Source organism: Pholcus phalangioides, unplaced genomic scaffold (genome assembly GCF_987345545.1).
Source record: "Pholcus phalangioides strain wild (caught in Gottingen) unplaced genomic scaffold, Ppha-v1.0 ptg000017l_1, whole genome shotgun sequence".
Classification (NCBI taxonomy): Eukaryota; Metazoa; Arthropoda; class Arachnida; order Araneae; family Pholcidae; genus Pholcus; species Pholcus phalangioides.
In genome coordinates this window covers 16,993,050-17,065,138 of record NW_028301610.1, presented here as the reverse complement: position 1 = coordinate 17,065,138, position 72,089 = coordinate 16,993,050, and the positions used below count along the sequence as shown (strand labels likewise).

Below are 72,089 nucleotides of genomic sequence, written 5' to 3'. Positions count from 1 at the left end.
TTCATATATACATTTATACATTAGATCAGTCGACCCTACTTTTGACGCTGGGGGGGGGGGCCGTATCTCCGCCCATGGTCCCAAGGAAACGTTGGGCCCGGGGGCTAATGTACCTGTGAATAACATTTTATTCGAAGATGCCCCAGTAGATGGAGGAAGCTGCCAGCTATAGGGGTGGCGATATGAATCTCTTACCATTTTTCTAACATAATCTTATACTAGGGGCCCAGCTAGAGTGAGGCCCTGGGTTAATTCGTAAGTACCCTATCTGCGAATAACGTTTTAATCAACGGTTTTTAATGAACGTTTCAATCATGGGAGGCTGACGAGAATCCCGTTCGGGTGCCTGCTATGAATTTCATTTTTTTTGTCGGCAGGGAAGCCGTGGGTAAATGTCTACTAACTTTAGGTTTAGGTAAAAACGCTTATATGATAGAAAAAGGCAAGTATATAACTATTACGACACCCAATATATAACTATTATATTACTTTGCGGGGAAGGGACCGGGGCACTGCCCTGGGACCCGAGCCGAATGGGGCCCCTACAAAAGTTTACATTTGTTATGCCTAATAATAAGTCTTTCAAGAGGGACCCCTAGGAAAAGTCTGCCCCGAGAAGGCACACTAAGGCCCTGGGAGGGATCCTCACGTTTATGACTATATAGTGGATGGGCCCTAACGTATATTAATTTATGGGGAAGGGACTCTCACGTTTTTTTAACTATGGTGTGGGGGAGAATACAGTTCGAACGTTTTTGCTGTCCCCTTGAGATTCGAATCAACCAAGTTCGACTGCATATGTTACTGCCAAAGCCCGAAGTGCGGCCGATTCGCGACGGAGCCAGCCACATCGCGCATTGGCCAATTTTGGGCTTTGGCAGTAACAAAAATTTCTGGCTCGTGGGCGGTAGAATTATCGCATATCTGACCCATGGATTGAAAAAGTTGTGCAGCTCTCTCACACAATTTATAAAAATTATCTTAATCTCTAAATTTTAGTATTTTACTGAAGTCAAGGCCGTAGCGAGTAGTGCAGGAGGGGGGGGATATGGCCAAAATCTATTGTTCCATCACTTAAGTTCCCCCCCCCCCCCACCGAAATCCAAGTAGTCCCCATCCGAACGAAACATTTCTGACAACGGGCTTCAATGTAGAGCTAGATTGGCTTTTAATATTTTAGGTGCTCTTGATATTCCTGATATGAAAGTCACGTATTGGACTGATGCTACAGTGGCTCTGTGGTGGATTAAAGAGCATGGGGAATGGTCGGTTTTTGTGTCCAACAGGGTGAAGGAAATTAGACGGTTGACACAGTATCAAAACTGGAAGCATATTCCAGGAAATATGAACCCAGCAGATTTATTATCTACAGGTTGTTCTCCCAAACAATTAATAAAAACAGAATGGTGGAATGGCCCTTTGTGGCTGAAAGAGAGTCCTGAATTTTGGCCTATAAGTGAGGTATTTGATCAACCAGATGAAGTTAATATAGAGACTCGTAAAGTCAAAATAGTTAATACGAACTTAATTGAGAGCTCTCCACCATGGTACGCAGAGAGAGTAGCTGTGTATGACAAAATAAGCAGCGTTACCGGCTGGGTTTTACGTTTTGTTAATAACTGCAAGAGAAATTGCAATGCATGTAAAGATTCTGATCTTACACTCACAGAAATTGAAAATTCAGAAAATTTGTTGATTCGTTGTGTACAAAGATTGTATTTTCCTGATATTAATTCTATTAAATCCGTTGTATTTTATGATGATCTCATTTTGAGAGTCAAAACTCGTATAACCGAACTCAAAGATAATCCGTATTTTCTTGCTCCTATTCTCTTACCTGGAAATTGTATGTTCACTAAATTGTTGATAGAATCTGTGCATAAGAAAAATTGTCATGCTGGAACTCAAATGATGTTATGTATATTGCGAGAAACATTCTCGATATTAAGATCACGTAAAACTGTGGAAAGAGTTATTGATAATTGTATGAAGAGTAAACGTTTTAAGGCTGGGCCTATGGTTCCTGAGCCTTGTCCATTACCAGCAGATCCAGTGTCTGACGCTGCTGTATTTGAAATTGTAGGGGTTGATTTAGCAGGACCAATGTACTTGAAAAACGGTGATAAAGTGTGGATAGCATTGTTCTCATGTGCTGTATATCGTGCAATTCACCTTAAGCGTGTTGCCTCATTATCCTCTGAAACATTCTTATTAGCTTTGAGGCGTTTTATTGCAAGACGTGGAAAACCGAAAACCATATATTCGGATAATGGCACTAATTTCAAAAGTGCCAATAATGAATTCTCAAGGTTGGATTGGGATACAATTCAAAAGGAAATCAAAACAAGAATAATATTTTGGAAATTCAATCCACCAACAGCTGCTTGGTGGGGAGGATGGTGGGGAAAGATTAGCCACAAAGCAGAATGTTTAGCACTGTTCTGCGACCATCCCTCAGCTGACTGCAAATGTTCTGCGGTAAAAGTCCCCATACATGTAATAGTTTTTTTTTCATACTTTTTTCTTAAAATTCTTCCAAATTGTTCTGCAGTAGCGCTAATTGTTCTGCGACGTACATCGCAGATTTTGGCACATTCTGCTTTGGGGAAGATTAGTACGTGTCATAAAAGAGCTACTTAGATGTACATTGGGAAAATCAGTACTTTCATATGAAGAGCTCGGTACGTGTCTTTGCGATTGTGAATCTGTCATTAATTCATGGCCCCTCACATACGTATCTGAGACTTCCAATGATTTGATTCCCCTCAATCCTCAATGTTTCTGATCGAAAATAGAAATTCTGATGTAACAGACATAGACTTGATCGATTCCAAGCACTTGCAGAGGCGAATAAGATAATGAGTAAAATTATTTAATGATTTGAGACGATTTAGGAAAGAATACCTGAGTTTATTGATACAAAAACATGCTCAATCTAAGAATTTCTGTGAACTGGAATTATAGGAGAAATAGTTTTGTTAGGAGATGACTCGAAGAAACGGTTGTATCTGCCTTTGGCAAGAGTTGTGGAGTTGATTAAAGGGCGTGACGGGAAGGTCCGCACTGTAAAGGTTAAAACGCAATCAGGGACGTTTCTAAGACCTGTTCAGCGAATACATCCTTTGGAAGTACAGTTAAATGAACATACTAAGCAATATACATCTTCTGGCCGACTAGTGAAGGTGCCAGCTCATCTTAATTTGTTTAATAATGATATATGTTTTTGAGTCAATGACTCAAAAAGGTGGGGAGGAGATGTTAGGGGGTATGTGAATTGGTGACAGGTTTGACTGTCACTAGATGGCAACAGGGGTTCTGCTGTGTGTGATTTTATTTCATTTCAATTAAATTGTATTATTTGTGTAATTTATTATTTTTAATCTGGATTCTATGTATATACATTTATATATTTTATTTTCATTGTAAATATGTCTTATATGAAACATTGCGGCAGTATTGGAAATATTGTATATTTATGTACGTGTACGTTGTCTGGAATGCAGAACCCATTTCGGGCCCCTCTGTGTGGGGGAGTTTAGTTTTAGATTTGGTTAGAGAAGGGAGACAAAGCTCTCTCTTGCTTCTTCTTGTGAGTACAAGTAGCAGTCTTGTAGGAGAATGTGGCTGTTGTGAATAAAAGTTTCTGTCGCATATTTTGGATGTGACCTCGTCTTTTCATTTTTGTGACTGAATTGCAGCAACAAATTGGCCTCGAGCAGAGGATGAAACCTGATAGAAATTAATTTTCAAGTTCAGTTTTTTGATTATTCATATAACAACTACATTACTTCCCTTCTAGTGAACAGAAGAGCGATACATAACGAGGTGGTGGTTTGATTGGTCTTCCAGAATGAGTCTGGTCTGTTGTTGAGGTTTCGATTCATCAGTCTCTCCCGAAGTCTTTACTGTCGTGTTAAAATGAACCTTTTTCTTCGTATGAAGAGGTTGTGAAGACTCCAGATGAGGTGCTCGATTGTCGTTAAGATTTCCAGTGACTTGAGATGAGTCGAGGTTCTCTGTGAAGCAGGGTTTCAACCGGTTTGTGGAGATGTTTTTTTCTTTGCCGTTTACTGAGACAGTGTAATATTGGTCTGTCCTTTTGATGATTTTGTATGGACCTTCGTATAGAGCTTGAAAGGGTTTTCTCACAGCATCCGTACGAATGAATACACTAGGACAGGTGTTTAACGCTGAAGAGACGAAAACATATGGTGTTGAATGCCTTGACTGCGGAGCTGGTCCAAGGTCATTGAAATGGTCACAAAGATGCTGAATGAAATCGGAAGAAGATGGAGATGAGGCAAATATATCTAGAAAATCCCCTGGCAGTCGGATGTTTGTGCCGTAAACCACTTCTGCTGGGGTTGAGTTGAATTCTTCCCAGAATGTGGACCTTAATCTCAGGAGGACTGTAGGCACCACTCGAGTCCACTGCTTACTGCTGTGACATCTGATTGCAGCTTTAAGGGTTCGATGACATCTTTCGATGAAGTTGTTGCATTTCATATTATAAGCAGTGGTGCGCCGTCTCGTGAATCTGATGATGTGCAACAGTTCTGTAAAGAGGTGGGACTCAAATCTGGAACTTTGGGCGGTAATGACACTAGGAACACCAAAGCGAGAGATCCATCCGTTGTATATTGCAGCTGCCACTGTGTCGGCTCGAATATCTGGAACTGGTATGGCTTCAGGCCATCTCGTGAATGCAATACTAATGTCCTTCTGAAGAGGATAAGGAGCCGATGATATCCAAATGTACTTCGTCGAAGTGCTTGGAAACTGGTAGATCTGCACTAGAGATCCACAGGTGCTCTGGTATACTTGTGTATCTTGAGACTTCTGGCATGTAAGACAGGATTTTGCCCATGTTTTGCTATATTTTTTGATTGAAGGCCAAACAAATTTTTTTGCAACAGTTATGGCAGTAGCTTGGATGCCAGGATAGGAAAGTCCATGAACAGAGTTGAAAACAGTTTTCCGGAAGGACTCTGGAACATACGGTCTGCTTTGTCTACTGGAAACATCACAGTAGATTTGTAAGTGGGAACCGAAAACTGGAAATTTTTGAAGTTTGAGACTTGTGTTTGAAGAAAGTATCTTGATCAGTTCATCGTCATCTTCCTATGCTTTAGCCATTTCAGTGTAGTCCACAGTTTGAGGCATATGGATTTCTTCGAGTCTGGACAAGGTATCACCCACCACATTGTCTTTACCCGAGATATGTTGTATGTCTGTTGCGAACTGAAATATGAAATCCAGATGGCGTATTTGACAAGGAGAAGCCTTTTCTGCTTTTTGCTGAGTAGCGAAAATTAGAGGACGATGATCAGTGAAAAGTGTGAATTTTCTGCCTTCAAGGAAGTAAAGGAAATGCTTTATTGTTGAATACACAGCGAGAAGTTCTCGGTCGTATGTGCTGTAACGAGTCTGAGTTGGAGTCAATCGTTGAGAGAAGAAGCTTAGCAGTTGCCAACCATTCTTGACTTTTTGCTGAACAACTCCTCCAACAGCTATATCAGATGCGCCAACCATTACAGCAAGTTCTGCATCAGGAGACGGATGAGCGAGTATGGTGACATCAATGAGCTGTTGCTTGGTTGACTCGAATGCTGCAATAGCTTTTTCAGACCACTCGATTGGAGATTTGTAGTTTTTGTTGCTGCCCTTGAGGTAGTCATTGAGAATAGCTTGCATTTTCGCAGCACCGGGAATAAATCGCTGGAAAACATTTATTATTCCGAGATATTTTCATAGATATTTTAGTCTTTGGTCTCTTGTACTCTTGGATAACATTGATTCATTCGGATGTTGGACGAATACCTTCAGCTGTGATGTGATCACCAAGATAAGTGATTTCAGGTTGAGCGTATTTTTCGAGATTGATTACAAGACCTGCATCTTTGAGTCTCTCGAAAACTTGTTGTAAATGGATATGATGCTCGTCTACACTTTTTGAAGCAATCAAGAGGTCATCAATGTATATGAAACAGAAGTCTAAGCCTCTGAGCACGCAATGGAGAAAACGTTGGAAGATCTGAGCCGCATTTGGTAGGCCGAATGTCATACTGGTGAATTCGAATCAGCCGAATGGTGTTGTGATGACAGTTTTTCCAATGACCTCTGGTGCAACTGGTATGTGATGGGTATGTCAACCATACAAGTTTGATGAAAAGTCTTGCAGGTTTGGAATCAGGTATCGATCTGGTTGAGTGATGGCGTTGAGACCTCGTAGTCACATGGTCTCCAACCACCAGTCTTCTTTGGCACCAGGTGTAAAGGACTGGCCCATGAGCTCTGGGAGGGTCTTGTTGCAGCATATAGTTGAATTCCTTTTTGGCAATTTGCAACTTATCTGGCGCCAGGTGACGTGTTTTGGCAACAACGGGCGGGCCTTTTGTGACAATGTGATGCTCGACACGATGAGGTACAGTTCTCAGAACGGATGATTCATGAGTCAAACAGGAAAATTCAGCTAGTGGAATTCTGATGCGGTCGTCCCTGATGTTGTGAGAAACAGCTGTCATCGCACAAGAAACACCAGCAACCAATCTGCCGGATGAGCTAAGTGAAGTGACAGGATCGATGAGGCGTCAGCGTTTGATGTCTATGAGTAAACCAAATTCCTTGAGGAAGTTCGTGCTGAGTATTGGCTTAGACACGTTTGCCAGGATGAAAGTCCAGAGAAATCTTCATCTTAAACCAAGATCGAGGTATAGACGTTCGGTGTCGAAAATGAAAACTTTGGTAGAGTTTGCAGCATACAAGAAAAAATTTTTGTCTGGAAAGGGTTGTGTCGATTTGCAGTTATCGGTATCACAGAAACGTCCGCTCCTGTGTCGACCAAGAAATATCTATTACAAGAGCGATCAAATAGAAAAAGACGACAGGAGAATTGGCTGGCATTACACATCGTCATCAATGATGCCCCAGGTCATTTCCCTGATCAGGTGAGCTGACATACGCACAGGGCTTTGTACATCTCTGCGCGTCATCTCCGTGCACCTACGGTACCAGCAAATGTCCTTTCCGCAATGGATCACATCTCTGTTACTGCTTCGTTGGCATCGCAATCGACTGGTCGAGCATTGTCTACTTAAGCTCGTTTTAGTTCTTGTACCTTATTAGTTAATGTTTCAATCTGAGACTAAAGAGAGATGAGGCATAATTCATGCGATGACTGAACGCGTCATTTTCTGGCTTCGCAATAGCCATGATATTCGGATTCGCAAAATCACAAGTTCCGAGAATTTTATTGGCCATGTCGGCTAATTTTGACAATGATTCCGACCTCACAGACAAAATTGCTTGTGCAAGCTGTGGCAAGAGCTTCAGCCAGAAATTTGAGAATGTCATCGTTTACCTTGTTTGCCGCAAGGTTTCTCATCTCCCTGAGCAATTATGATGGTCGACGATCACCCAAATCTAAATCGGAGAGTAATTTCTTGATTTGGGAGCTTTCTGATTCGGACATTCTTGATGTGATAGCCTCTTTCGGCGCAGCATATGGACGATCATTAGGCGGAGACATGACGATATCACTGACCACATTCAGTAGTCGTTGGTCCTAGGCGCCGATCACGATGTTGTACCTGGTTTCTTCGCTGGTCACTCTTGCCATTTTGAACTGGGCCTCGAAGTGCACGAACCATAACGCTGGCATCTCACACCAGAAAGGAGGTGGCTTGATCGCCACGCTGTCCGTTTGCAGGCCTTGCGTGGTGGATCCATCAGTAGACTTGACTTGTTTTCTGTCCTTTTGTACCAACCTAGGGCTTTAGGACAAGAGGAGAAAAAAAAAACATACAAAGTTAGTGTGTTAGATTGTTAGTTTTTTAGGAACAGCTTTGGTATAAGGAACACGCCAAATTGGCTACATTTTTCCGGCGATAAGTTGCCATCGTTGGTGCACCCTCGTTCAGTGTTGTTTCTGCTGGGTTGTCGCTGTTCTGAAAAATTCTGCCAGGCGGCGTTAGTTTTGTAGCGCGTCTTTTCAAACAGCCATACAGCCATTTTGTTGTTCGTGCTTGTTCCGAGTGTTTGGATTACATTTTTGTCGCTGGTCAAGTTGTATTGTTCCCTTTTTCCCCCTTTATTTAAATAGTGTCCGTATTTTATTTATACCCTGATTGCTTTATTATTTAAACAACGGTCTTTATTAAAACCCTGATCGATTTATTATTTAAACAACGGTCCGGGCTTTATTTTAAACAAAGGCCGGGTTTCATTTAAACCCTGATCGATTTATTATTTAAACAATGCCCGGGTTTTATTTAAACCCTGATTGATTTATTTTTATCCACAGTTTTATTTTTTAAACAATCCAGAGCTTATTTTTGTTTATACCATTTGTTTTTATTGTTTTTTACTGTTTTCTATGCTGGCGATTTTTTTTTTCTGGCGCCCGTAGTGTCTGGCGGCTTTTTCTCGGACCGTCGGACATATTTGGCGTCGGAAAAAAAAGTCGCCAAAAATCAGCAATCTGTCCTTTATACCAAAGCTGTTCCAAAAATAATTCCAAAAAACAAATGTATTATACACAAATATGTACAAGAATTACAAAAGATGTTTACACGATATGAGTAGATTTCCATCAGTAGAATCGGTTGCCAAAACAATAATTACTCTTTGGCAAGACGGCCTTGACTTTCTATTTTTATGGTGTTGCCGCAGAGGAAAATAATTTTTTGTAAGTGCTGGAAAGACTACAGAATTACGCCACCCGGGCACGGTCGGGGGGCTTCAAGTGCAGATAATGAAAGATAATGAAAGCTCAAGATAATGAAACCTAATTAAAATTTTCGATAGTTAGCATACTAATTTGTACGAAAGCATTTCTAGCCAGGTTGGGGGTCTCAGAAAATCCACTTTGTCCGACGGCCGAGTCCGAGCATCCTCAGAATCGATTCAGAGATATCAAAATTTCCTACAAGCTAGGCTGACCATATTTCCTCGAGATAAATACGGGACATTGGGATTCCAAATACGGGAAAATACGGGACATCGCCAAAGACAACGCCAAAACCAAACAAAGTTGCCAAATATTGTTGAAATTACGGAAAAATCACAATGGCGGGAAATGATGCATCGCTGTAAATTGCAGTGGATTAAAATGTATTATACGAAAACCAAACGTTCAAGACAAATGTGGGAGATTAATATTTTCATATATAATTGTAATTATCGTAAAATAATTTGAGTCGAAAAATAATGTCAATCTTTGACTTCAATAAAGAATAAAAATTCAACTAGGCTTCGTGTAAAATACGGGAAAAACCGGGACTCTTTTGCCAAAAAGTCGGGACGGCCAAAAAAACAGAAAATACCGGGACTGTCCCGGTAAATACGGGACGTATGGTCACCCTACTACAAGCTGAAGACGAGCACCCGCAGATTCGAAACACATCTGAACGCCCCTACATGCGGCAAAACTATAATTCCACAGTATTTTGAGGTAATCCGGTACTTTCACGTACATATGGTCATGGCTTATACACCACTTGAAAAACGGGACGGACACAAAACTTTATATTTTTTAATCATAATATTCAACTTTCTGATGAAAAGTATAATTATTTCTAAATTTTTAAACGAAAACATTTTAATATTCCTTAATTAGACCAAGAATTAATTATTGTTAATCGTATGGTCACCTACAGATATCGGCTGGAAAACTCACGGAAGTGAAGTGAAAGGTAAGAAAAATTGCTGACGGTCAGGTTTGTTTTAGTTTCTTTCGCGGGTCTTGCAGCGAAAACATTGCTAGGAATATTATGTTTGTAATGGTGTCTATGTAGATAAACTTGAATCCCATAAATTGTTATTTTTAATAAAATTATTTACTATTGTAACATTTTATTGAGTACGAAATGCCCCAGAAAGATTATATAAAGGATTATATAATCTTTTTATGAGCTAAATAATTAATTTAGCTCATAAAAAAAACTAGTTGAGTTTTGTGGGAGCCCTTCACTATAATTTTCTAATTTTTCAAATTCTTGTTAGTCGTTGCCGTGGTTAAAATATTTTCAATATTGTTTATTGTTTTGCCTGTAAAAGTACAAGAGAAACTCTGTAATTGGGACTCCCTGGGGCATATAGGTGATTCAAAATTTTGGATTAGAATGCTTATTGCATTAATTGCGTTATATAGCATTAAATTAGTTTTAAGTTATTTTTTATTTTGAAGTCTAATTCAATCATCATTCATTTGAATTCAGCATAAGTCAGTTTTGCAATCGGAATCCCTTTCACTATCACTAATATCAGAATGAAATGATCTAAAAGACAATTATAAAGCAGATAAAAGAAACCAAGATTACAGAATAGAGGAAACATTTTAAATTCACTTATAATGAGAAGTCTGTTATAACGACAATCTTTCCCATGATTGTGAACTCTTGTGAAACAGGTTTCTACTGTGCTTGAATAATTTTCAAAATTAGGCCGAAAACAAAGCGAGGCAACCACAAGGTACGGGAGTGCATAATAGCAACTAGCGATGAAAACAATTGTATTGTTTTTGTTCTACACCTCACATACTCAAGCAGTAAGACAGAAAGAGGCCACTGAATGAGGTGCGCTACTTGAACAGTCTGGCTTGATTTTTGTAATCTGCCAATATTGGTCTATTTCTCCCCTTTTTTCTCTCCTTCAGAGGCATCATCATCCTTACATTTCAGAACCTCTCCGGCCATTTTCTCTATCCTCCCTCTCTTTTACTATGTGCGGATGTCTCTCCCTCAATCCCCATGCATTTTTTTCTCCCTAGTCGCAATTCTCATACCACTTACCCCTCTTTGCTCCATTATAACTGCTGTAAGTCTTTACCAATACAATGGCACCATCTTTTGTGGTCAGTGACAAGCAACCATGGATCATTTTGTGCATCTATATTTTGAGGGGGTGGGTTCATATATACACAAAATCTGGTAAGCTTAATTGGAAGTTCATATGGATATTGTACTGTAAAAGAACTGTTAAATTTTTTTAGTCAAAGGGAGATAAAATCTAGATCATGGACCTGACTAGGCACACCCCAGAGGCCCTCATGTTATAAGACCAAAAAGTGTTCAAAAATATCAATTTATCAGACAAGATGGTGGCTGGTGGTAGGGAGCCCCAGAAAATTCCTTCACTTGGGATCTCACAATGCTATTGAGATGGCCCTAATTATGGGAGTCCAAATTGCAGAGTTTTTAATAGTTATGTCTAGTTATATATATCTTATTTGAAAAAAACCCTATGAAAATAGACATGATGTATGACATCATCATTATTGCTTCAATTATTGTTCATCGTCATTATTCACTCTTTATTCAGAAGTGACTATTAAAAATACAGTACTATATTGTGATTACGTAAACATTATACTTGTATGTCACTCAGAACTTCACTCCCTAAAGAAGTGCTATTATTTAAAGAGGGAAGAGCATTCAAGCTGAAGTTTGAGTTTCTTCACAATAATATCAATATAAAAGAAAATGTTATATATTGATAGGCATTCAGGGGAATTTCACTCACGATGTCAGAAACAGTGTGCCTAAGAGAGCTTGTTATTTCCTAAGGAAATCATTGGGCAAGATGTCATATAAATGTCCTGCAAAAAAAAAATTGACCAACTGCACAAATATTGGTGAAAAAGTCAGAACTAATGGGTTTTTTTGGTATTCAAATATTTCAGCCTAAATTCTTTTCTTTCTTTTTAAAAAGAAAGACCATTGGGTAAAAACCATTTTTTTAAGTTATGGCATCTTTCTTTTACACAGCTTGACATAAACAAGTGAGAGTGAGTTTGCTATTAGCATCCAAATATGTATCATCGGGTGGATACTACAACTGAATAACTCAATTTTATAAGTTTCAAGAAAAATACATTTGAACACTTGGTTATATTTAGGATGATCTACTTGAAACAAAACAAAGCAACCCTGCTTCAGCTTGCATTACAGAAGTAGTATTCACTCGGTATTAAAACAACTCAATCTAATCTTGTTTATTGATGGGATAAATTGGGTTATCTCTGGCCCTTGACTTTAAAGATAGATCAAATTCCTATGTCTTGTATCATTTATCAATCATTCTTTTATATTCATTAGCCGCAAACAACAAACTAGGTTGCAGCATTAATGTTATTTTAAATTGTGGTAAATTTTGGCTAAGTTATTCTTTAAACCAATTGTAAACATAACAGGAATAACATAGTACACTGATGGGCAAACTCTCGTTGCGGGCAAGATGCCTTAGAGGCTATCTGCTTAGAGGTACTATCTGGCATGCTGAAAATTTTAAAATAGTAGCATAGAAATTTTTTATAATACATTGTACTGTGTGTGGCCAAAACTTTTTTTTTTGACCTGCTTCTAAAAAAGTTTGCTTATTACTGGCGTAGTACAGGGATATCTTGGCTAACGAATGCCTTGGCATAAAATTTTTTGGCTAATTAAGATTTTTTTCATGGTTTTCTTGCCTCGGTTTATAAAAATTTTTGTTGATATATATGCATGAGCTCTTCTTGTAAAACAGTGAGGTAGTGAAAACTAAAAATTTAGTGAGTACTAAATTTTTGTACCAATAAAAATTAATCTAATAAGTAACTATCAACTTGAGCCAAATTAATTTATTTCAACCTCTGATCACTTTCCAGATAGATTTCTATTTCTCTTTCAGAAAGATTTTGAGTCATTTCATTTAAAACTAGCTTTCACCCACAGCTTCACTAGCATGGATTTGGCAATCTAAAAATTACTTGACAAGGATTCCCTCATGACTCCCTTAGGGAACAAATTTTCAGAAATCCTGTTTTAGTGGGTATTTACATAATTAAATATAATACTGACTAAATTTAATATTTATAGCTTCAGCAATTTTGGCTCAGTGATGTGATTGGTCTATACAACCTTTGAAGCCCCTCCCCTTAGGGTGTTGAATTTTGAAGAATCCCTTCTCAGTCTGTGCGTGAGTTTCTACATTACAATACTCGTTAAAAAATACTGACCAAATTACATATTTATAGCTTCAACAGTTTCGGCTAGGCGTGATTTCTCTATATGACCCCCCTCCATTGAACTCCCTTATTACCACCTTAGGGGCCGAATTTCGAAAACCCCATCTTAGTTGATGAATATAAAATGTTGATGTCATGAGCAAGGCCGTCTTAAGAGCATCATGGGCCCCCGGGCCAAGTGATGTTTCTGAGGCCCTACCAGGCAAATTCTCGGAAATTTCAACCAGATCTAATTTTTGTGAGGCCCCTTTTCTCTTGAGGTGCCCGGGTGGGCCCATGCCTTAATACGGCACTGGTCCTGAAATAAAACTGCTGACCAACACTCACGATTGTTACCTTTGAACCCCTTTATGACCCCCCTACGAATTTTGAAAAACCCCTTAGTTAGTTTCTACGTCATTAAATGAAACTTCTGATATATTTCATGAATATTAAGCTTCAGCAGTTTAGAACTTATCTTTTCTATCTGCATGTGTGTAAGAGAAAAATGAGCTGACTATATCTCATATATATATATAGCATACCACCTCACACTTTTTTTTTCAGTATGGGTCACCGCATAGTGTACATAGCGTAAAATAAAAAGATGTTCAGTTTCTCATCTTCCTTTGAATTGTTCATTCAATTATAGCCTTGTTTACATGTGCAATAAAATATCCCGGCAAGTTACCCATAACAGGGATTTTCAGTACAACCCGCTTACATGCCGTTTAGTTTATGCCGGTATTCCCCCTCTTCTTTCCGGAAGTCATCACTAGTTATGTGGGTTGAATGGAAGTGGTTGGTTCAAGATGGCTGATGAAGGAGTTTACAGTAGTTTTCGCGGTACAAAGGATTATGGGAGAGGAGGTCGGAGTCACCAACCATTATTTCGCAACAAAGGTGGGATTCTTTTGATGGATCTTCGTCCCCCCTTTTTTCTTCCCACGAGCAAAAAAAAAGTTGCCATGCAGGTAATAATCACCAAAGTGACCCCAAATCTTCCACATCTAAACAGGGCTTATGAAGTTGTTCATCTCAGCCTTCAGTCAATTTTTGTCCTTTTTATAGTTCTTCTTTAGCGTTTAACCCTTTCATTATTAATCCTGAGATATCTTGTCAAACCAGATCTGCTTTATTTCAGCCAAAATATTTCATCTTCTAAAACCGCGTTGAAGGAATTTTTCCATGAAACATGTTTTCTATCCCCAACCAATTAACTGCTAGTGGGCAGAGTCAGTTCTTGTTCAAAGTTAGATAAGGGAAAACTGAGAAAAAGAAAAATTGTGTGTGTTTTTTCCTCTTTCTTTCAGCACTGTAAAGAAATATATGATCAGTATAAATGATGAAAAAAATATTATATTTTTAAAAGTATTTCTCTTCCTAGAAAGCCACACATGCCATGTGTGTTTGTATCATAGCAAGGGAAATAAAAGTTATGAGCAGAGTAAATTTTCTTGTTGGGATGGAAAGCAGTTATCAGTTTTCAGTCAAAAAAAAAAGAATAATTCTTGAAAATAGTTGACAATTTGTGAAGGTTTTGCAATTTCAAATGTCGCAGTTATAATGTGGATCAAGAAAATTTTAAAAACTGCTTAAAGGGTTAATAAAACTTATCTTCAAATTTTCGCTATACCTTAAACGATTTTGCTGTATAGAAACTTATAGAAAATTCTCAAATCGAATAACACATGTGATTCTGGAGTTAATTATCATTGTTAGTCAAGGTATCACTGTATATGAAGTATTTTAATTGTCACTTCAACTTAATTATAAAGCAGGTTTGATATTGGTATTAAATAATCTGTATATATAGCATATCACACCTGCCGCTTTATAAAAAGATGCTGAATCTGTGTTTCTAATGTTACTTGTGGATCAAGAATTATTTATTAAACTTAGGAATAATGTATAATATTTTTTCAGGTTATATCAGGGGCGTAGCCAGAAATTTCGTTTGGGGGGGGGCACCAAAGTGACAGAACAATGGATTTGGTCATCTTTTCCCCTTTTTTCTGTCATTTTCTCACATTTCGGGGGGGGCAGACCCCCAAGTCCCCCCCCTCGCTACGCCCTTGGGTTATATAACTTGTTCAGATTCACTTTAAATGGTGTATGTATGTATACTTTGAAGTACTGAGTCAAAAAATGTTCTTCTTCTCATTATTTATTTTCATCAAAATTTGTTTTGTTTATTTCAGAACATATGATTTGTTTTGATTATGATACCTAGAGGTTCAGTCATGTAAGTATAAAATTATCATACTGAAAACTTTCCATTTTCTCATCCAGTCTTTCAGTACAAGTATGGTACAACAGTGTCCCAAAAACATTGCCAATTTGTTCCTGAAAATTAATTGCATCTTGAAAAATGCATATCTCGAAGTAAATTTTAACAGACCAATAATAAGGTTACCAATCACATAATATGGACAAAATCACCCAATCACAGATGAATCAACCAAAAGTGTATAGAGACCCAATGTTCAGAAAGGGTGGTGAACAGAGAATCTTTTCCAGAGAAATTTTGAGTTATTAATTTTCAACAAGCAGTTTAAACATGAACAGAAATTGATTAATGTAGCATGTAAAGATATTTTCTTTTGATATATATATATATATATAAGTTAATTTTTTTAGAAAAATACTTTTCATTTTTGATCATCTAGGAGGGAGGCGCAGCCCTCCCCATCTATCACCTCCTCGCATATGCCCCTGCGACTAAGAAGGAAATTTTATGTCTTACAATCACAAATTAACCATGGGCGGAGATACAGAGGGACGTGGGGGAGGCATTGCCCCCCCTCAGCGTCAAAGGTGGAGTCGACTGATCTAATATATATATGCCTATATAATTGACATCATCATCGTGCCCCCCAGCAATAATGCCCCCCAGACTTCCAAGTCAATCTCCGCCTATGAAATTAACACAGAAAAACTACCCAGTCACAAATAAGCACTGTAAATCAAACCAGCACAAGACAGATATTGGCTCTGTTCTGAATTTTGCATTGCTTCTGGCAAATCAAAAATTTCTCAAATATTTAAAACGATTACACCACTGGATTTTGTACAGACTGGACATATTTTGTTTGTGCTCCGACGATTGTGTTAGATTCATAACAGTCAACAAAATTTTTCAAAACAAAGTGCTCTCCTTCCTGTGCATGTCCCTTGTGTGCGTGTACGGTTGTGATAAGTGTTTTTGCCGTCTTGTCAAAAAATTCATCATGGATAAGCCCCTGTGTTCCCCCAGTGATACGTCTGCCCCTTACTTCCCCTTGACCCACATGTGCTCTTTTTAGATACTTTTCACAGGTGAGTTCTGTTCTTTTTTTGTAAGTGCTCAGTATGGGTCTAATATGTCCATTTGTAAGCCCGGATAAGCTTTTGGTTGTGAAAAAACTCTTCTTTGGCTGAGGAATATAACAAATCCCCCGATTTAACGGAGGAATTTGAAAAGCTGGTTTTAAGTGGTTGAAATTCAGTTACAAAGAGGGAAATTCCTTAACTAGGAATGATGATTGTGTTATAGCTAAAAAGCTCAAAGATGTTATTTCTGTGTATATTCAATTGATTGATTCTCTTTCCAATGAGGAAGAAGGTATGCACGAGAAAGTGTTGAAAATAGCCCAGACATTTTTTGAAGATCTTAATGTAATTTCTTGTATTCATAGTAGTAAACTTAGATTCAAGATACCCCCGTGTGATTCTGGCTCTAAACCCAAGTGGTCAAGGGCAAGAAAGCAGAATAGAAAAAAAAGGGCCAAATTAAACATTGAGGCTGTAATTGAACATGGTGGAGACTCTCTCATTGGGGAAATCTCCCTTCCTGGTGAGCACGCTAGCTCAAATCAAGCTGAACAAAATGATGATCAATGCCATACAACTGTTAATAGTGATAATGTACTAAACAGAGTTAGAGTATGACTCTCTCCCCATTCAGGGTCAAATAGTGATTGTGACACGTGCTCAACAAACACACATTCAACTAGTTGCTCAACAAACACACATTCAACTAGTTGCTCAACAAACACACATTCAACTAGTTGCTCAACAAACACACATTCAACTAGTTGCTCAACAACTGAGTCATCGGGAAAACTTTCCCCTGTTAATAAAAATAGGACACCTATACAGAGCTCTCTGATTACAGATGAACATACACCTTCCAATGTTGATATTCAAAATAATTCATTGGATTCTTCATCTAATGATTTAATACTCGTTACACCTGATGATGGTGAAGATGGGATTTCAATAGACATTATTAAAGAAGCAGGAGAAGAATTTGCCAGTATGCTAGCTGCCTTGTTCACAAATTGTCTCACAAAATCGGATGTGCCTGAAAATTGGAATAATGCAATTATGGTTCTTCTTTACAAAAAGGGTGAAAAAGAGGATATCAAGAACTACCGACCAATGAGTCTCCTATCAGTAATTTATAAAATCTTCACCAAAGTGCTGACATATAGGCTTGAATCCAAATTGGACGAAGCTCAACCAAAAGAACGGGCAGGATTTTGAGGTGGATTTAGCACAATGGATTACATCCAAACAATCAGGGAACTTGGAGAGACATAAGGAATATACAAATTACCATTGTGTATGACCTTCATTGATTTTGAGAACGTGTTTGACTCTGTCTTCACATCTGCTGTTGTTAAAGCTTTAGATATAATTGGGGTAGAGAAGACTTGCATCAATATCATCAAGAAAATATATGACAAAGCAACTGCAACGATTCGTTTGGATAAAGGAAAAACAAAAATTAAACTTGGAAAAGGAGTCAGACAGGGTGATACTATCTCACCAAAACTCTTTACCGCTGTTTTAGAAGAAGTATTCAGGAAACTGGATTGGGATAAAAAAGGAATTAAAATAAATAGAGAGTTTCTCAACCATTTGCGTTTTGCAGACAACATTGTTGTTATCAGCAGTAATCCAGACGAACTAGAAGAAATGATACAAGAATTGGCAAAGGCAAGTATTCAGGTGGGCTTGAAAATGACTCTACAAAAGACTAAAGTTATGTTCAACCCCTCTGCGTTAAAGAGGGCAATCTTGCTCAACAACACAGAGATAGAAGAAGTAGAAAGTTATGTATACCTGGGACAAGAAATTACCATGGACAAGATTGTTTTTCCACAAGCTAAATTATCTCTGAAAAACAAAATTATACTTTTAAGTCTATTCTCAGACCTACGCTGCTGTATGCTTCACTTACTTGGTCTCATAAATGCAAAATAAACATCAGAAAACTTCAGACGGCTCAAAACAAAATACTTAGGAAGTTTGTGAATGCACCTTGGTTCATTAGAAGAGTTAGTATTAGAAATGACCTCGATATTTATCATATCTTCACATACACTAAAAACATTAATAATGACCTATTCGACAGAATGGCTGAATCTAAGTACTAACATTTGAGAGACATTGTAGATTATGATGTTCAACTGTTGAGAAAATGTTGAAGACCTCAACAAATTTTCCATTTGGATTGGGAATTAATGTAATTGTTCCAAATTTGTTGTAAATAATTGTACATACTTGGATAGAAATTGTTTTCTCCTTGTTTCTCCTTGCTCTGTATTCTGTAATTATTTTTTATTTTGCAAATATCTGGACTCTTGGATTTCTCTGCATATAACAACACCCAATGAATGGTTGCCTGATTTTTTCTTTTCTTAGAATTTTTGTTTTTGTATATATATATATATATATATATATATATACCTCATTTTTATATTATTATGTTTCATTATGAGCACTTACTGAACAGAACTCATATCTTGTTCAAATTGAAAAATTTTTCATGTGTTTCTGATGAACATTTTTGATTATCATCATTTGATGTAGGACTTTAATTATATGTAACATCTAGCTAAAGAGGTTTTTGCACTACGACACTCATGTACTGTTTTTTTGTTTTTTCCTCTTTTTTGAACCCATATCAAGATGTAGCTGTTGACTGGTGGTTTTCTGGTGATATTATGTGCTGAGTCAATCTAGAGTTGTTGATTGTTGTGGCAACAGTGTGCTTTGACTTAACTTAGGACAGCCTGATGACCTGATTTTGTCTTTTTTCTCTTTTTTCATTACACATACACGCACCTTGTTTCGCTCTACACTTTACACAATAGCTTCTACCCCTCTTCATAGATCTTCCTGGTCTGTTTGTATACTGACTGTTGGCCCATGAGGGCTGGGTCTTGGTTAAAACTTTAATTCTGGTTCTGGTGGTTACTTCTGGAGATGTTCGAGACTTGAGTTAGTGAAATATTTATAGGAGTCCCAATTTTTTTATGTTGGTCTTACAATCCGAAAAACTCAGATTAACGCTGTAATTGTTTGCATAACAAACAATTAAATTATTTGACAAGACTAAATTTTGTTCACTACAGCAGGGTTAGACTGTATATACAGAATACCCTTTTAGTGGTCAATTTATACTTCCAATGCTAGAATCTGCCAACCATTAAATCAGAAAAATTAGAAGCACTGATTGAATTTTAGTGGATTTTCTCTTAATGGATTGCCAGTTTTTCAAAATAATAAGTTATTTCACACATTCATAACTAGAACATCTCTTATTATAATAACATTTGATTACTTTAGGCCTACAGTGGAACTTTGGTTTACAAGCATAATTTTTTCAGTGAATGTGTTCATAATCTGAAACACTTGTATTTTATCAAATCAAATTTCCCCATAGGAAATAATAGAAAATCAAATGATTCGTTCCATGCTGAACAAAGTGTAGGTTGATTTTATTTAAAAAAAAATTATTGTATATTCTTACCTATTTTACATTAAAGGCTCACATATTTTTGGAATGATACAAAAGAGTAAGAGTATGCTTCAATCTGAAATCCCTGTTTACATCAACATATAACAAAAGGGTGAGACAAGCTTTCGTGGGTTATGAATGCCACTTCCATAATCAGTGGTGCCTTAATGAATGAGCCTGAATCAAACAAGAGCCCTTGAACTATTGAAGGGTTTCATTAATACACAAATGCATGCAATATATTTTATAATTTAGTCTTTCATTATAATAATATCAAAATAATAAAAGAGAAATCCAGAAAAACACTTTGACTCGGCTCCTGAACTTCTAATGGCAGCCTACAGTGAGAGAAAGCAAACTATCAGCTTTTTAGTTGTGATTACGTGGTGCTCAACAGATGAGGTGAATACACAAAGCCTCTTATAGACTAGTACTCATCTAAGAGGCTTTGGTGTAGGTAACGCTCGTATTACAAGAAATATCTCTTATCAAGTCAAAATGTGTTCGAATTTTTTTACAATTTTGTTCGTCTTGCGAGGTATCGCTTGTTGTCAAAATTTGTTGCAAATTTTTGTTGGTCTTGCAAAATACTTGTAAACAGAGTTACTCTCATAATCTGAATTTCTACTATAGCACCACCTAACTATCTCATATGTCATTGTACATCGAAAATAAATCCAAAAATATTGCATTTAGCAGTCAAAAGCAAGTTGTAGTTATTATTTTTTCCAGGGACACAGAAGGTGTATCCTTTTTCAAGGTTCCTGAATGTGGACCAACCCTCCTGTGGGACCATTCAGCGACAGGCAAATGTACAAAAATAGACATTGATTATCACAAGTAAGTTGATATGACAGCTTTTTTCTTAGAGAGTATTACAATTTTTTTTCAGTATGCAAGGGGGTATGCAAAATTAACAAGAAAATTTTTTTTTTTTCATTCTCTGGGCATCCTCGCATAAATATTAAGAAAAACTAAAAACTAACTTATTAAGCTGTTTGCAAGTTGATGTATGTTAGGGAAACATTACCTTTTTGGTGATGAAATAAATAGAAGATCAATTACATATGGATGTGACTATGGATATAAATATCTACATTGTTGATATTCTACTTATTGTTGAGCATTATTATTGTCATTACAAGTGTGTGGCTGTTGCCTCTCAAGCCACTGGCCATAAGGGAGTAAATGCTGTGGTAGAGTCATTCTAACTAGGGTGCACCATGAGAGGCCTATCACATTGCATAATTTAAAAAACTTTAAAGTTGCTAAGGGGGACCAGAAGGACCGGTCCCCCTCCCCCCCGAAATGTTTGCGACTTTTTTCTACAGCTTTAAATGTTCTTTTCAACTGCATTTTTTTTTTTTTTGAAAGTCAATTGGAGACTACGGATACCAGGAAGAAAGACTTTCTTCTTTATTTCCAAAGCACAAGTATATGCATCAAAGCCACCAGTTTCGGACAATAAAAAAAACGTGCCGGCTAGCTGTCGCCACAACTGTACTTATCATCAGATCGCGGTAAAAGGAATCAAACCAAAAAGCATATTTTCAAACACTGATTGAACAGCATGATCACTGAAATTCATTAGGTCTCTACCCTAGGGACAGAGGCAATGTATTTCGGCATGTATCACAAATCCCGCACCCTATTCAAAGAAGAAACTCTCTTCCTCCTCCCCCCTTTCTGGAGGAATACCATTTCAAGATATGGCTTCAGCAAAACAAGCCATTATCGATGCCGACCACTTTGTTCGAACAACAAGTGTTGGATCTGCAGAACATAGACCATTTATAGAGTAAATAGTTCGGTGGAAGGAAGTTGCAAATTAAACTCATGACTATAGTAGTGGACTTCAACACCATGCTCGTGGGCACCACCACAGTTGCTTTCTAACAATAGTATCAACTATATAGCCATCTTTAATTATGAATTCAAACATTTACGTCTGCCACCCTTACGAAAAAACGCACTCACGCCCCTAGGCACCTAAGAGAGAGAATCACTAGTGCACCATGTATCTTAACAATACTCAGCTTTTTCCTTTTATATCGTTAAAATTTTGTGCTCGTCAAGGAAGGAGGAGGAGGAGAAAAAAAAGTCCAGTGTCCAGCAATAATTGAAACCATATGACAAAATGCGCATGAAAAGAACACGGTGGGCAAATGACTGTTGCCTGTAGAATCACATATTTTTTCATCCTGTCCTATCAGAATTCAAAGTTCATCTGTTCATAGTTACTGTAGTATTATAATAATTTGAGTTTCTTTAGCAGACGCAGGGCCAAATTTACGTTTTTGCCGCCTGTGGGCTATACAAATTTTGCCGCCCCCCCCCCACCTCCCATTTCAATCTAACTTTTTTACCACCCCCTTCCACGCCATTACTAATAAATCATAAACAAACAAAAGACAAAAAAGTGGTACAGTATATAGTTGTGCCTAAATTTTACTTTTCTGTCCTGTATTTGTATCGTATTCCGATCCATAATGATTGCCATATAACGGAGGGTGCTCAACCTCTGACCACAGGCGTCTATCGACACATCGATGAAAAACACTGATAAATTTAATTTGAATGTATGCTGCATACATTCAAATATGAAAGTATCTCAGCACCAATCAATAGTGTCGAGATACGTGGTTACAATCTAGCAACAAAATCAATAATGCATTACATATTATCTATACATATTATGTTTAACCGCACGTCCTAAAGTGTATTCTGAAATAATGAAATACTTTTTCAAAATTTTTTTGTTTACCAATTAAAATTCTAGATGGGGTTGCCAGTGGTTTGTGCACTCATGTGATTTAAATACTTGTATTACTTAAATGTACAGAGTGTCTCACAATCCCCTGACGATTTTCAAAATGGAAATAGCAAGAAAACTGTGACAGATATTGAAGTCATTTTGGCGGAATGTTAATGTGCGAAGTCAGGAATTTCAGTACGTCATTCATGTTTCAAGGGATTGTATAGTTATTAAAATAAAATGAAAAAAATTACTTTTTTTATGAAGCACTTGTGCCCAAAAACTGAATTAAAAAGTTGTTGCCCTGTCTCTTCTGATGCCAACGAAGAAATTTCCACGTTTCTAAGTGCAATATTCGCAGATATATTTGAATTAAAAAATCAGAGAAAAGTTAGGAATGAAGCGTTGTCCATTAGTTTTTGCTGCTTTTTCTCCCGATTTTCGAATTCACATATCTCAGTAAATACTTAGGAACAAGGAAATTCTTATTAATTAAACTGCTTTTGTTCCTTCCATTTTTGTTCTTTTTCCTATGCTACTTTTATATTAAAAGCTACATAATAAAAGTATAGATTATGTAAAAAATCCTTTGAAAATTTAATTTAGTATTTAAAAGGTTAGAATAAAAAATAATTAGGTTTTATAAATTTTCTTCTGTTGTAACGAAATCAATTTTTGTGAAAAAATTTTTACGTGGTATTCAAAAATGAGCCACGTAAAATATCAGTGACCATAATCAAATTAAATGTTAAATTGATGCTAAACACAAATTGATATAGGATGTATTGAGTGATAATTAATTGTTTTATTAGAATTAAAAACGAAATGAGTAATAACCAATATACCATATATTCTCGTGTATAAGCCGACTCCCCCACTTCAGGACCACCAAAACCGCAATAAATTGAAAACCAGGGTATAAGCCGACCTCAAAGAATCCGTGCATTTTAGAGAAAAAAATTCTTATATATTCATGCACAATGAATAGCTTACGGAAATTTACAGTAGAAAACGATTCAAACTTTTTAATGTTTCTTTACGATGAGTCTCCAAGCTCATCGTAATCCATCAGATCATCATAGGGTGCGGCATCTCCGTTTTTATCTTCATCTGGGCTGTCATCGCCATTGTCACTTTCAAAGATGATATCATCTTCAGTTCCGTCCATCGCATTGCTGATGCAACACTTTTTGAAGGATCGGATGATAATTTCGGTGGAAACAGAATTCCACGCCTCATGTACCCATTGGTACACTAGGTCAATGTCAGGTTTCTTCAAGGCAACGTTTTTGTAGTTTATCATCGGAACTCATCCATTCGATATACAAATTCCTCAAATACTCTTTGAAAGGCTTGTTGATGCTCACATAAGGCTGTACAATCGACGTCAGCCCACCTGGTATCAAAGCCATTGATGTTTTCGATTTCTTTGCTTCGTCTTTGACATTATCAGGGTTTTGAACATATCCCATACCAATAATGCTGGTTTCTCGAATACTGCTACAAAAATGACTAATATGTGGGGGGGTCGATATTTTCTCATCAAAAACTGACCAGAGTATAAGCCGACCCCCCCCCCCACTTGAGGAACAAGTTTTTCCACAAAAAAAACTCGGCTTATACACGAGTATATATGGTATATTTTATTGTGGTCTTTTGTTTCTATATTTCATTGCGTGTATTTTTTATTGCAGTACATGTGGTTTAATGTGGAACCACATTTCTTGGAATCAACAGTACATGAACGTATGCGTCATTGTATCGGAAAAAAATCAATCAATATATGACGTTTTGTTTATAAACTTAACATAAGGCCCTGCATCCGCCACACATTTCTGATATAAAATTTATTTTACACTTATTTTTAATGTCGGAAATACTTTCTAAATGCTCAGTAATGCTTGTTATATGCTTGCGAATTTCAAAAATGCTACTCGGTTAATTGACATTTGAATATCATGTGATTCAATAGGCCAATCTCTTGGAAACTGTTTTTTGAAACAAAAACAAACATCAGGTTTCGAGAATCGGAAATACGGACGCGCTATGTTCACACCCTTACAAAGGATTCCTAATTACCTAAGATGGAATTGTGGAGATTGTTCGTAAATTATCATTAAAGAAAACTCTCACAAAATACAAAACGTATGAACTTATCAGAAATGAGTAGCTATATTTGATATTTACTTACTTTGTTTTCGTCAGGAAAGTGTAAAATGAAGAGGAGCTTTTTTCCGTTTTGTTTAGCAATCCTGCGTTTATAACCGAATGTATTTTTGTAACACTGTATACAATTAATGAAAATGGGTTCTGCCAAGCTACACTTTTTTCAGGAAAACGTCACATGAGGAGAGCCATCCTTATAGGACCAGTAAACGGAATCACGTGACCCCGCCTACCATTCTGTGCGACGATTTCTTTATATTCCAATCAGTGACTGCAAACTGATGTTGTTCTGAATTGACCAGCTTCATCCCATTTCGATTCTCAAACAAGTTTAAAAAAATCGTATTGTAATCGAATTCATCCATTTGAGTTATAGCCTCTTAACACTAGTGGCGTAGCCAGGTTTTCGTCTGTGGGGGAGCAAAATTTAGAAAGGTGCCATTTTTTGTTCATGCTTAAGGCGCAAACTTAAAATTATGCATTCATGGAAAGGACTTTAAATTTCCCAATTTATAAAAATCAAATTTATTTTGTTTTCAGTTGATATTATTTTTCAAATTAAATTAATTACCTTTCAATTTGATTAATGTATTTTAATTTTTTAATTAATTTTAAAAAATGTAAATTACATTTTCGTTTTGTGTATTTATACAAATGCAAACACCAAAAACAACTGGGAAGTCACCCTAACAGGTAGTTGGAAAAAAATTTAGATTGAAATATAAAAAAATGATAGGAGAATAAAATAAAAAGGAAAAAATATATATTTTCTCTTTCTTCAAAATTATTCCAAGATATGAAAGTACAGAAAAATCTTCATGCTTTCATTTAATCGCTTTTATCATGTTACACTCTTATTGTAAGGACGTATCACATGTACACTACTTCTACTCAATCATAGAAAGACATTTCTCTTACCGAATTTCTAACAAATTAATGCATGCTGGAAAGTTCTTTCTTATATTATGCGGGACCATAACGTATATATGATGTCATAGTTATGCATGGTTTCAGTTCGAGAGGTTTTGCCGTCTTCCATATTAGAAGTAAAACAGACAGATGTCTGAAGTTTCGTGTTATGCAAATACCACGGTGAAAGCCTGCCTTCTCTCTGCGGGAAGGCTTTCCAAACGAAAGATCGGTTAGCATCCGTACCTAGAAATTGAAAAAAAAAGACTCGCTTCAGTCAACCGCTACTGTACCAGTAGTGGGGCTCAAACTGGGATGAATCAATCCATCACGATGCTCACCCGATCGCAGTGGTTATCACATACTACTAAATTGCAGACGCCCAAGCAGAGGGTGGCCAGAATCCAAAAACGTTAGGAACTGCTTCAAACGAATTAGTGCGTGCCAGAAATTGTCCTATGTGCCCGTAATTTATTTAAGTATCTCTTAGGTGTGTTTGCAATGCAACTGCTCATCTTCCGAATCGAAGTGAAAGTGGCAGGTATATGAATTGATTGAAATATTTTTTATCTTTTATTATCTACCGGCTTCTTTTGGAGATACTATGTAAAGGGGAGTTTAGCTAGAAGTTGAAAAACTTCTAGGTATTGCGCATAGTGTATGTATATTTATTTCTAGTGAAATAAATTCATGCGATGTGTTTTATAACAAATCAGAGAAGAATGGAAATACAGCAAGGGCGTAGCGAGGGGGGGGGGACTTGGGGGTCTGGTTCCCCCCCCCCCCGAAATGTGAGAAAATGACAGAAAAAAGGGAAAAAGATGGCCAAATCCATTGTTCTGTCACTTTGGTCCCCTCCCGAAATGAAAGTGGTCCCCCCCCCCGAACGAAATTTCTGGCTACGCCCCTGAAATACAGTATGTAGAGTGATGAATGATACAGACTAGCGCAGGAGTTCTCAAACTTTTTCCATCCGCGGTGCCCCGTTACTTTAATCAATGCTTCTACACGGCTCCCCAGAGAAGTTTAACAAAGAATCTCTGAAAATCCTTCGGGATGCTCCGCGGTGCCCCCGACAAAGGTTGGTGACGCACAGTTTGAGAATCCTCTGGACTAATAAGTTCTTGGATTTTTCCCTCGTAATTTGACCAGGGGGCATTTGGGTAAGTACTGGCAAACCTCACGACACCATAGTTCATATTAGAAAGTATTGTAAGCCCTCAGATAAGTGCTAATTGAAAAAACACTAGATAATCTTTTAAGAGCAGACTCAACGTTTCGTGGACACTTTGTTTTTCTGAAAGAGTATACGTATGTATCTTCAGTTACTTTTAAACTTTCCTCGTAATACATGGACAATTGCAGCCCCGGTCCAGGTGCCTCAAGTGCAAAAGGGACTGCATGAAGATGATATCCAGTTAAAATTTTCGAGAGTGATCTGTTAGGCAGACATTTCTGAACAGGTAAAAGGCCTTAGAAAAGTCCCTTTGATGCCCATAAGACGACCCTGCGTAGACTACCTATGTGTTGTTGTGGGAAATAAAGAAACAAATAACGCCCGGAATTTTGCTTTAAAAAGCGATGAGTATATGTTGTGCATTTTTATTATTTTATTTCAGAAATATTCAACGGATTCTCAGAGTGTGTGCGCTCGTGGCTCATCATCGTCCTTTTTTTTTGAAGGACGTCTCAACGTGTTGGTGTATTGATGCGTGCTTATTTAGTTCTAGTTCAGTTCAGTTGTAGTGGGTTTTTCTTATATTAGACCAATGGGTTCTCAAACTGTGCACCGTGACACCCAGGTGCGCCTCCAATCTGGTGTTTCTGAAAAAGTCACATTTTAACATAAAACTATGCACTATCACCGTATATAATATAGTACAATATATTGTCGTACAAATATAGAAGATTATAATTTCCTCTCCCATTTTCTACATATCAGAGCGCTATTGACCCAAGATTATAGATTTTTTTATTTACCCACCTTTTTAAGAAAAACTTTTCCAGAACCCCCTTTTGTGCGCCAAAATCTTGGGTTTTTTACTGCTCAAAAGCTCATATCTGGTTTCCACCTTTTCTTAGTCTTTGACACTACCCTATACACAACCTAGTAGCTCTTGCCAAGGCACCTGCAGGTCACGTGGCATTTCTAGGCATTATGAATCTAGCCAACACCCCTCCCCCATACATAAAGTGGTATTTCTAGGACCTCAAGCCATGGGCGGAGATACGGGGGGGGGGGCATTCCCTCCCCCCCAGCGTCAAAGGTGGAGTCGACTGATCTAATGTATATATTTCAAGATGAATTAACATCATCATCATCGTGCCCCCCCCCAGACTTCCAAGTCTATCTCCGCCTATGCCTCAAGCTCCACATAAGGCGCCCAAAGAAAAGGCGATACTTCTTGGAGCTTGAATCCTAGCCATTACTTCATAGGTTCAGTGGTCTGTCCACAATAGGTTCCTGTGCTTAATTTCTTCAAAAAGCGCCTTAGTCAAAGCTCTTGGTGGCTCTTCAGAACAGAATGAACATTTTGTGAACGCCATATCCTCATACCTATGAAAGGTATTTCAAGGAGCTCTACAGAGAACGACCAATAGCAATACAAATACAACGCCACAACAGGCAAAATGCCCAACGAGGAGACTGAGAAAAAAGATGCCCATAAAAGTTAGAGCTAGAAGCGGGCAAGATTCTGCCCTTTAATAAGGTGGGGGAACAGAGGCTGATCTGAACATGCTTCCAGATGAAGAGCTTGAGAGCAATTGTCAAAAATGGTAATGAAAACCTACCCTTCCTTTTTTCCCTCTTCTCTAACGGGTTAGTACAAACCCAATCACTGTGAAACTGTAAGAGGCGCAAATATAAATGTAGATTTTGTTCCTTACTCATCACATTATAGTCAATCAAGGTATAAAATGAAAAAGTCAATATTTTTCAAGTTTTTTTAAAGATCAAAAGTCATTTAGAAAAATAGGCGCCAATGTAGGCAAAATTTCGATTGGGGGAGCAATCGCTCCCTCTGCTCCCCCCCCCCCCGGCTACGCCACTGCTTAACACATGTTTCTATTCCCCCCCCCCCCACAGATAGTCAACCATAGCCCAAAGATTCCCACCAAAGCCCCGACCGGAGCCAATAAAAGCATCTTTGTTGCACAAAATTCTTTCTCATATGGCGGGTGTCATTAAAATCAGTGGAATGTTCTGTCTTTTTAACTTCAAAGAGAGCCAAAATTGAGCTATTGAAATGCGGTCAGCTGGGAAGTGTGCAGCAGCCTCCAGTCACGGAACGCACCCCCGTTTTTCATCCTGACCATTGTACCAACACCTTCTGTAGATAGCTCTCCAAAGAAGATAACTCCCCACTTTCTTTAGGGGATGTCAGCTGAACTCGTCTTTTTTCCAACACCTTCAGTAATCTGAAATGAGTGCTGCTTTGCTTCTCTGCATGCCTACTCACCCTCCCAACTCTACTTGTAAAAATACTATTTGGGAAAGTCGCACACTGTAAATAGGAAGGTTAGACAATCATATATTTTTTTACTTCAATGACAGTCTGTGTGGGAAAAAAAAATAAACTATGATTTAATAATTATATATTATTTATGATAGAAATGACACATGGCACTTCCACACGTTTATGAAATGTGAATTAAAATTTTTTTCTCCCTCTCTCTCTATACTCCTAAATTCGTCACCCCTAAGTATTTGCTGCTCTGAGCTATAGCCGCTTAGCCCCTTAGTAAATACACTATTGAGCAGACTGTCTCTGTCAGTTCGATTCTGTCTCTAATTCATCAATTTAACGTTTTTCCTTGATTTTTCCAATGGATATAACTAAGTATTTTAAAAACCATGGCTTGATCCTGATGGTGGATCAGCGCAGAGCAATCATGTGCTGGTTTTGAATGAAGCGATTCCTACAAACGAATTAAAAAATGAGCCTGAAATTTCGCCTGTTGTAGCTGCCGAGGCTTCCGCTGAATGGGATATTGGACACTATATCGGTTCATCATTAAATTATTTTTTAAGCGAAAAATTAATGCTGAATTGTTGGAATCTAAAAATTCTAACCATTTGCTTGTAATATATATTTCTACTCCCGTCACTGAACTTTCTATCTTTGTTGAAAAAGATGTTTTTTTTCAATACTTTGAGAATCACTGGAATCCTTAACAATACATGTATTGGTATACATAAAAAATAACATTTGTGTAATCAGTTATCTTTTATCTGTTATTTATTATCTATAAGAACATTACAAATAAACATTTCATGAATGTTTTGCATTTTGCAACCTACTGATTTGTGAACTAAAATAATTGTTATTGCATATTTTCAGAAGGCCTAAGGTGTGCATCAAAGAAAAAATTCTTCAACACACTTCAGGCTGGTTACAATCTCAAATACGTTCCCCAGCAGCCTGTAATTTCCTGGGATCAGTTGTTGAAGGTTTCTCATTTCAATCAATGAAACTACTTTAATTTTTCAAACAGTTTAAAAAGAAAATGTTGTACTCAAGTATCTTTATTTTTAAACGTTTTATCAATGAGCTTTGTAATTTTCAGAAATTTGAATTGGTATTGATGACTTGCAGGGATAAACATTTATGTACTCATTATATAATACCTTTGTCTTTTTCTAAGGAAGGCTTAGTGGGATTACAGAAAATGATAAAATTTGCAATTATTTACAGGACCTAATACTGTAGGGATTACAGTAAAGTGTCATGAATTTACTGAGAAAAGAAGCAGTTCATCTGAAAATGCAGAGCATATCATACCTGTTAAGGTAATTCTAACCATTTACTTGAAATACAGGGTGATTATAAAAAAACTATCCCGACATATGGGCCCCTAACTATCATACCATTCACAGAAATTGAATGAAATTTTGGCATAAGGTATTTTGATGTATGCGCTCAAGAATGATATGGAAAACAACAGTGTCACTCTAACAGTTACGGTTACAGTGAGAAAATTTCGAAAATATCAAATGGCAACACCAAGTTTTTTGTATTGGAATGTGATCTCCATACTAAAAAACACTAAATAGCGTTGGAATGGCACCTGTAGCACGAAAATCCCTGGAGCTAGGCAAGGAAAAAGTAAAAAGGACTTTGAGGATGACTTTGTCGTGCACCAGAGCATTAATGTTCGTTTCATTCGTCACACCGTTTCTTCGGCTGAGATCCCAGCCTGATTAGTCCTCCACAAGCTCATGTGGAAAATTTGTGAAACACAATAAAATGCTTTATTTTATGCTGCTTCTCTGTCCTTAACTGCCTTGGTTGTCCTCACTTTTAGCCTATCTACCGCCGGTGATTTTCATGCTACAGTTGCCGTTCGAACGCTATTTAGGGTTTTTCACAATGGAGATCACATTCCAATACAAAGAACTTGGTGTTGCCATTTGATATTTTCGAAATTTTCTCACTGTAACCGTAAATGTTAGAGTGACACTGTTGTTTTCCATATCATTCTTGAGCGCATACCTCAAAATACCTTATGCCAAAATTTCATTCAGTTTCTGTGAATGGTATGATAGTTAGGGGCCCATATGTCGGGATAGTTTTTTTATAATCACCCCGTATATGTTTCTACTACAGTCAAAACTTGCTATCTTTGAAAGTTATTGTTGACAAAGACTTTTTTCAATACTTTTAATGTTTGATATACAGTCGGCTTCCCGTATTCACAGATTTTTTCCTTTATTGTAAATTTTTTTTTGGCAACACTCAACAATCGTCATTCACGTGTTTTGCTAACAACATTTGAGTTTTGCGTGTTTAGGATGGCTAATTTTTCTAGTGCTGCTGATAATGCTTCGAAAAGGCAAAAAAAAAAAGTTAAAACTTTACGAGAAAAATTGGATATATTGACTATGCTTGGCGAATGTAAGTCAATACCTCCTGTGGCCCGCCATTGCGGAACCAACTAATATACTGTAAGATATATGAAGGAAAAAGAATCTGAAATCCGAGCAACTGTGGCCATGGGCAGAGAGATGGGGGGGGCGTGGGGGGGCATTGCCCCCCAGCATCAAAGGTGAAGTTGACTGATCTAATGTATATATGTATAGATGAATCAAAATCATCATCATCTTGCCCCCCCAGCAATAATGACCGTGCCCCCCCCCAGACTTCCAAATCTATCTCCGCCTATGACTGTGGCTGTAGCTGCACCTTTGTTAGCGAAAACTTTGCATCGCCTACGGGATCCATGTGTTTCTCATACAGAAAATGCTGTGGGTTTTTTTTTTTTTTTTTGTAGGTACAAGATTGCTACAAAAAGGTATTCCAATTGATTGTAATGTTGGTTGGTGCCGCTGTGGTGGTCGAGTGGTTATAGTGCCGGACTCGTGATGCGAGAATCCGGGTTCGAACCCCACAGTGGTGGTCGGCTGAAGTTGGTTTTCTGTGGTTCCCAACTTCAAGGCGCAAATGCGAGCCGATCTCCCCGTTAAAAAAAGTCTCGCCACAGAGAGCAACAGTCCTACAACGGTAAATCATTCAACCATAACACTTCACTCATAGTTAGAAAAACTGGGGGCAGATGACAGCACTACACATAACAAGCATTACACAGAAACAAACTATACGTCAGGTTGCACTACACGTACACGCACATTCCCGAATTTACCGATTTGTTGGGGGGTTCCGCGGGGGGGGGGTGCATGTGTGGTGTAGCAGTAGTAGGTAGGGGCTCGGGGATCCATGATGTTCTTAAGTCAGCCACCTCGTTGGGCAATTTGCCTGTTGTGGCGTTGTATTTGTATTTGTATTTGTAATATTATAACGGAAAAGGCGATAAACATTTACTGTTGTATAAAGGAAAAGGCTGGTGAAACGTCTTACCTAAAATGTGGAGGCTTTTACCACCTCCATATTTCATCAGAATTTTATGCACATAAAGAGTGGATAGATAGATAGAACCGCTCACAACCCCGGACTGATGCCAAGCAACTTACTTCCGTTACTTCAAAAGAGGCAAGGTTGTGTGGGGAAAAAGTTAACAAAGATTTATAGCAGTGCCCCGTGCTCACAAGTATCGAATTCCTCGCGTTGTTCTCCCCATGAAGACAGCTATCAACTCGATGTAACGTACTAGCAATTTGCCTAAAATGGATAGCTGAACACAATGACTAGAGAGAAGAATTGCACGTGCGCCCAGTGGCACATAAGGGCCGGAAACCGCAGCCTGGGATTTCAAAAGACGTGTGGAAAAGTCTTGTGGGACAAGTAAGAAGAAGTCGGCATGTTGAAGTGGGAGAGATTTGAGAATAGTCTAAATACTTGATGATACGAAGAAGAAACGGCAAACAGAAATCACATTGTTCTTTCAGAAAACATCGCCAACAATTGCGGCACCCTCCTTTATATTCCCTTCTACCTCTGTGTCACCCTGCTCTTTCTCATGATGTTCAATAAACAAGATATGTAAAAAAACCTATGGTTTCGGTTATTCACGGATTTCCGTATTCGCTGTCACTCCTGTAATAACCCCCGCGAATACGGGGGGGGGGGGGTGACTGTGATTTCAGTTTATCAACTTCTAACCTGATCCATATGAGAACTACATTTTTCAAGCTCTTTAATGTCGTTTTTGTTTGGTGCGGATTGGTTGAGGGGGAGGGATTCAGAGTGCTTGATCCCATTGAAAAGAGCCATGTACTGTTTTCTTAGCTTGCATCCAATATTTTTAGCCATTTGTTTTGTTTCTTTTTGGTTTGCATTATTGACTTCATTTTGATCAATGTTTAGTTTTGAAATAATATTTCTGAAATATTTTGTAATATTCAAAAAGTTATTACTTGTTTGGCAATGACTTTTATTAGTATTTGTAGATTTAATTATTCATTGAGAATAATTAATCAATATGAAGTCATTCATATACAGTCAATTCCCGTTTTAGTGAATACCATTATAGTGAAAAAAATCTGGTTTTAACAAAAACTTTTTTAATCCCCTAGATAAGTTTACATAGGAACAATGTAAAAATCTGGAATTCCTTTATAATGAAATTTCATTATTACAAAGTTATTTCTTTGGTCTCTTAAAGTTCGTTATAATAAAATTCGATTAAACTTCATAAACTTTGAAGCACAAATGTGAGCTGACCTCTCCATTAAAAATCTTGACACAGAGAGCAACAAGTCTACAACAGAACAATTACTCAATCATTACACTTCACCCATAGTTAGAAAAATTGATGGCAGATGGCAACACTACACATAACAAGCATTGAGCAAAAAAAACAAACTTCACACTATGTTCACAATACGTATACACACACATTCAAACATGTACCAATTCATTAGAAATTCCGTAGAGGAATGTGTACGATGTGCATGCACTGTTTATTAGTAGTCATTCATATACTCGTTACACCGTGCCTCCTTATAATGTCTATTCAGATGTTTCCCACTTTTTATTAGAACTGCTGTTAAAATTTCAACTAATATCAGAAATAATACCATTTACTTTGATGCTAAGAATCTTACTGTGTGCACTAAAACATTGAAGTCTTTTCTTAGTGTATTCATGAATTTTGCACTAAATTGCACAAAAGCTTTTTTAAAGAGAAGTAGAGGTATATCTGAACAGCTACTCCAAATTGTAATCTCACTGGGCTCAAGTAACCGTAATTCTGATGATAATCAGTGTCGGGTTCGTTTTCAATGACTGATTGCCACAATCATAAGCACTCTCTGCCACTTTTGTATATAATACTTGGTTTAATCATAATTTTTCACAATAAACATTATACTATTTACACGTCCTCCTCGCTTACAGCGAGCCTTTGAAATTACCTCCTGAGTCCACAGGAGCCACTCTCTAACTACTGAAAACACACAAAGCTTCTTTCCTCTTCCCGTTGAGGGCCTTTCGCCCCTACCCACGCTTTCTAATCCCATCATGCTCCTTCCCGATGGGGAAAACCTTACAATCAGTGTGAAAATTCAGCCCAAAATGCAGCTGTATTATGTTAGCATGTGCATCAACATCGGCTAAAAATATGTGTGTGTTGTCTGCCAAATCTCCATATTCATCAAGTCTGAAAAACTGTAAAAAAAAATCTGCTAGAGCTTCACAAAAATTTCACAAGCCAAGCACCTCGTTATTCTTCAATTCTGGCATGCTTTCCTTAATGCAAGGGTTCTCAAACTTTTCTAACTCGGGGCACCCCTTACCTTAATCAATGCTTATCCATGACTCCCCCAAAGCAATCTAATAGGGAATTGCTTCTAAGAACTTTTTCAGCGGAGCCTTGGAGCGGCACACAGTTTGAGAACCCTACCTTAGTGTTAAAACATTCCGTCTATATGAGGATAAATTCTGTATAATGATACTTTTCATTGATCCCTTTGATATCGTTATATACTAACATTTTTAAATGTTTCACTGTATATTATTTACCATTATTGCCATAGGTTTCACGAAGATCAAGTGATTTGATCCGAAATAAGGAGGATTATTATTCCGACCAGATGGTAGGTATAAACTTTATAATTTATTGGATTTGTTTGATATATAAAGCCAGGATTAATGGCTCCCTCATCGAACAAGTTAAACTGATTAAATACCTTGGGGTCCACATCGACCAGAAAAATGACATACATGAGTAATGTGGTCCAATAGTCAGACAAGGCCAACTAGATGCTGCCAAGCCTCCTCAGCTGTGCTGGCAGTGGGTGGGGTATAACAAGCAATATGCGCCGCACCCTTTACATAATGGTAATTCAAAGAATGCTGTGATACGCTTCACCAATTTGGGGTACCAAGCTTTCAACCGATGAGAAGAAAAAGTTGAATTCAACACAGAGAGGCTTCCTCCTCTACGTTACAAGGGCGTACTCAGCATCACAAACTAATGCCCTCAAACAATAACCAGTCTCTTCCCCTTCCCAGTCTCTGGATCAAACACGAAGCAAGGGTTGGATTATTGATATATGCCCCCATGCCCCTGTATCTCCACTCGTGCCCCCCCCTCAAGCTGAAATTATAGTGTTATTTTGCAGAAAAAAAACAACCCCCCCCCCCCGGGGTCGAGGCCCACGAGGGAAACTTTGGCAATGAGGAGGCAGATGCCGCTGCCAAGCAAGTTACCAAGAAAGACAACATAGACTGTCACCTCCCATTCCCAACAACATGGGTTAAGAATAAATCAAAACAACTAATGATTAACAAATGGCAGCGAAAATGGGACAGTGAAACGAAATACGGCAGAAAAATTCATCAAATAATGCCAAGAGTGAAGATGAAGAACAACTGGACGAGGGGAATGATCCTGTTCTTCACGGAACACAGGCCTTTCCCTTCCTACCTTGAGAGATTCAAACTAAGAAGTGATGATAAGTGCAAGTGTGGACACACCAGAACACCTATCCACTATGAACAAAATGTCCTCTCACAATAAACTTGTACTTCGGGGTGCCAGCAGAGTCCAACATACCACTGTGGAGAGCACAACTCCTTAAGAGACCCTACCGGATACAAAAATAACGTCACTGATAGAGGACGATTCATTGCAAAAGAGGCACAGCCACAACAGAGAAGACAAGAAGCACAATTTGTCTAGTTTTTGTGCATTTCAGCTGTGTATATGCTGTGCAAATATTGTCTCGTTGTAGCACATACTGTCTCGTATCCCTTAGCATGTTCATACCCCATGTGGTTGCACACTCCTCATACAGTTTCACATTTTTAACTTCTCATCTTTTACGCACATATTGTTCTGTTTTTGTACATATTGTTTTGTCCCCATATCATGTATGAATCCTGCAACTGTATGCAGCACCGTGTATAGTTTTTGCACATTTTAGTTTTGTTTCTGTTCTGCACATATCATTTTTGTGTTGCATATAGTCTTGTTGTTCCACATATAACTTGTATTCCGTAACAGGTTTATATCCTGCATCAATATACACCCTCAACAGTCTCTACACATTTTTGCATTGTATCTGTTTTGCACATATACTTTTTCTGTTACACATATTGTCTTGTATATAATATCATGATCGTTCCCCGCAGCAGCATTGCATTGCTTTATATCCATATATTCTGCACATATAATTTTGTTGTTGCACATATTGTTCTGAATCCCGTTTCAGGCTCGCATACTGCTGCAGGTTGTACCTTGCATTGCTTTGAATCTGCTTTGCACAAACTATCTCGCTGATGCCCATTTGCTTTGTACATATTTTGCATGTATTGTTTCATTTCAGTACCATGCTCCTATCAAGCAGCAGCACGCATCACGCACTTCGTCATATCCGTTTTGCACATAATTTGATGTAGCACATATTGTTTTCAATTTGATTGAAAATAAAACAATCTGGGGACTGCAGGAGCCAGGTTGCTAGGGGCACCTGGAGCCGATGAGGGACAGATCATAGATCAAGGGCCTTGTCTAGACTGACAGAGGGTAGGAGAAGAGTAGGGAGGACTGGATATACAGAAACTGAGGGAACCTAAGGGGTGGAGACGAGCTCTCACAGGAGGATTTCCTGTGGGGCCCCGCCCCATCCTCTCTACAGCATGACCCAACCCAAAAGGGTAAAGGGCTTATATCCCTCAAGGGACAGAACCCGGGTTGTGTGTGTCTAGTCTTCAGAGGCACCCTCCCCCAATCATCTTGTTATAACCGGTTTGGCAACAAACACCTGTGCACATTCCAATTGCTAGCCCCCTCTTCGATTCTCCTAAAACAATTTCTTATCCTCACTGTGTTGTCAGGTTACAAAAAAGCCATGATTTAAATCAAAAATCCGATTTTTTTTATTTACAAATCAGATTTTTTAAATTAAAATTAACTGACTGCTTATTAATTAAAAGAAATCTTCTTAGTCATTAAGAATGTATATTTTCGTATCACCTAACTGCTTTTTCCCCCAATTGCTCAAATTTAATTAAGCATTAATGAATAAACAAACTATAAGCAAAAAATACAAACACCAAAAACCTGTGTTTAAGTAACATGAAAGGTCATTGAACCAAAATTAACTTCACGGATTAACATTTCTTTGTAGAGAAAAGTGTTTTTATTCATGAACCCCCCATTGAAGTGAATGAGTGGTGGCAATGCAGTATCATATATCTGGTGCAGAATATCAATTCACTCGATGTACAACCAAAGGGCCATTCAGCATCAACTAAATAAAACAAATTCTATTGGCAAGATTGTTTCTTACACAGATACAAATACAACGCCACAACAGGCAAAATGCCCAACGAGGTGGCTGAGAAAAAGATGCCCATAAAAAACATGGATTGCCCATAACACAATAAATGAATGTGTTTCTGACTTGCATGATGTTGCTAAATAGTTTACACATTTTTATTCTTTCACAGATTTAATGAGTTGTGGTAAAAAACGAGCGAACTCGAAATTTTAATACGAAAAGTAAAGTCGAAAGCCCAATGATATCTATACAAAGGTTTTTAACAACTGGCTGATGTGAAGATATATTTAGGAAAGAAAAAATGCAACTGTGTGCGCCTGCAGGGAACGAACCCACGTCCTTTCACTTTCCAGGTGAACGCCCTAGACCATTAGACTACAGAGGCAACGAACATCGTGATCTTTTCCTTGGAGCTTGTGTGCAATGAACGAGACTGTCCATGTACGGCCTTGTTCAGTGCCCGTCCGTACATACATTGAGTAAACATATTTGAAACTTGTGGGTGCTTGTCTTGATCTTTATGTAGGAATGTTTGACTTCTGAATCATCTCAGTGGGTGCTCAGACCGATTCCATGAATTACTGTGGATGCTTGAGTACCTACAGTCTCTCCTGCTTCAACAAAACTGCTCAGAAGAATTTTTATGAGGTGCATGCATGTGCTGTTTAGCAGGGGCAGTCTTAGGGCAGTGCGACCGGTGCAATTGCACCGGGTGTTAAATGAAAAGGGGCGCCGAAACATGAGAAGGGCGAAAAATGGGAAAATGATTTCTACCCACTCCAGGAGGAGCGCCAAATCCAAGGTAAAAGAGCAGAAAGAAATTCGACATGATATGTTATGACATAAAATATCGCTGTTCCTTTGAACGCATCAAAACAAAAAGATTGAAACAAAAGTTTTATTAATTAGGGGAAGTCAGGGACATAAAAAGGTCCCACTCAGGTAGAGATTTTTTCTCGGACCGCCCCTAAGTGCAACGTGTGTGTGTGTGGACTTGAAAATTGTAACAAACCGTACATACACAACTGAACATCTTTTCGGAGTTTCATGGATCTTGTTCCAGATACCCGGTGAGTAACGGTAAAGCTTCCTATGAGGCTCCTAGACAGTATCTCTGGTAAGGTGTGACCACAATGGGACTTTGAAAGGACATCTTTTTGCTTTCAAGAAACTAATGAGGAACATATGTTGGAAGTTCAATTTAAGTTCTTTAAACAGCTTTGTAAACCAGATTCTACAATCATGGTTCCCCCCCCCCCCCATTCTGTTTTTTAAACTAAAAAAAAGTGAGGTGCAAAATATATATTGCTTTATTCCAGCGGTTCTCAACCGGTGCTGAGCGGAGCCCTTGGAGCTCCTTGTGCACTCTCCAGGGGCTCTGCGGCCGCTCGAGAAAAATAAAAAAACAATTAAAAAAATTATAAATATTTTTAAATAGTAACAAAATAAATCAGTAACTTTGATTAATAATTAAAAAATTGTGCTACGGGGCTCCGCCATAAAATTTTTTTACTTGAAAGGGCTCCGCGAGTCAAAAAAGGTTGAGAACCGCTGCTTTATTCCATTGGGATCGTTGTCCCTAAAATATGCTTCACGGCATTGTTTTACACCTTGGTAAGGTACTAGGTGGAAGAGAATTGCACGTTATCGTTGAGATTAAAGCCGAAGTCCCTGAGGTTAAAAAAAAAATCTAGAGAGAAAAATAACCCCTTCTCAGTGCCGTTTTAATGCATGGACTCACCCGGGCGCTGCCCGGGATCCTCAAAAGTAGAGGGGGCCCTCACGAAAATGAGATCTAGTTAAAATTATCTAGAATTTACTAGGCAGGGCCTCAGAAAAACCACTTGGCTAGGGGGCCCATGATGCTCTTAAGATGGCCCTGCCCCTTCCCCAGTTCCGTAATGTCCTTTTTCGGGGACAGACTTTTCTTGAAATGGTTATGCTCAGAAAAAGGAGTTACAAGTGCCCCCCCCCCTCCCAATCCGCTCGGGTCACCGTCCAAGTTGCTTCGGAATAGTTACGGGCCTGCCCAAGTTGCAGAGCTCGGTGCTTTAGCTGGTGTTTGCCTGCCCCTTCCGTTTCTTAGTACTGGGTCTGAAAGGGATAATTTTAAATGAAGTTCACATGAGTTTTATAAATATGAAAGTAATCATACAAAAATATCACTTTCATTTAACCACTTTTATTATCAGTTTAACCCTTATGCGTGAAACTGTATACTTATTTTACCATAAAATTCAATTAAAATAAGTATGAAGAAGATAGATCCTTTGTGATGAGTACCCTGCATAAATGTGTGATGTTTTTTAATGTTTTTAAATCAAACAAGTTGGGTTTTTGTGCTTGTTTACAAGTTAAATGGTGGTAACCCCATTTTAGGAAGAAAGCTTTTCCGACTTCTTCGTCCCTTAATATCCAACCAAGAGGGGGGGGGGCGATGGGGACGATCACCACACACCGAGTCTGATAATATGGTAGAATGAATATGTCCCATAGCAAAAATTGCCTCCCTCCGACACATCACTCTGGATCCGCACCTGGGGGGGGGGGCTGATTACTGTTTTTGCACCGGGCGCAACTAGGTATAAGACCGGCCCTGCTGTTTAGTAATAGTAGTAGTATGTAGACAATAGACATATTCACATCAATAGGACATCATGAGATTTGTCTTAACAAGATGCATCTGTAGATACTACTTAACCGTACAAGTACCTCGTACACATTCCTCTACAGAATTTCTAACGAATTGGTTCATGCCAGAATGTGTGGGTACATGTCATGAACCTAACGCGAAGTTTGTTTTTGTTTAATGCTTTTTATGTGTAGTGCTGCCACCATGGCCCTCCGCATGGGGGGGGGCTGGCAGGGCTCTAGCCCTGGAGCCCGGGACGATTATCATTTTTTTGCTTTTTCATGCTATAAATTAACTACAGAAGGGGCCCATTAAAAGTCTGACCAAGAGGCCCGCAAAAGATCCCAGCCTAGGAGCTCCGCTACAGGATGTGGGGGCCATGGCTGCCACCTGTAGGTACCACAGACGTTTACTGCATAGCCTTCCAAATACAGTGAAACTTCAGTTTACAAGCATAACTTGTTCAGTAAACGGGCTGGTAGTTCAAAACACTCGTATTTCAAAGCAAACTACCCTATAGAAATAATGGAAACTGAAATGATTAATTCCCCAAACTAGTTTTACTCATGCTAACCACAATTATTATTATTATTATTATTTTTTTTTTTTTTTTTTAATATAAATCAAATTTATTGTTATCATATAACAGTACAAAAAGAAAAAATTTACCAAGGAGTCAATCAAAAAAATGACCCATTCTGGTAAATGCTAGTAAAGATTCGTATGGAAAACAGAATAGTCAAATAAAAAAAAAAAATCAAAATTATTCAAATTAAAATAAAAATTAATGGCAACAGAGGAGTGCAATTTAAAAACAGTTCTACATGCTGCAACTAAAAATATAATTTTTTTAGATGTTGGAATGAAAGCAAAAACGACTAGATGCAACATGTAGTTAAATTAAACTGTTACGTTATTTAAGGATTATATGAGCAAGTGAAAAAAACATTAAAACAAATTTTCTATACCATCTAGTGAGAATATGTATTGCTTGACACACTTTTTAAAGGATGATAAATTAGTATTGTGAGTGATTTCTGGTGGTAATGTATTGTAGAATTTTGGGATAAGGTAAGTAAAATGTTTCTTCAACAGTGTTTTATGAGGCAGCGGAAGTGAATACATATTATTTAATCTATTTGAAGATCGAGATGTATTTAAAGGCAAGGAGAATTGACCTTTGAATAGGAGGAGAATAGATTTATAGAAATATAATTGACGTAATGTAAGTATTCCAAGATGTTGATGAAGTTGTATTGATGGTGTAGTAAAGTTATTTGTGATGATTCTAATTATTCTCTTATGGAGGCTGATTATAGGGTAAAGGGTTGAAAGGTAGTCAGAACCCCAGACAGTTAGACCATATAGTAGGAGTGAGTGAAACAAGGAATAATAAAGGGTTAATAAAAACGACTGATTCAAGTAGGATTTGAGATAGTAAAATTTATAAATTGCTAGTCGTAGTCTTTTTTGCAAGTACTTGATATGACTCTTCCATTTAAGATTGTGATCAATATATACTCCAAGGTATTTAATTGTAGTAACTTGTTCGAGACATGAACAATTACAATCAGAATTAATAGTACAATTGCAATTATGGAAACTTAAATTAGGGTGAAAGTGAGTGTTAGATTGGGAAGAGAAATTTATAAACTTAGTTTTTGATGTATTTATCTGAAGGTCGTTAGCAACAAACCACTTTCGAATTTTAATTAAATCAGTATTGATTAGGTTAGTAAGAGATTGAAAATCATCAGATGAGTAAAGTAATACTGTGTCATCGGCGAAAGTTATGATATTGCCATTTATGTTTAAGTTACATAAATCATTTATGAATATTAAAAATAATAATGGTCCCAATACAGATCCCTGAGGGACGCCTTTCACTATTTCCAATGGGGTGCTAAGGCTATTGTGAATTTTAACTGATTGTGTTCTATGAGTTAAGAAAGAAGCAATTAGATTCAGAGTATTACCTCTGATTCCGATATATGACAACTTATTGAGTAATATATGATGATTCACGCTATCAAATGCTTTTCTTATATCAAGAAATATTGCAATGGTTTTTTTAGATTTATCAATATTTTCAGCGATAAATTTAGTAAATGTTAGTAGAGCAGTTTCTGTGTTTTTATTAGGAAGGAATCCAAACTGGTTGTTATGTTTTTATTAGGAAGGAATCCAAACTGGTTGTTAGAAAAGAAACTGAAATGTGACAAGAAAGAAAAAATTCTATTTTTGATAATTGTTTCAAATATTTTTGAGATAGAGGGTAGAACTGAGATTGGTCTGAAGTTGTTAAAATCATTGGGATCTCCAGATTTATAAATAGGTGTTACGATAGCTGATTTTAAAGACCTCGGGAATATACCATTAGCCATACATATATTTATTAAATCTGAGAGAGTATTCAAAATATTATATGGTAGAATTTTCAAGACCTTGGTATTGATTGTTTCTGCAAAGGATCCAGAAGTGGGTAATTTTTTAATAATTGTCAAGATTTCATCAGCAGTTGAGTTTTACTCATGCTAACCACAATTATTTTTAAAGTACACAGGTTGAGATTAACTTTTTATTTTTCTATTTTACCTTATATTTTGTATTGAAAGCACCTGGATTTTTCAGAATGATACAAGAGTAGGGATTTAACTTGCATTAACAAACAATAATAGTTGTGACAGTTTTTCATGAGTTTGGGCTATGGATGAATCTCGTAGGCGGTAGTGTTTTAATGAGTGGGCCCTTCAAGTCAAACAAGAGCTCCTAAAATATTGAAGTTTATCAGTACATATACAACATTATTTATGCTTTGACATCAAAACTTAAAAATAATCATACTACTTTGGCAGTCACCTCTGCAGATATCCCTGTTTTCAAAGAATGTCCAGTTGCCCCTCCAAGATTTTGCTCTTAACTCAAGGGTATGATATTAGTTTGCTGCTGCTAGTTATCTATATTAATCATACATTACTCTCCCTAAAAGAGCGATGAGAAAAAGTCTGGTCTTCTACGATTCAGCTGAGGGTAACTCAGCTGATTAGTAATTATTAACTCAGGTATTAATAAATCATTTTATTAATTGTAACCATTTATGTTTTGTGGTCATATATGCTAATTAACACTGTGATTAAGTCAAAATTTCACGCAAGCTGCATTTCGATTTTTACGGAGAGAGCTATGAAAAACAATGTTTATAGAAAAATAAAGCAATTTTGCAAAAGCTACTCATAGGAGGCAGGAATTTACTCTGAATGTATAAAACAAATGAAATCATGTAACTGCATTTTTTCCTCTAGTTCATTTCATATATCATACAAGATTATAAATATAACAAATTGAATACAATGAAATTTTGATATAACAATACTCTGCAGACCAAGAAAATATATTGTTGTAGAGGGATTATCGTTATATCAAGAGGCAGTAAAGGGAGGACTCATTAATGAGGAGAGAGCTAATAAACACACAACATACCTCTACGGTAGTAGGAGCCTGAATTATTTATTGAGAGAACACAAAGTAAAAATACACAGGTACATATAACTGCCTAGTGGCGACATCTAGTGGACAAATTAGGAACTTACATTTTTAATAGGCAGCAATTTAACATTAAAGTATAGACATTTCCAAACAACACTTGCAAAAATATTGTGGTAGAGGGATTTATCGTATCGAATATCATTGTAACGAGGTTTCACTATATTATAAATACATAATTTTTTGATAGTGAAGGTTTTTTGTGGTTTTATTTTTAAATTCTACATTGAACAAAGTACATTTTTGAAACATTAAATTACGAATTTGTATTTTTAACAAGTTTTGTGCATTTTACATGTTTCAGGAAATTCTCACCAACTACGAAGATATGGATAATCTAGATTTGAAGAAGTTCTATGCTGTTAGAATCACCAGTTATTTCTTCAGCATCTATTGCGATACCAAGGTGGAAATGACTGCATTATCTGTTCCATTTTTAGTTACTCCTATCAATCCGATACCAATTCTTCATTCGCACACTATAAAAGCATTTCCAAAGACAAAAAGAAATTTTCAATCTTCAGGGTGAGCAATATATATATTCATCATGCAAATTTTCTATATGAATTGCTTAAAAAATGCAGAATGCAGTAGACTCTTGCTAATCTATCACATATATATATACAGAATACTATACATATGATGCTCTATTTCCTCAGCCGGATGGAAAATCATTCACACCAATCAACTGTCATATGATCCATGCCATGTATGTTCTGGATAGCTTCTTTGTTGCTTACAAAGCATGCAAATTCATTCTACAGTAATCCGCACATGCGCCCAATTGCTGTTGTGCTCCCAATGTGCAGTGTTTTAGATTTGATATTATGGCACATGCACAACTTGAGGACAGGGCCGTCTTAAGAGCATCATGGGCCCCCGGGCCAAGTAATTTTCCTGAGACCCTACCTGATAAATTTTCATCATTCAAATTTGTCGCATTAGTTTAATAGGACTTTTTAAAGGCTACATAGTCATTAAAATATATTGGACGCCTACAAATTCTTCCAAATAAAGTAATCTTTTGATTAACATCCTTATGCAGTGTACGAGGATCATTTCGGGTATATTCAGTTTCCAGAACTAATGTTCAGGTCATCAAACTCTTGTGACGCATTGTATTTGAAAGTTTGGCACTTTGATGGTTAAATGACTTGTTTCCTCTCAGAATTCTACCACAGGGTGTTTTCACTATGTATGATCTTAGAAATTTGTGAGCTGAAGCTATCTCTGCTGATTCCATTGTTTCCTATTGAAATTCCAAACTCCTACTCTTTCACCTTTTTTTTAATATTTTTTATTTTAATTATATTACTTTTCATTTTAAAACTCAACGGGGTGTTGAACCAACTCCCGTTGTCTGTCACTGGCACACTCTACGTGGATGATCTGTTGATAGCTTACCAATCAGTGAATATGAGGACAGCCGAGAGACAATTACAAACCGCACTCAACAAGATCAGCAAGTGGGCTCATGATAACGGCTTCTATTTCTCCGCCGACAAGACTGTGGCTGTGCACTTTTGTCGGTGTCGAGACCTTCATGATGACCCATAATTGTTCCTAAACAATAGTCAAACGCCAATAGTAGAAAATACTAAATTCCTCGGCATCACATTTGACAAGAAACTCACTTTCAAACCTCATATTTCACAATTAAGAGCTCGTTGCATGAAGACGATGAACCTCTTGAAGGTCATCTCTTCTACATCGTGGGGAGCAGGCCGTAAGTCGCTCCTCCACTTATATAAAGCTCTGATAAGATCGAAGCTCGACTATGGCTCCATTGTATACGGGTCAGCACCTCAGAGCTATCTGAGTGTGCTCGACCCAGTCCACCATCTCGCCCTCCGGATTTGCTCTGGAGCTTTCCGGACGTCTCCAATGGAGAGTCTGTATGTTGAATACATTGAGCCATCACTGACATCAAGACGCCATCAACTTTCCTTGAAATATTATATCAAAATGAAGTCTTTTCCAGATCATCCACTTCATCGTGTCATCTTCAATCCCTCATTTCATAGACTTTTATATACACCGACGGCTCTAAGAGCCCTGGGCATGTCGGTTGTGCCTACATCTGCTGTGAGGAGACATCTTCCAAACTTCCAGACACATTCTCTATTTATTCGGCAGAACTGTACGCAGTCCTTCAGGCTCTACGTCATATACGACGCAAACGCCACCGACGATGCATTATTTATAGCGACTCTCTCAGCACATTGCAAGCACTGTGTTCCTTCAGTTTTCACACTCATCCATTTATTCATGCCATTTTTCATGAATTGAATCACCTCACTCATCATGATACCGCAGTAATATTTTACTGGGTACCAGGTCGTGTTGGAATACTGGGCAACAAGAAATTAGACACCGCAGCTCGAACAACAACTAACATTGACAGTAATCTTTTGGTCCCTGTAAGTGACCACTTCTCAACCCTCCGAGAAGTGGTGCATCGCCACTGGCAGGAGCACTGGAATAATCAAACAAATAATAAATTACATGCCATCAAGCCCACACTTGGCCATTGGCGTTCGAGCTATAGGACCAACCGAAAGGAAGAAGTTCTGCTTACCCGGTTGCGCATAGGACACAGTCGCCTTACACAATCATATCTATTATTACGAGAGAGTCAACAAGAGTGCCCTCATTGTCAAAGTCCATTGACCATTGCTCATGCTTTTACTTGTTCACATCATCATCATCATTTTACGAATGCTTTTGGTCATAGTCATCTTTCACTTCTCGACATTTTAAATGACCATAGTGATGCACCTCGCATTTTTTAATTCATCAAGACCATTGGTTTTTATAACAAATTATAGCTTTTTACAATTCATGTCATTGTTTTACATATCACGTCGCTTTTTATCATGCATAATTTTTATTTTTTTGACATGACAAAAGTTTTTCCTATTTTTATATAATCGATTGTTATGGCGCAGTTTAACCAAATTGGTCCTTGCACCACTAAATTTAAAATCCAATCCAATCCAAACTCTTTCACCATTATTTATAATTCTTAAGGGGTGAGTATTTCTCTCATAATATAGCTTCTGCGTTCTTTGCTTTTCTTTCAAAAGGTGGGTCACATTATTGTTTAGCTTAGTTTTGAGCAATTCTTCTGAAATAGGTAATTTTGTTTTCAGCCGATGATTAAACATTAATTGAGCGGGAGATAAATTCATGTAAGGAAGAGACGTATTCAGATATTCCATTGAACTAACCAAAATTTCCTCTTTATTGCCATTGGATTTTCCAAACATGCTCTTAGCTATTCCTACTGATCTTTCTGCCATTCCGTTACTTTTGGGATACCTAAGATTTGCGAAAATGAACTCAAAATTCCATGTATCAGCAAATTGTTTGTAATGTAAGATATTGAAAGGGTTATTATCTGAGACAACTTGATTTGGTAACCCAAATTTACTGAAGAGGCCTTTGAGTGTGCTAATTACTTTTGATGCACTTTTTTGTCCTTTATCTCCTCAATTTCTATCGATTTTGAGAAATAATCTGTCAGTACAAGATAGTATTTGTTTTCGAATTCCATTAGATCAGCACCAACTTTAGGAAAAGGTATGTTAGGAATTGAGTGATTTGTCAGTGGTTCTTTAACATTCTGCTTCCTGAATGTTTCACAAATATCTCAATTCAACACTCTTTTTTAATATCTCTTGACAAGCCAGGCCAATATAAGATTTCTCTGGCTCTTGCTTTGCACTTGACAATCCCTATGTGTGACTTATGTATTAAACATAACATATCTTTATGCAGTGCTTCAGGGACTATTAGTTTGTTATTAAAAATGTTATTAATAATCAAACAACCCATCAGCTATGTATATCTGATCTCGTAGCTTGTAGCACTGTTTGACAGTGCTTGAACATGTCAGTGAGCCAACCATTCTTATTATAATGAATTATCTCTTGAAGGGTTGGGTCAAGCTCAGTACATTTTTATAATTATTTCAGTTTTCTGTCACTAATAGGCAGTGATTTTAAAATTTCATGTATGGCATGCAACATTTCTGGATCGTCTACACCCATATCTTTAATGTAAGCCCTTGACAATGCATCAGCAATATGCATTTGACAACCTGACAAGTATTATTAAACAGTGAAATCATACTTAAGTAATTTGAGAAGCATTCTTTGTAATCGAATTGAGATGTTGCCAATGGACTTGTGAACTATTGAAATAAATGGTTTGTGGTCCCTTTTGACAAGTACTTTGTGGCCGTAAACCAAGTTGTGAAATTTTTCAAATGCAAAGACTATGGTGAGTAATTCTTGTTTAATCTGGGCATAGTTTTTTTTGTTTTTTTTTTTGTTTCTGACAAGCTCTTGGATACAAAAGAAATGGGATAACCTTCTTCCAATAAGCAAACACCGAGCCCATCTTATGAAATGTCACACTGAATAACAATAGGCAAGGAGTCGTTAAATACTTCTAACACAGGAATTAAACTGATCAATCTTTTCAGATTCACAAAGCTTTGATCTTGCTCGTGGTTCCACTGAAACTCAATGTCTTTCCTTTGCAATTAGAGAAGATGTCACAACAGACACATTTGGAATGAACTTTGCCAAAAAATTAACTCTGTCATTCTTGTTGGATGGTTTTCAAACTCTGCAATTGCCTGCACTTGGCTTGGATCAGATTTTATTCCATCCTTAGAAATTAAGAGGCCCATATGCTTTACTTCATTAACTCTAAATTAAAACTTATCAGGGTTGAATTTCACATTACTTGTTTTTGCTTTTTCTAAGACTTTCAGAAATATTTGATCATGCTCTTTTTTGTCATTTCCCGCCAAGGGCGTCGGAAGTATTTTCAACCCGTGGGTGCTCACACTGGTGAACGGTGGGGGTCCCCCTTCTCTGAAGGATATAAAAAAAATTGAAAATGTATTTGTAAAAAAAATATTGATTTTTTTCCTGTTTATATTTTTGTAGAAACACCGTATAACAGCGATTCTCAACCACTGCTCCACTGAGCCCTTATGGTTCCATGTGCACTTCTTGGGAGCTCGCGGTTGCTCCAGGGCAATAAAATAAATCGGTGAATCTGATAATTAGAAAGAGGCTTGTGTGCGGTGCTCAGTCATGGAAATAATGTACTAAAAAGAGCTCGCGTCACAAAAAAAGTTGAGAGCCGCTGCTGTATATTTTGGGCGAGGGTGAGCCAAGAGAAAATTTTCATCCATGTGAAACATTGGTTCAGTGCCCCTTTGGTGCATCAGTAAAGAGACTTCGAAAATTCGCAAATGCTTTCTCAGCTAGATAAAATATATAGTTTTATTACATATATGTTTGTTTTCCGTATATTTGTCGCGCCACTGTCATTTTCTGCACATGAAGGCTAATTAGACCGGGACCAACAATTTATTGCCGATTCCGAATGGCAGTCTTTTTTATACTCACCGAGAGGCTGGTGTACTAACCCCTCGGTGTGGGACTTCCCCAGTGGAAATCTTTTTCTGTGGTCATGTGGTCGTTTCTGTTGTTCCCCTTGTGTCAGGAATGTTTCTGACAAGGACGAATTGGGTATCGAACTCGTGACATCTCTAACGATTCTTATATGGTAATTTAGGGAAGTTACCACACCCAATATAACAAATTAATTTTCTCAGAGAATCATCAGTCTAATATAGTTTTACAGATAGTTTCACAGTCGAAACATTTTTTTCTTTTAAAAATACGAAAGAGATCTGGGAGATTAGCCTAGGTAAGTTTTCTTTGTTTCTCTTTTGGGTTTTTTGTTTAGTCATAATGAACGCACTGACATTTGTCTGTCAGTGACATTTTCCAGTGGGGTGGTTCAAATGATGATTGTTATGCCTGGAAGGCAACGGCAGGTTTTGTTTGGTATGCTGGCATGTTCCGCCAAATAAAAGACAACATGCACAGATGATAGTGGGGTGGGAAGAAGCACTGAGAGAAAATAGCTAACCATATGTTTGACCATGAACGAACATAACAAAACATTTCCCATTGGGATTAGGAATTTTGTCTGTGTCTTTTTTTTCACAAACATCAAAATGGAAAGTCAATGTGAATGGAAAATCTATTGGTTTGAGGAAGGGGTACTTCTGTATTCCACGGATCCTTTGTGGTGGTCGCAGATACCCCTTTATAGGATAATATTCAGTATATAATAAAAGGAAAGAGTAAATTGCTTCTCTCTCCACATCCAAACTCACTGACACCCCCTCCCCGAAATTCAACCAAAATGCCAACACAAAAGAATGTTCGAGCTCATGCGATCATGCACAAGGCTACTTTTAAAGCAAGCATCTTTAACCCATTACTCGCGAGCACCGCTGTGCTCTTTGAAGAACCCAGAGTGCTCGATGCTCATGTCCGATTTTCATACGATCACTTGATCAACGGCCCAAGTAAATACTTTGTACAAATCGCGTAGAAGGACTGAAATCATCCCGATTTAAAGCATGTGAATGTTAAACTTGCCGTAAGGGTGTTTTTTTTTTTGATGGGTACAGGCAGTTCTCACGACTAGAAAAAGGTTGAAAACTTCTGTTGAACACTCCATGAGAAGGTGGGGGCTAACAGGGCTCCAGCCCTGAGAGAGTTCCTATTTTTGTATTTTTTTATACTACAAATTTGTTTTAGAGCTGCTCGTGTAAAAACTTGGGTCTGGGCAGTCATTTCAACTTTTTTTTTCCGGGGGGGGGGGGGAATCAAATGTACTCAATGTAGGTATATATATATTTGTATATATATCTGCCATTTTTAGCGTATTTTCAAAAGGTGGGGGGGGGCCCCCCAAATGACGGGCCTGGCTTGGGCTCTTCAAAAAATCTCAGCCTGGGGACCCGGCTTCAGAATATGGGATGCTGAAAGTGCCTCCCCTTTTCAAGCAATTGCTGTTCATGTACCCCCAAGTGGGTTTTCAGACCAGAATTTTTAAGGACATCTTGCAAATACATTTATCGTATGGTAAAAAAATTTGACCTTTGACTGACTTTTTGGCCTCCAACGGGCAGGGGGGCATGTTTACATTAAAACCTTCAGGAAACTTCTCTTGGTTGGAATGTACACCATTTGTCATTCACTTTTTAATTATACAAGAAGAAAAAAAATAATGATTTTCGATATTGTTAAGAAAACTATTGAACATTGGCTACAGCTCGTTATCGTAGATATTTTTTCCAGGGTCAAAATTTTTTCTCTTCTTCTTCTTCTTTACACATCGTTTCCTGGCTCCATCTTTGAATGGCTTTTTCCTGGCTCCATCTTTGAATTGCTTTTTCCTGGCTCCATCTTTCCCCTTCATGAATTTTAGAAACATCAAATATCCCTATGTACACTAGCACCATTCCTTAAATACCGTGACACACAAATTGATAATTACAGTTCTATTATCACGTTAAATATATTTCTACCAGGGGGCAGCTCGTCATGAAGGCAGGAAGGAGCCCCCCCCCCCCCTGCCTACAGCCGTCAGTTTAATGCCCTGAAACGTCTAAATGATAATTCAATGTATTTGAGTGTAGATGGCATAAAGCATGACAAAAACAAAAATTAAAAACACACAAAAAATTTAGTTTTACTGCAGCGTATGAACAGCCAATCATTCATTTGTTACGCAAAACTGTTTCCTGCATTACATTTGTATTCCAGGAAAATATAAAAAATACCTTTTATACATATATCATTCAGATGATTGAAAATAGACTTGATTTTGTGCGACAAGTTTTATGTGGTGGATATGTAGATGTTATGTAGCAATAATGTTTTTCACAAATTATCAAATAAATTAATTAGAACAAATTCATTATCAAAGTTAATTAAAAGAATAATGTTTTTGAAAATTGACCTTCTCTCTGTATCTAACAATGAATATTTGATTCGGCAACCCTCCCATCCTGAAAAAAAATTCCCTGCCAGGAGCTGCCACTGAATTCTACCTCGGAAATACTGTATAGCGGCACCCTGCCCTGATCTATCTCACGGTACACCTCTACAGTAATCACTACTCCACTCGGCACTGTTTAATTTCGAAAGTCAAAAATATTGCTTCAAATGTGAAACCATGACTCCAGAAGCGCACGCAGGGAAAGGACAAAGACGGCTCTTCCTCGGGTGATCAGAAAAATAGATGGTTTAAAAAATTCGAAGAAAAATATCTATAATAATTTAAATTTTTTCATCTTGAAAATGCTAGTTTTTTAACGTTAATAACACAAGATTTTCCGTAAGATATTCCCTGTATCCCCCCGCCATGGCCTCCCACATGCTGCAGCAGGACACCCAGACCAAAGCCCCTGCCAAAGAATTTGTTGTAAGGTGAAGAACTGGGCTCCTGGGCTGGAGCAAAGCCTCCTATATACTACTCTCTAGGAGGCTCTGGAGTCTCTCTAGGAGGCTTTGGCTGAAGCCCTGTCAGCCCCGAATTCGGGGAAGCCATGATTCTCTTCACTCCCCAAGTAAATTCAAGTAATCAGCTAAATTGCATGCTATTGCTATTCAGTTCTGAGCATCTGTCAAACCAGCCACGTCCCGGGCTCTGTCTCCTCGGAGATATAAGGCCTTTGACTGTGTGGGCCATGCTGAGAAATTCTGAGCATCTAGCAAGGACGTTTTAACAAATATTTTTCTTGTGTAATACAAGTGAAAAGACTAACTACACTGCTCAAAACAATTAGGGGAGCACATGGTTTTAACAAAATTACGCAAAGATGTATACCGATAAGTAACATAAAATGAATCATCCATAATTTAAAGCCTAGCAGGAAACGGAAGAAGAAAACTTCATATGCAAATCAAAGTTCATGACGTTAAAAACCAGAAAAAGGAGATAAGGGCAGAAATCGGGATGTTGCAGAAACGTCTGTTTTACTGCCGTAACTGTGAAATTCGATTGCGCAGTATTTTTTATTTTTTTTGAGACAAGGTGACTTGAGCATGTCTCAACAACGTGATTTACCGGAATCCATGGCACGGCGTGTTATAGGCAGACTGGAATCCGGGCAAACACAACGTAGTGTCGCGGACGCTGTTGGAGTCGCCAGAAGTGTTGTTGCAAGGCTGTGGAATCGATTCCAAGAAACAGGAAATGTTAGACGTCGACCAGGGCAAGGTCGGCCACGCGGCACTACAGCAACTGATGACCGGTATGTACAGTTAACAGTCCGTCGAAACAGAACAGAGAATGCTACGCACCTGCAAAGACGGTTGCTCTTGGCAACAGGACGAAGGGTGTCCAGTGATTTATTCTAAGCTCATCAGTGTTAAGGGAATTAATGTCACAAGAGAGAAATAAGGGTCTTGAATTAATCAAACAAAAATGTGACTGGTTTTTGGAAAAGTTGGAACCATTTACATGCTAAATTTTTTTTTTCACCCTAAGGTTGTTGATACAATGTCTGATTTTGAGTGGTGGAATAAGAATTATAAATAAATAAAGAATTATCTGTGGTTGCTAGTACACTGTTTTGGCCAAAAATTGGTTTTGTAACCAAGTCATTTATCATTGCTTTGGCTTGAGTCAATCTCATAGGAAACTGAAATAGTGCTATGAAAAAAAAAAGTTAATTCAAAATTAATTTTATTAAATTAGGGATTTTTTCCCATTATGCTATGATTATGTTGTCTAAGGGGGTTACCCTCCCCCATCCTACTTTTTATTCCTGCGTTTTCCTACTTTTTCTCATTTTTTGAGTGGGAGCCCTGCCAGACATGTCCCGGGCTCTGTCTCTTCAGGGATATAAGCCCTTTGACTGTGCGGGCCATGCTGGGAAGTTCTGAGCATCTAGCAAGGACGTTTTAAAAAATATTAATCTTGCGTAATACAAGCGAAAAGACTAACTATTATGCTGACACAGTGCTTGTTCCAAAAAATAGGAAGTTTAGTTTTTATTTTGCACTAAACACAGTATTTACATTTGGGGGCGGGGGGCACGAAAAGTCCAGGTCTGGGATTCAGTGAAAGAAGCAAACCTGGAGTGGTTTGCTACCAAGGTGTGGGGTCCCAGCATCAAGAGCTAAACTGTCAATAGTGCATAACGGAACCTAGTGGCTGAGACCATTTCAGCTCCTTCCCCCAAATAAATTTTGTGAGGAGGGGGCTGAGTTCCAACAATAATTAATGAATATAAAATGCAACGCAATGTTTGCCCCTTCCCCAGTGTACGAGCTCGGGACCGGACGATTGGCGACTTCCACTTCCCTTAATGTTTTCGTCATGTTGCTGTCTCTGCCTGACAAAATACTTTTTTCTGAGTTTTTCTGCTAGAATTCTTTTTATTTAGCACCAAAGCCGCCCCTGCTCAGCATGAAACCTTTTGTTATCTATTAATATAAAGTTTCTACATAAAGAATTTTAAATAGCAGTGGTTTTCGAAGTGTGCCTTGAGGTTCCTAGGGGTGTCACTGCAAGTTTACAACATTGATGCGTGTCAGTTCCGTGCTCTAAATTTTTATTTTCTTTTTCTGAACTGTTCTAGGAGGCCGCAGAGAAAAGATGGATAGGAAAAAGAGGGTTGACAAACCTTCGAGGACCACTTGATACTGGATAAATGGAATTATTGCTTACCTAGTTGCTCGAAAAAGATGGTCCAAACACGCAGAAGAAGTCTTATCTTTAAATGTTTAATGGAAATGTATTAAGGAAATGAACGGCATAAATGGCCAAGCCACTCTGTCAAGATCACATAACCTCATATATCCGCCGGTATCACTGATACCGTATCAGTCACAAACAAGGAGACAAATTTTTCTAAAAAAAAACAGCATTCTCTTCGGGCATTCACTTGGTCCTCTGAAAACGTGTCTGGATTTACCCGTCAATGCATAATTTCATTTATTGTAAACACGCTTTTACCCACCCCTGAGGCAAAGGAGGGACGCCTGCTGAGACACAATCTAGAAAAAAGAGGATGTGTTCTCTCTCTTTCTCTACGAAAATACACTTCGTACTAGGTGCTTGACCATGCAATTGACTACTAGACATGTGTATAGATAAAACAAACCGACAGAATAAGACTAGGGTAAAATTTTTTTTTGTTTTTTACGAAAGCAATCAGTAAATGGTTTCCATTCTAAACTGTGGGTGCTCAAGCAGCCATAGCACCCCCGGGTACGAATACCACTGCTAAAACATATGGTGTCTGGATACCCTCCATCCCTTAGGCAAAAACCGGGAATCTTTGACACAAGCAAAAATTGTGAGAAAGAAGGGTGGGCCCTGTTTATCTTCCTTTATTGGTGCCTTAAAGGTTATATCAGTTGTTTTGAAACCACAGGCTCCAGCACAGGCAAACCCACGAGAGTTTGCTAGGGGACCCTTGGTAAGAGAGTTAAAGTTAATAAAAGTCTAAAGATAATAAAAGTCTTTGTTGGACATAAACCGCAAAAACCACAGCCGGCGTGAAGTAATCCATACTTGTTCGGTCATTCACAAAGGAAGACACTCGTTCCGCTGCCTTTGTATTGAAAGCCATAAAAATTTCTTCCCCGAAGCCCAAGACGACCGCGGATCCTGACAAAGACTTTTATTATCTTTAACCATCTTACCAAGGGTCCCCTAGCCCAGTGGTTCTCAACCGGGAGCCCTAGGATATTCCAGGGGGGCCACGGATGCAAATCTTGCAAAAGGGGAGCCATGGCTACTGATACGGGGGCCACGAAGAAATTTGTGACATTAAATTTTTTTAGTCACTCTGACTAAAAAAATTTAATTTCAAACAAAATGTGCATAGAATATCTTTTTCGTAATTTTTTCCTCATTCAAGTAACGTTAAAATGAGGAAGGAAATAAAAAAAGTAGTTCATGTAATCTCGGTGGTTTTACGACTTGGGGGTGATAGTAGGCCCTGACACAAACTATAGAAGAGGTTTAAGTAAAATGGAGTAACTATAAAGACACAGAAAATTGTGTGTGTTCAAAGACTTTTCATTCGAAGAGGGTTGCTATAAAGAAAGCAGACAAAGATTTGTTGACCATTCATTGACATTCTTTTGAGTGCTGGTAGTAAATGTAATCCAAGAAGTAGATGGGTGAAAAATGAAAGCTTGTAAAAAAACCCATCGTTTTCATGCAATTACAGACGGATAGCCATCTAGTTTAGCACAAAGCTATCTTAAGCCAGCACTGAGTGGTCTGATGGGGAATATATTTATTAAAATCGAATGGAGAATGATTGCTCTTGGGTATTTTTTATGAACTTTGAAAGGGGGTGCGAATCCATTGCCTCTGTTGAAAAGAAATAAAGTCGAATTCAGTTATAACGAACTCCAAGAGACCAAATCATACATGAGGAAAAATACCCGTGAAATTTAAAATTTTTTAAAACTACATTGCTGTGATAATGTATTGGGACAGGGGTGGCTTAAGCGAGGGTGCAAGGGGTGCGGCGCACCCGGGCGGCAGGTTGTAATGGGCGGCAGCGTAGACTTTACTTAAGACAACAAAATTTAACACAGTAAAAATTCACATCACGCTTTTGAGATGATTTTTTCCTCAACAACGGAAACATTGAGAAAATAGACAAGGCATCTGATTGTAATACCAGAAACAAGAATGTAAGCTATCTGGGCGGCTCGAGACAAAATCTGTACCCGTGTGGGACTTATTTTTTGCGCCTCCTACCTATTGTTCCATCCATAGCCCCTACCTCCTGCGTCAGGTAATCTTTTGTGGGGCCCATGCCCAATTTTCCACGGGGCCCCTTCTACAGTTAATTTATAGAGTGAAAAAAGAAAAGTTATAAGGATTTAGTCCCGGGCCTCAAGCTGGAGCCCTGTCAGCCCTACCCTTAAAAGGTCATGCCCCTCCCTCACAATTTATCCAAATAATTCCTAACAAAACATTTTTTCGGCCCTTCATTTCAGATTTTGCGCCCCTCCAGTGCCGACAGTTTGGTTTTTTTTGTCAAATGGAATTTTTTTTACCCATTCACCACTGATTTAGCATCCTCTTAAGCGGTGCCCCGTGTGGCCGCAATGGGTTGCGTGGCCAAGCGCCACCCCTGTACTCTATTACAAGGGCCATGTGTGCATTTTGGTTCCCTCACCCATGGCTCCCACAAGAGCCCGGGATAATTCTCATAATTTTTTGGCTTTTTCAGACTATAAATTAAGTATAGAAGGGGTCGTGAGAAATCTGACTGGGAGGGGGCCTGCAAAAGACCCCAGCCTAGGGTCCCATACCCTCACTCAGAATTTGATTCACAATAGTCAAATGAAGGCAAAGGAAAATTTTGGTTTTTCATTTGTCCGGCCCCTGGAATACCAGAAACACATTTGAAAAAATTTTCTTAATAAAAATTACCCAGTTAAATATCATCTTTACAGGATAAGTGATGATGGCTCACAAAAATAAGTGCTCTTTCAAGGATTAAGTTATCTGGCATTTATTAAGAATGGTAAAATAATTCTAGAACAAAATATTTTCTACTTTTACACATTTTGCACGGTAAACAATAATGTACGGCTTTCTTCTGAAAAAAAATCAGGTTTATCTCCAGGTGCCCTTCGCCGAATCCCTATCAGCCTCCTGGCAGGGTCGCCAGTAGGGACGGCACATGAGGCTTCGCACTCGGGCAGCAGGTAAGCTCGAGCCGCCCCTGTATTGGGACTTCCTTTAATATTGACACCACATCTTTAGAGTTTTTTAATCGGTACTGTAATGCTTCCTTTTAACTGCCCTACTAGTGGCCTACAGCATCCTAAATAATTTCAATGCAATTTTCCTATCCTGCAAGAACAATGTTGTGGACATTAAAAATTCTAAAAAGGCGTATGACTACATTTAAAGCGATTTAAATCCATTTATTAGAGATTCACTGCATCTGCTGATTTCTAAAAAAAGTGCAATAAATTCTCACGCAAGTCTTCACTTTGAAATGTCCATAACCCGCTCATTGCGTCTCTTTGTGTCTGTCAACCTAAAATTTATGGTTTTTAGTGTTGATAATACACATGCAAAACCAATTCAGAAACGCGTTTTCACAATCTGCAAAAACTGCTTGGATTTGATAGTTGGAAATGATGTCTAAATGCCAAAGATCTGGAGTTCGAATCAAAATAAAAATGTCAAATAATTGAAATTGTGCTTCGTATAAATGAAATATTTTTTAATATTGAAAGCTATGTATATAGAGATTAATCGTGCCCGTAGTCAAACGTCTCATAAATGTGAAATTTCGTCATAAAACTGAGAGTGAGGCACGAATCCCCATGCGCACAAGTGGAATTTCAAGGCATTTACGCACAACCGAGCCCGTCTTGGCCATTTTTCTTTTTCTCCCCACCCTTTCTTTCTTTTGTTTCCTTCCTAAATTTATAAAAGTAAAAAGGACATAATCATTATAAAAAGGACTGTTTTCAGATGAAATTGCCGAAGTTCAATTACTTTACTGCAAAAATGTCAGATTTTTTTTGGGGGAAATACAGTCAAACCCAAAGCGTATTAAAGACCCTTTATTAATACACTTTGGTCAAACCCCATTAGACCGGAACTCCAAGAGAAATGAGAAATCAATCCGTAATAACAAAATTTCGTTACAAAGGAATTCCAGATTTTTATATTGTTCCTATGTAAACCTATCCAAGGGATTAGAAAAGTTTTCGTTAAAACAATATTTTTCCCGTGTTGTAATGGTATTTGTTAAAATGAGAGTTGACTGTATTTCGTCTCAAGCTTATTTTTTTACGTGTATTTGGAGGCTGCATGGGTAACAGGGCGTATGGCACTTTACTGGTTGTATAGCTATAAAATAAAAAAAACAACTCTTTATACCGTCCCCGTGTGCCAAAAAACAATTAATGACATTTCTCAATGAAACCATAATCTTTTACACAAAAAAAAAACTAATTTGGAAATAATAAAAATTTCATTCAGTACAGTAACTTGATGACACTGTGCCGTCTTCAAGCGCAGAGTTTATATTGATTAAAAATATATTTTTTTTTTAATTGGACTGACACAACACATAAAACATACAAATCAAACTGAGAAAAACACAAAACAATAAACTTCACAAAAAGTAACATTGCGATGATACAGAGACTTTGTGACTCCAAGGGATTTATTCTATTTTTACTGTATTCTATTATGTTTATTTTGCTTTTTCGTTGTTTTCATAAATTAAAAATTAATCAAATTAAATTCAAAAATATTTATACTTCAGACAGTTTTTGAATAACTATCTTCCAATGGGAAAACGGGAGGGGGGGGGGAGAGAGGAAGGGGGAGTAGAAAATTATTCATGTTCGCAAGGGGGCCACACGAATGAGAAATGGTTGAAAAGGGGCCATGAAAAAAAAAAGGTTGAGAACCACTGCCCTAGCCCACTCTCGTGGGACTGAGTCCCAAGATTCAAGACGCATTATGAGGGAAATAGGCAGTTCTTTTTCCTTTTCAATTTTTTTCCCATGTTCGGTATTTGCAAAAAAAAAAAGAAAAATTCGTGTATGAGATTTTTATTTCTGAATCAATTATGTGGGTGCTCTGCCCCATTCTACACGAGAGTGTGGCGACGCCACTGTTTCCTGCTATTGTCCAGTAATCGAAACAGATCTCAACGCCATTTATGTCATCAAATAGTTTTTGATTGGCTTTCTGAAAACCTCTGGAGCAGAGCTAATTCCAAATGTCAATCTGTTAAATTTAAATCGCCCAAAAGGTGAATTGAAGGTGCATAGTTCTGAACTGGCCTTGTCCAAAGGTATCTGCTAAAATCTTTCTTTCAAGTACAGAATAAAGCTGTTTACCTTCTAACTTGCTGATAATTTCATCAGCTGATGGGATAATGGGATGTTCCTGCTTTATGGCTTTGTTGACATTTCTGGGGTCAAGACAAATTTGTAATTTACCATTTTGTTCTTCTACAATCACTAGGGTATTCACCCAATCAATCGGTTTATGAACCGGCGATATAACAACCGGATTGTACCAGCTCATCCAAAGTTTTGCCTAATTTTTATACAGCGGCTCTGGTACTTTTCTGGGGACATTTATCACAGGAACTATTTCATTATTTACAACTATGTTATGAGTAGGGTGACCATACATCTCATATTTACGGGACAATCCCGGTTTTTGTTTTTCTGGCTGTCCTGACTTTTTTTGCAAAAATGTTCCATTTTTCACTTATTTTCAACAAAGCCAACTTGAATTCTTTTCTTCAAAGCCAACTTGAATTCTTTTCTTCAAATCAACGATTAAAATTATCTCCCAAACTCAGAAATTACACATTACGATAATTATAACTATAAATAAAAATATTTATTTCCAGATTTGTCATATTTTGTTTTAATTCACTGCAATTTGGTGCTTCATTTCCATTGATTGATGCTTTTCTCAGATTTTAGCATGATTTGGCAACTTTTCTTACTTTTGGCGATAATTAGCAATGTCCTGTATTTCGCAGCGTAACTTCCCATATTTTTCTTGAGTGTATATGGCCAGCCTAGTTATGAGGCTCTCCTGGAAATTTTCCTACACATACCAGTAAATACACTTTCATACTTTTCAATGGTATTTACTTTAGAATCAATAGTTACAACATCTATCAACTGCATAAGATTCAATTGTTTGCATGCTTCTAAACCTAGAATAGGTTTGGCCCGAACATCTGCAATTACAAAAGGGAGCTTCAACTTAGAACATTTTTCAGTATTACAAGATAATGAAATGACTCCTTCGGGAGTTAATTTGTGATTTCCATACAAAATTAGAACATCAGTTGGCAATAAGTTCTGTTTACATTCAGGGCTGCAACTAGGGGGTGCAGGTGGGTCTGGTGCCCCGTGCTAGAGGGGGCGCAAATTCCACTCTTTAATCTCTCCTTTAACATTATGAGGGGGCGCCAAAATGCATGCTTGCCCGGCTGAACAAGCATCTGGTTGTGACTCTGTTTACATTCAACATTTAGAGATTTGAATACTTTTAGTGGAATGATGTTGACTTGTGCCCCAGTATCGAGATTAAATTCCACTACTTTTCGTTCAACTGATATAGCCTTGAGCCATTCATTTCTAGAACTAACCATATTAATTTCCAAGACACTGTCAATGTATAAACTTTCGATGTTATTTTTGCTGCATAGAAGATTGTTTTGTCTCTGTGGAGCAAGGGCGTAGCGAGGGGGGGGGGGACTTGGGGGTCTGGTTCCCCCCCCGAAATGTGAGAAAATGACAGAAAAAAGGGAAAAAGATGGCCAAATCCATTGTTCTGTCACTTTGGTCCCCCCCGAAATGAAAGCGGTTCCCCCCCCCCCCCGGAACGAAATTTCTGGCTACGCCCCTGCTGTGGAGGACCTTATCAACCCAGCTACAATTGCCAGCAGATTGAAGCTTAGAAAAACAATGTTCAGTGCACATTACCGCAAAGTGATTTTTATTTTTGCACAGATTACACAACTTATTGAATGCAGGACAATGACCCCTCTCGTGCTTTCGAACACAGAAATTACAATCTTTTTCAGGTATGAATATACTTTTACCACTGGGCTTTATAGAATTAACATCGACTTTAGAACCAAAGTGAGGCTCATGGATTTTCTTCATCTGTCGTCATCTAATCTCATAAGTATGTATGTTGTCAAATGCTTTTCTTACAGTGTGAGATCATGTTCTTGAAGCAGTCTTTCTTGCAGATTAGAATCATGGATGCCCAAGACAATCCTATCCCTAATTAAGCTGTTTTCATGCTCTCCAAAGTCACATGAAGCTGCCAAAGTTTTCAGTTCGGTAAGGTATACATCTATACCTTGGTTCTCTTTCTGAGAACATAAAAAGAACTTGAAACGTTTGAACACAACGCTATGTCCAGGGAGACAATATGTATCAAACTTTGTTAAGACATCATATTTTGTAGCACTTTTGGCAGCTTCATATTGGAATGTGTTGAATTCACATCTTCATCACCAATGGTGTTCAACAAAATTATGATTTTCACCTCATCAGGCTTCTCAATATTCTCAGAAGCATGCATCAAATTCTTGAACTTTTGTTTCCACTTCACCCATTGATCAGAGAGGTTTTTGGGGCTGAATACCAACTCTCCAGGTGGCTTAAGGTTGGCTTAAAGGTCTCCATCTTTTGGTTGAATCAACTTTTAAATTCTACAACACAACAGTTCCCAGCAGCACCAGACATCTAAGAAGCAATAAGCATGGGACCTATCTTAGAAATCTCTTCTTTCTTGACATCATGTCATGTACCTACTAATACATCTACACTATACAGGTCACTTTGTGTCATTAGTTTATATTATTCAGTTAGTTACTAGATACAATATTAAATTTAACATTGGATCCCTCTGCAGGCACACATGTGCTCTCACTCCATAATGACAGCTAGCCTCTTTTGCCTTTACAGTGGCTACGCTAATACATGACAGGTAGTTGGACCAAAAAGTTTTGAAGACTTTAGCCTGGAACAAGTTTTTTTTTTTTTTTTTTTTCAGTCAAAGAAACTATAAAGCTGCTGGTCTTTTATGATGACATTTCTGCAATATAGCAATGCATCAATAAATCAGGGCCGTAACTAGACTGTGGCGATTGGGACAGGGCCCCAAGCCGAATAGGGGGCCCAAAAAAAATTTACATTTATTTTGCATAATAACAACTCTTTCAAGAAGGGCTCTCCAAGGAAAAGTCTGCCCCAGGGCCCCGAAAAAGCACACTACAGCCCTGGAATAAGTGATTATTTTTGGAAAGAGCAGGTGTGCATTATCTGTCTGTGAGATTACACATCCCATTTCATACATTTTTCTAAGAATGGCAAGAGTTAACCTTGCTCTCCTTCTACAATTTATCCACAATCACTAGAATACTGATTGTCCTGCTTGGAGTAACAGGTGGTTTTGTTTGATATATACCCAAGTTTTGATGAATATTGGCCAAAGCACCTAGAAAACAGACTTTCATGCAGAAGAAAAAAGGATGGGGAAGAGATTTGATGAAGAAAACTGTCTTCTTTCTTAAACAACAGAATGGTCCACGAGACCTTTCAGCTCACGTGATCAGGTACATTGTCCATCTCTTCTTCTGCTGTAGTTGCACCATTTCCTATTGTCCATCCCTCTGTATAACTGCAATATTTTTTAATCTTAAATTGGCTTAAAAATAAAAACATTAGAGGCAAAAGTTATGCATCATGTTCTAAATTGATGATGTGGGAAAGATTCTGGAATGAAGCTGCTGCTTGAGAAAATGACGTTAACATTTCAAATGATAACATTCAATTTTATTTAAATGTTAGGTTTTTTTTTTTAGTTCTAGAATGAATATTGTACGCTCCATACACAAAGCTGTATTGTAAAAAATAATAATAAAAACAAAGCAGCAGTATTTTTACAAAAACTGTGCAGCTTATACTTCTTAGTGGCTTATTTACCAGAAACTACAGTAACATAAACTAAAAAATCATAATGTAATTAATTTACTCCAGTGGCTGATATATACAAGAGAATTGATACAATAACATTTAAATGCCCATAGGTTTCTAGCTCTGGATGAGGATAAGAAGCTAGTGCATTTGTCTGAGAATCATCCTGACCGGTTCGTTTTACCATTAGTTGGAGTGTAAGTATTTTTAATTATTCAAAAGCCACAAAAAAAAAAGGCAAAGCTCTTTCTGTCATGTAACCATACCACATACAAAGCAACAAATTCATGGCAAAAAATGAGTTCGATTTTGATACCTCAAAGTGCCAAATTTATATTACAATAGTTTCCAAAATCACAGTCGTGAAAGATCAAGGTTTTAACAAAAATTACCCTCACTATATTTGCGCTAAAAATTTTCAAGTTAACATCTCAAGATCTCTCTCCCCTAACAATAGGACGCATTAGTGGTGACATCACGACCAGCAGCACTGATTCCAAACAAACATGAGTTTCGTGCAATTATAAAAGAAAACAGCATAGGACATAGAAAAATAATTTAAACAGAGACTCACCTAAAAAAATATGATCAAATAAAACTTGCAAGCTCTTGAAATAGAAACTTCAAACTCTTGTGAACAAGCAATGTTAAAAATATAATAATAGTTCATCTCTAATTGACTATGAAAGCTTTTTGTTTCTCGCATGCTATCCGTTCACGTGCGTTTGGCCTAATTGCTCTGAATATATTTATTTCATTATATATAAATTTGAATTCTTTTATTTATTTTCAAATAACTTCCTTTCATTAATTAATTAACTCTTTTTGATCAATTATTTCTCTCATTAAATCTGAAATTTGTCTCGATAATTCTGAAATTAATTTTTCCATAAACTTTAAATTTTCATCAATTATGAACTTATTTCTTTCAAAAACTCTTAATTTTTTCATAAATTATTACTTTTAACAATTCTGAAATCACTCGTGACAATTCCAAAATTATTCTCAATAATTCTGATTTTTATCAGTAATCAGAATTACTGTTTTGCAATTATTGCTTTCAGTAATTCTGTGACAATTTTTTCATTAATTCTGAAATTATTTTTTTCAGTATCTAATATTATTTCTTTCATTAAGGTGTTTTTTAGCATTTGTGTAATTATGTATACTTTTTAGATGCCAAATTTGGCCTCTCGAAATATGTAGCCTATATAAAATCATAGGGTTTCCAACGGCATTTTTAATGTATCAAATGTGCAGCATTACTATTGATTTTGGAAAATATCTTACAGTTCTAAATACAGCAGTACAGATTTCAACGATCAGAGCTCTTTTAATAGGTTTTTTGGGAATTTGTTTTTCTATGTAAAATAGCTATTTTATAAAAATTGTTGGCAGGCCACTGTGAAAAGATAGAGGGCCACGTTTGACCCGGGGGCCATAGGTTGAAGACCCCTCTTCCCCCTCCCAAGCAAAGTTGCGATTTGTGTTTTCACTTTTGTACCTATTACATTTTTCTTTTCAGGTTTCTTTTCAAATATGGCTAGGAAAAATGTGATAAAGTTTCATCATTTACTTGACTTCATCAAAGAACGTAAACTGATAGAAAGAGAGGAAAATATGCAGTAGAATCGGATCATGTCAGATCCATTCACTATGATAGAGATGAAATTACCTCGGGCATTTTGGAAGTGTTTACACAATCAGGCACAAAACATATCATTATTTTTTTAAGGGGGGAACTGAAAATAATTTGCTTGATTCAATCATTGAATAATGATTAAGTGATTCATGAATTCAATGCAGGAATCAAAAGCATGGCTACTAGGATAAATACGAGTAAACAGATGGCATGCGAGAAATGAAAAGCTGTCATAGTTAACTAGAGGTGAACTATTATTATATTTGTAATATTGCAAAATGTTCACAAGTTTCCATTTCAAGAGCTTACAAGTCTTATTTGATTATATATTTTTTTATAAAAATAATTAAACAGAGACTCACCTACGCCCTATGGCGTTTTCCTTTATAATCTCGCCCAGCTTATGTTTGTTTGGGATCTGCGCTGCTGGTTGCGATTGACCTCACACTAATGCGCCCTGTATGACTTCTTGGTTTTTCTATGAATGTGAGTATATGTAATTTTTCAGTTTAAAAGGAACTTTGGTACTCCTTGTCTGTAATTAGTTAGGCCTTTAACTCTATAATGCCCAGATCGCCCGAAGTCGGCCGAGTAGGTTAATGCCCATAACCGCCTCAAGTCGGCCCAGCTAGTGGGTATGGGTATGTTTTGGTGGGCTTTTGTTACCAACGGGGAAGAATATGAAAGCTCTTGTCAGAGGCGGGAACGGGAAAGACAACTGCAACGCCCTATCAATGGGATTTTAAAAGCTGATGTACTAGAATGTTCCTTGAGAATGAACTAAGGGTACTCAATGCATTTTACAAAGAGATAATACTGTGAGGAAAGGGGTGTTTTCAGTAGATAAATTATCTCCCGAAAATCCATTGAAATGAAGGGGTGAACGTTAATGCAAAGGGTGGCATGAATAGAAACTCATGGAGAAAGGGTGGGGAGAGGGAAAGTGGCCGAAATTTGGACGAGTCCACTTCGAACACAAAAAACTTGGTATTTTCACGACCCTCCCAGGTTTTCTATCTGGGCATTAAAGAGTTAAGTTTGGAAAAAAACCTGGAAGGATTAAATACAAAAGTCCAAAGGAAACAACTTTCAACTTATTATTTCATTAAATGACGAGTCCCCTTTTCTATTGCAAATTTCATAAATTAGACAGTGGTTTCTCTATGTACAGTATGAAAGTACACAGTGTTCAGGCTGAAAAGGTATCTATAATTAATGGCTTATAGCGCAAGAGTCACACATGATTACTTACAAATGTAAATTACATTGAAAGGGCAACTCCTGAAGCTTATTTGCAAGTTAATAAAGTTCAATGTGAGCATCTTTAATGACTCTACAGATGTCCAAATGATACTCAATCTCTTGCCTAGTGTTTAGTACATTTGAGATGTGAAGAACCTTAAAGATAAACAATTTTTGGTATAAATATTCTCCATAACGAAGTAAAATTGTATTAGTGAGATTGAGTGACTTTTGAAATGTGTTAATTTTAATTTCTTAAAAAGATTTGATCTTTTTTATACTTTGCATATGCTATGTGATAGCATTTTCTTCTCCCATGCAAAAAAATTGTTGTACTCAGAGCCAGTATATTAATTTCTATTTATGTCACCACTATGTAGTTATGGGTACCTATGTACAGGCCCTATCTTAAGGCATGGCCCGGGGTCTCACAAAAATGGGATTTGGTTGAGATTTTCGAAAATTTGCCTGGTAGGGCCTCAGAGAAAATCATTTGGCCTGGTGGGCCCATGATGCTCTCAAAACGGCCATGCCTATGTATATTTACTGTGCTGTTCTCTTAATAAATAAATTCGGGCTCCTACTACCATAGAGGGATGTTGTGTGTTTTTTAGCTCTCTTTAATGAGTTTTCCTTTTAAAAAATAAACTCCAATTTAATTCAAAGGTGCATATGTACCCTCGAATGAATGATAGCACATATCACAGCAAATCTATCTAAAAATATGTTTTTGGTGAAGTGCTGTTTGCACGCTCCTAAAACACCCTCTATTTTGTTGTGATTGTTATTGTGAATCGACCACATTCTATGACCAAGACTGCTGGTTTAGGTGTTTTATATCACCTCTTAAAGTTTGTCCCATAAATTTAGAACCACCCTGTATTACATGCGAGAAACATCAATGAACTAGAACCCCCTTTGACCATCTATCAAGTAAAACTTAAAATTTTTCAATTAAAATCAGTGACCGGATTTTAATAAATGTGCCACATGGAAAAAAAACCCCAATATAAACATGATATTAGTTGATATTTTATAAGCAATAATAATAGCTGAACTGTGGAGTTTGCTTCAAAATTTTAACAGTTGATTTTTGTGTATGGTAGAATAACATTAGTAAAATTCACAAAGCATAGCAACCCAAGGCTCTCTGTGATTGTAATTATAAAGGATATGAGGGCGTGGTAGCCCAGGTCGATAAAATACTCGCCTAAAGTGCCAAAGGATGTTTAGAGGTGTCTCGAGTTTGATACCCGTTTCGTCCTTGTCAGAAAACTTTCCTGACACAGGGGTATAACAAAAAACGGCAACATGACCACAGAAAACCGTAGGGAGTCCCCCATCGAGGGGTTAGCGCACCAACCTCTCAATAAGTATAAAAACAAGCCTGGCGTTCGGAACTTGTGGCGTCATCTCTCGCCCCCTTACGCGCACCTCCTGATGCGTGGGTGGCAGATGCAAAAAAAGGGGACAAGCGGATTGTTTCCCTTGCGTGACCTACTTCTTCCTCAGAGTGTGTTGCTCTCGCACAAGTGTATAGTTTCTCCTTTTTTATAATGTGAAATTAATATTGTTGACCGATGTAAATAGTTTTCTAAAATTAAATGAACTTCAATATTATCAACCGTTTCATCAATTGGAGTCAGAATATACATCGTCCACAATGTGCCCATTTCTCTACAGTGGTGAACTCGGATTACAACGGACAACGTAACAGCACAGTAAGTGACTTTTGAAGGTTTCTCATGTCGTTTCTAAAAATCTCGTTTCTTCGTTGACGCATACTAAACTCTCGATGTCGAATACAGAGGAAGTTTCAAGAGTGGCAGTTAAGCCACCTCCGTTATGGCGTGATAATATTGAGCTATGGTTCTCGAATTTAGAATCACAATTTTCTATCGCATTACGCAATAATTTTGTTATCATTACGTCATCTGAAACTAAATTCCATTATGTCGTCACCTCCCTCGATAGTGAACTCTCGACGTACGTCGCTGATATCATCACTAATCCTGCGTGGGATGATCCTTATGCGGTAATAAAAGTACGTTTCATCAGTCAATTCGCAGAATCGGAAACGGCTCGTATTCGCACTCTACTTTCCGATATGACATTAGGTGACCAGAAACATTCACAGTTGCTACATAAAATGACCCAACTTGCTTCTAAGAGACTCTCCGATGATGTTCTCAAAATGCTTTGGCTACAACGCCTGCCAGTAACAGTACAACAGATTCTGTCAGCGAGTACCGACAAATTAGATGGCTTGGCAACTGTGGCGCATAAAATTGCGGAAGTCTCACAAATGACACCTTCTGTTTCTTCTATCCATAAAGATTCTGATGATAGAATTAGTAAATTGGAAGCTCGCATTGTGGATTTAACTGAAATGGTTAAAAAACTTTCGCATGGTATTAGATCGCGATCTAGGGAGCGCAAGCAACGCGCAAAATCACCATCACGGAAAAAATTTACAAAATTCTGGTTTCACTATAAATTTGGAGATAAAGCTCACAGGTGCATTCCACCATGTGATTTCCAGGGAAACTAGTCAGCTCGCAGCTTTATGCGACGAAATCTGCGGGTGAGACTCACAGTCGCTTATTCATTAAGGATCAAAATTCAGGTCTCAAATTTTTGGTCGACAGCGGCGCTACAGTTTTGGTTCTTCCTGCTACTGGAAATCTCAAACCTGCTTCAAATAAAAATGTTATGTTATTTGCAGTAAACGGTTCAGAAATTAACACCTATGGAATGCGCGTATTGAACTTAGATTTAGGATTTCCCCGAAAATTTCGGTGGACTTTCATTATTGCTGACGTATCAAGACCCATTTTGGGAGCGGATTTTCTCGAACGTTACAGACTTCTACTCGACATCAAAAATAATCTGTTGATTGATCGCATTAGTTCAGACAGCGTTCGTGGTAAACATACATCCCATCCTAGCACGGACATAACAGCAATAACTGGTAACACAAAATTTCACGCGTTTCTTTCAAAGTTTCCTAATCTAACTAATTCTTCTACCAATGTTGTTCCGAAGGATAATGCTGCCCCACATTGCATCACAACTCAAGGTCCTCCAATTTTTTCTCAAGTTCGTAGACTGCCACCTGATAAATTAACAGCAGTTAAAAAGAATTTGAAAAATTGGTGGATCAGGGAATTTGTCGCCGTTCTAAAAGCTCATGGTGCAGTCCAATTCACTTGGTACCAAAAAATAACAGTGAATGGCGAATATGCGGTGACTACCGACAATTAAATGCCATTACGGAACCTGACAGGTATCCAATACCACATATTCAGGATTTTGCAGCTGAACTACACGGCAAATCAATTTTCAGTAAAATTGATTTAAAACGTGCATATCATCAAATTCCGGTAGAACCTAGCGGCATTCCTAAAACAGCTGTCATAACACCCGTAGGTTTATTTGAGTATTTATACATGCCTTTTGGGTTACAGAATGCTGGACAAACTTTTCAAAGATTCATACATGAAACTTTGAGAGGACTTCAATGTTTTGCATATCTCGACGACATTCTCGTCGCCTCTACCGACGCTGAAACTCACTTGTCTGATTTGGAAGCAGTTTTTATAAGGCTGAATGAAAAAGGTCTTATTTTAAATCTTGACAAGTGCATATTTGGTGTTCAAGAACTACCATTTCTGGGTTGCTTAATTTCAAAAGAGGGTATTAAACCCGCACCCGAAAAAGTCTTAGTTCTTACAAATTATCCAAAACCAACATCAGCTCGAGCATTACGACGTTTTTTAGCTATGGTTAACTTTTACCGCCGATTCATTCCCAAGGCAGCTTTACAACAACTACATCTGTATGATCTCATTAAGGGTCGTAAAAAAAATGATTCTACTCCCCATCAATGGGCTGAGCAAACTAACAATGCTTTCGAAATCTGTAAGCAATCGATTGCAGACACAGCCTTGTTAGCTGATCCACATCCAGATGGTAAACTGTCCTTACTCGTTGATGCATCCGATTTGTGTATTGGCGCAGTGTTGCAACAAAATGTTAATAATAAATCAGAGCCATTAGGATTTTTTTCTTGTCGATTAACACCTGCTGAGAGCAAATACAGCACATACGATAGAGAACTGTTAGCGGCATATTGTGCTCTAAAGCATTTCATTTTCACTCTTGCAGGTAGATTGTTTACAATTTTTACAGATCATCGTCCGTTGACTTTTGCTATGCAGCAAAAGCATGATAAAAATTCTCCTCGTCAACAGCGACAATTAGACTTCATCAATAATTTCACTACCGATATCGTTTCATTTCTGGTGACAAGAACTGTGTGGCTGATGCATTTTCACGCTTAGAGCAAATAGAAATGCTCAGTGACATAGATTATGCAGAACTCGCTGAGGCACAGAAACTTGATGAAGAACTTCAGCACTTGGAAAATGATTCTTCATTGACTTTCAAACCAATAATTCTGACCTCTGGAACTCCACCATTGCATTGTGATGTCTCAACTGGACATGTACGCCCGTACGTTCCCAAAGACTTTCGGAAATCAGTGTTCCAGACCATTCACAATCTTGCTCACTCTGGTCCTCGACCAACTACTGCCGCAGTAAAGAAACGCTACATATGGAAGTCTTTGAAAAAAGACTGTTCACAGTGGTGTAAAGAATGAATGGAGTGCCAACGATCTAAAATCAGCCGTCACACTAAATCTCCGATGGGGTCTTTTCCCTTACCTAGCGATAGATTTAGCCATGTGCATCTCGATATCGTTGTACCTCTACCTCCATCACAAGGATATTGCTACCTTCTCACCTGCATTGATCGTTTCACTCGCTGGCCAGAGGCTATTCAGTTGAAAGATCAATCAGCGCAAACAGTGGCCAAAAATTTCTTTTCAGGTTGGGTAGCGAGATTTGGTGTACCAAATGTCATCACGACAGATCAAGGTCGCAATTTCGAAAGTGATCTTTTCTCAGCTTTGGTCAAATTCATGGGAACAAAAAAGAATAGAACTACTGCCTACCATCCTTCAGCCAATGGGATGATCGAACGCTTCCATAGACAGCTGAAAGAAGCTCTAAAATGCAGTTTGACCTTTACCGAGAGATGGACAGAGAAATTACCAGCGGTCATGCTCGGCATTCGAACTGCACTCAAGGAAGACTTAAATACTTCCGCAGCTGAAATAGTATATGGTACTAATCTCCGCTTGCCTGGAGAGTTTTTTTTTTTTTTTCAGGTCCGAAATCGCAGAAGCAGACCCTACATAACCTGAGGGAGCACTTCCAACAGATTCGACCGAAACCTGCTTTGGATCACAGCTCGAAATCAGTCTTCGTCCATGATGATCTACCCAAAGCTTCGCACGTTTTCTTCTGCCAGGATATGGTCCGGCGCCCACTGCAACAGCCATACGCTGGTCCATTCGCAGTTCTTGGGAGGAAGTCAAAATTTTTCCAGCTTCAGATGGAGTCAAGCAAGAAGTGGCCCTCCATTGATCGATTGAAACCGGCCCATATGCTTCAAGAATCGCCTGCGACACCAGCGAAGTCTGAACCAGTGAAGACGCTCCGATCTGCCATCAAATCGTACACAACGACAAGATCCGGTAGACGCCTATGTTTTCGCTTTCCACTACCATGAAGTTGTGGACTGGTGGGGGAGTCCTGTGGCGTCATCTCTCGCCCCCTTACGCGCACCTCCTGATGCGTGGGTGGCAGAGGCGAAAAAAGGGGACAAGCGAACTGTTTCCCTTGCGTGACCTACTTCTTCCTCAGAGTGTGTTGCTCTCGCACAAGTGTATAGTTTCTCCTTTTTTATAATGTGAAATTAATATTGTTGACCGATGTAAATAGTTTTCTAAAATTAAATGAACTTAAATATTAT

At 37.8% G+C, this 72,089-nt stretch overlaps 2 protein-coding genes across 2 annotated transcripts; both read left to right on the top strand.

The window, feature by feature from the left end:
• Positions 1–15,129: 15,129 nt before the first annotated feature.
• On the top strand, positions 15,130–63,969 carry LOC149072459 (SCL-interrupting locus protein homolog). The gene is made up of 7 exons (XM_089246298.1): positions 15,130–15,227; positions 20,505–20,612; positions 29,946–30,055; positions 30,300–30,394; positions 35,036–35,095; positions 44,266–44,486; positions 63,439–63,969. Exons 1-7 carry the CDS (start codon positions 15,205–15,207, stop codon positions 63,524–63,526), a joined length of 705 nt encoding a protein of 234 aa, XP_089102424.1. The 5' UTR covers positions 15,130–15,204; the 3' UTR covers positions 63,527–63,969.
• Positions 63,970–70,917: 6,948 nt separating this feature from the next.
• LOC149072458 (uncharacterized) lies at positions 70,918–71,846 on the top strand. Its single transcript, XM_089247196.1, has 2 exons — positions 70,918–71,290; positions 71,443–71,846. Exons 1-2 carry the CDS (start codon positions 70,918–70,920, stop codon positions 71,844–71,846), a joined length of 777 nt encoding a protein of 258 aa, XP_089103322.1.
• Positions 71,847–72,089: the final 243 nt, after the last annotated feature.

Excerpts from the sequence above, each read along its gene's own strand:
- LOC149072459 (XM_089246298.1), top strand. The coding sequence starts at position 15,205 with ATGATACCTAGAGGTTCAGTCAT. Across the intron at positions 30,395-35,035 it reads AGCATATCATACCTGTTAAG|GTTTCACGAAGATCAAGTGA; the intron begins GTAATTCTAACC and ends TTATTGCCATAG. Across the intron at positions 44,487-63,438 it reads AGAAATTTTCAATCTTCAGG|GTTTCTAGCTCTGGATGAGG; the intron begins GTGAGCAATATA and ends AAATGCCCATAG.
- LOC149072458 (XM_089247196.1), top strand. The coding sequence starts at position 70,918 with ATGGGGTCTTTTCCCTTACCTAGCGATAGATTTAGCCATGTGCATCTC. Across the intron at positions 71,291-71,442 it reads GAAAGAAGCTCTAAAATGCA|GTCCGAAATCGCAGAAGCAG; the intron begins GTTTGACCTTTA and ends TTTTTTTTTCAG.